Source organism: Ctenopharyngodon idella, chromosome 19 (assembly GCF_019924925.1).
Source record: "Ctenopharyngodon idella isolate HZGC_01 chromosome 19, HZGC01, whole genome shotgun sequence".
Classification (NCBI taxonomy): Eukaryota; Metazoa; Chordata; class Actinopteri; order Cypriniformes; family Xenocyprididae; genus Ctenopharyngodon; species Ctenopharyngodon idella.
In genome coordinates this window covers 12159545-12231633 of record NC_067238.1, presented here as the reverse complement: position 1 = coordinate 12231633, position 72089 = coordinate 12159545, and the positions used below count along the sequence as shown (strand labels likewise).

At 37.3% G+C, this 72089-nt stretch overlaps 4 protein-coding genes across 8 annotated transcripts; 2 read left to right on the top strand and 2 right to left on the bottom strand.

Moving 5' to 3' along the window:
* Positions 1–9369: 9369 nt before the first annotated feature.
* dpm3 (dolichyl-phosphate mannosyltransferase subunit 3, regulatory) lies at positions 9370–17100 on the bottom strand. Of its 3 annotated transcripts, none has more exons than XM_051873413.1 (2): positions 16968–17100; positions 9370–10959 (listed from the first exon to the last, which is right to left on the bottom strand). In XM_051873413.1, the coding sequence occupies exons 1-2, from the start codon at positions 16971–16973 to the stop codon at positions 10627–10629; spliced, it is 339 nt and encodes a 112-aa protein (XP_051729373.1). In that variant the 5' UTR covers positions 16974–17100; the 3' UTR covers positions 9370–10626. The 3 variants fall into 3 exon arrangements, with proteins under 3 accessions (XP_051729373.1, XP_051729374.1, XP_051729375.1); XM_051873414.1 differs by lacking the exon at positions 16968–17100 and adding an exon at positions 11483–11610; XM_051873415.1 differs by lacking the exon at positions 16968–17100 and adding an exon at positions 11487–11592.
* Positions 17101–33401: 16301 nt separating this feature from the next.
* trim46b (tripartite motif containing 46b) lies at positions 33402–46387 on the bottom strand. 3 transcript variants are annotated; one of them, XM_051872356.1, is made up of 12 exons: positions 45944–46387; positions 42166–42421; positions 41886–42036; positions 40581–40779; positions 40225–40371; positions 39728–39823; positions 39392–39645; positions 39192–39313; positions 38017–38355; positions 36576–36805; positions 36396–36463; positions 33402–34887 (listed from the first exon to the last, which is right to left on the bottom strand). In XM_051872356.1, exons 2-12 carry the CDS (start codon positions 42413–42415, stop codon positions 34449–34451), a joined length of 2295 nt encoding a protein of 764 aa, XP_051728316.1. In that variant the 5' UTR covers positions 42416–42421; positions 45944–46387; the 3' UTR covers positions 33402–34448. The 3 variants fall into 3 exon arrangements, with proteins under 3 accessions (XP_051728316.1, XP_051728315.1, XP_051728317.1); XM_051872355.1 differs by lacking the exon at positions 45944–46387 and adding an exon at positions 45700–45887; XM_051872357.1 differs by lacking the exons at positions 33402–34887; positions 36396–36463; positions 36576–36805; positions 45944–46387 and adding exons at positions 36968–37858; positions 45700–45890.
* Positions 46388–47098: 711 nt separating this feature from the next.
* Positions 47099–48170, top strand: s100a10a (S100 calcium binding protein A10a). The gene is made up of 3 exons (XM_051872359.1): positions 47099–47459; positions 47541–47714; positions 47827–48170. Exons 2-3 carry the CDS (start codon positions 47574–47576, stop codon positions 47992–47994), a joined length of 309 nt encoding a protein of 102 aa, XP_051728319.1. The 5' UTR covers positions 47099–47459; positions 47541–47573; the 3' UTR covers positions 47995–48170.
* A 3447-nt stretch (positions 48171–51617) lies between these two features.
* Positions 51618–69320, top strand: snx27a (sorting nexin 27a). The gene is made up of 13 exons (XM_051872358.1): positions 51618–52101; positions 57844–58075; positions 58158–58350; positions 58945–59009; positions 59099–59203; positions 60063–60141; positions 61012–61175; positions 61851–61940; positions 62462–62611; positions 63548–63676; positions 63794–63853; positions 63939–63987; positions 66434–69320. The coding sequence occupies exons 1-13, from the start codon at positions 51782–51784 to the stop codon at positions 66499–66501; spliced, it is 1704 nt and encodes a 567-aa protein (XP_051728318.1). The 5' UTR covers positions 51618–51781; the 3' UTR covers positions 66502–69320.
* Positions 69321–72089: the final 2769 nt, after the last annotated feature.

Here is a 72089-nt window from a genome sequence, read left to right as displayed (position 1 = left end):
GTATCCCATTTCTGTTATCCCATCATCATCTGATAAGACAAAACCATCCATTAGATGATGATAACACTTTGTCTAGACTTATTTAAAGAGGCCCTGTTAGGCTTTTTTACATTTTCAATTTTCTTTAGTGTTAATGTTGCTGTTCGATCATCAAAAAGGTCTGCAAAGTTACAAAGCACAAAGGGAGTTATGCTGTGCTCCATTTCAAGTGGTACTCACTGCAGAGCCAAATGACATCCATGTAACCTAGTCCAGCTCCTCCTCTGTGGACCTAATGGGTGGAGTTATGTTTAGCGATAGAGAGGGTTATGGGTAGGGTTTGAGTGTGGTTGGGCCGTCTAGCTCCACCCATTGGCTCTACATTGAGCAGCCTCTCTTCCATTTACTTCAGAAGAGGGATGTAGGAGCTAGGAATGACATCACACCTGAGTTGACTGCGTTCCAGTACACAAGTCGGAAAACTAAAATGGACGCATTCAGGCAAACCCTTGTTGTGCTTGCTCTTTCAGAATACAAACACATAAAAAAGCGGTATTGTTTTATAGGTAATGACGATTAGAAGTGCTGATAAACAATATTTTACTACTGTTTCACTACAGTTGAAAAAATTAACTGAGGCTGTAGGTGTTGTGTCTAATACCATATTTGCTAATTCCCATATTCAGTCATCGCTGGAGGAAGCAGGTTGGAGAACAGCAGCTACTTGTCTGGACACAGCATGGGCATCATGGGGAGAGAAATATGACACAAGTCTTCCTCAGACAGCATATGTCTCATACTGTTATCCAACATGAACAGGGTATTACAGAAAAGAATGATGGCATTAATATGCAGGCTGAAAGAATGAGCCCTTTATGCATTTGTTTAAAAATGTAGCAAGGATGTATTTTAAGCTCAAAATAGCATGTGTGATGATTATGTTGATGTCAGATATGTACAAGTATGATATACCATTCAAAAGTTTGGGGATGGGAGGATTTTTTTTATGTTTTTGAAAGAAGTCTCATGCTCACCAAGGCTACATTTATTTGATCTAAAATAAAGTAAAAACATTATAATTGTGAAAGATTATTACAATTTAAAATAACTCTTTTCTATTTGAGTATACTTTAAAATGTAATTTATATATATATATATATATATATATATATATATATATATATATATATATATACATACATATACATATATATTTTTTTTTTTTTTTTTTTTTAATAAAAAATATTTTTGTGGAAACCATGCTTTTTTTCAGGATTCTTTGATAAATAGAAGGTTTGAAAGAACACATTTATTGGAAATAGAAATGTATGTATGTAATATATCCACCTTATTCCTACGCCCCATGACGCTTTGCGCGAATTATGGGTGTAACTTCCGTTAAGCTGTAAACAGTCAGTGAAAGGCTCGCTCTATGAATGCAATAATACGTTTTATTTTTAAACTGGGTACAATGAGATGACATTATTCTACTCTCCCTTCAACCAACGAACATTAAAAGGACATTTAAAAGTGTAAAAGCATCAACAAGGTACTTTCAACAGGCCATGAAAAAGCGCGATTATTTCTACAGTAATAACGGAGGGGTTAAATAACTATAGTGATATATATCTGTATTATGTAATATACGTTGCCTAAATAAAAATGTTTATTAACTTCAGCATTGCGTGATACTATTTCAAAGTGATTTCCATCATTTTTACAGATAATAAATTGTATTTACCTGTGAAAACAAACCTGGAAAGAGACGTGAGGCTTTGAGGAGAAAAACGAGAGATTCTGAGTGCATTCCAGGGAATTAATGGGATATATCGTAAATTATATTGGGAGAACAGACCACAAATGTGCAGTATATGTTGTCCTTTGTCATACTATTACAGCGGTATGTAAAGGGACAAAAGAAAATAATCACGAGGATAGAAAGCAGCGACTGAAAAGAGCTCTTGCCATAGATATTCTTGTTATAACATGTTACATTAAAATACCAAGCGTTACGTTATTCTTATGATGTCTGAAAATAAAACAAGAAAGAAAAATTGACAGCTCATTCAGTCAAACTGACGGATAAGATTTATTTGTAGGGCAACCTTATGATTTGAAACGATTCGTTTCAGTCTAAATGGAAGTTCCCCAAACCGGAAGTGGAACCCATAATTCGAAACGCGGTAGGCTAGTCAGGAATAAGGGGGATAGTAATTTCTACTCAAATTAATTATAAGAATACAACAAAGAGCTATTTTGAGAATCACGTTACTTGGAATTATTATTTTTATTTATTCTATTTTCTAAGTGATTTACCACCTTTTCTGAACATTTTCTTCACCAATAACTTGTACAACAATAATTCTGTTATTTTAGTTTCTCGGTGTTAAAAATAAAGGTAGGTGTTGGCCTACAACTAAATGTCACCTAACCTCGATTTCTCAATCTTTAGATGAAGCTGAGATAGCTGGAGAAATTGGGAAATCAGATTTTTGATTTGGCATTAAAAGCAGACAGCTCAGTGAACCCTGAGTGAACATGATACAGATCCAGTGAGATATGGTTTCCAAAACAAAGAAAATAAAGTTATGGTGATGGCATTACAAGTAATATGTCTTTGTAGGCATTAATTAAAACCTGGATTTCTAAGGATTTTGTGTGAATTCATTGGGGATTGAGAGCAAGCAAATTTATTGACATATTGAAAGAAAAAAAAAAACACTGCATTCTTTTTCACTGTTGAATGGGTTATCCTATTTCAAAGACACAGAGCCAAACCCAGAGAAATACTACACTAGTCCAACAATATCAGAAATATGAATACATAAACCCCATAATTATTATCAAGCCATTTAAACAACAAAGACCGTCAAGCAGCTTCTCAGAATGGGGTCGGGGGCCGCTGCATCTCGATTTTAGCTTGGCTTGATGGATTGGGCATAAATTCTTGTTCAGACAATGAAAATGTGATTGAATTTCAAGCTATGCTTGCCATAAATTTCAGAAGAAATCAACCACGATACTATTTTTGAAAGCACAGACCGAACTGCAGAGTTTGATACATCCAATTTTCTTACAGAGCTGCCGATCTTAGACATCTGTTTAACCATGCATTCAGCATTTTTGCTGGCAAAGGAAAATTAAGCAAACGCTTCGATTAAGAGGTGAATATAAGACTCACAGAGTCACTCAAGCCAAAACCATAAACGCTACCAAGATTTTGATTGGACAATTTAATATTGAAGCAAACATGTAACACAAACTCTTGTGGTGAACACCAATGTCTCGGAAAAATGGCATTTATCGATTTTATAGGACGTATCGTCTTCTACATACTCTTGGATGGAGGTCTCTACTGGTTTCTGTCCTAATGAAGGCATATTTGGATAGTGTCACAGAGAAAGAGAGCTGGAATTGTTCCATGGTCTCACATTCTTTGACAAACACACCTTGCTAGCACATGTTACTGAAACAGTGAGCTAATTAGCTTAAACAATAAGGTTTACATTCACTGACGTACATACCTTCAGAGGAGGTAACGTTTTCAGGCATTACTCTGCACTTCCACTCTTTTTTCCATTCATATTTATTTTAACAAGGCCATAGAGAACGTTTGGCAGCTGGCACTCCAGATAGTATTTCTCTTTGTTCATATGCTGGCAGCACACTACTCAAACATTTTTAGACGTTTTAGGCCATTCACATGTTTGGTGTACATGGAGTTTTACTGAATGTCATTTCAAGTCAACATGGAATCAAAATTGATGCTGTTTACTTTATTGATACACATTCCTGGTTTTATTGTGTATGATTCATCAGTGTGTGTTATTCCAAAGGAAAAATAATATTTGTCTTTTTAATTTTTCATCAAAATGTAATTCACAAATTTTCTTTTCCTTTTAACATCATTTTGGCTGTGTAAGCTATTGGATAATGTTAACTCTCTGTTTTCCTCTAAGTTTGACATCCAGAAAATGTCCAAATACTTACTGTATCTGAGGCAGTAATTATATATAATTATTTTCACACACACAGTGTTGGGTGTAACGAATTACAAGTAACACGAGCTAATCAGGTTACTTTTTGAAGTAACTAGTAAAGTAATGCATTGCTTTTAAATTTACAACAAAATATCTGAGTTAGGCTACTTTAGGCTACTAGTTTTCCCGTTTATTGACTGACAGCTCCTCTGTCCCCATGTTGACAGAAATTGTAAGTGCAGAGGCGTTGTGGGCGCTAAACATGGCGCTTCTAGATGATAGACTAAATGTAAGCAGGCCTTTACTCCTCTCACTTGAACAAAAACAGATTCAGTATTCCTCAAAATGAATAAAAACAGTGAAATGCAAACTCAAAATAGTATAGCAGTGATTAAATATGTTACATTACACCAAAATACTTTATGTATTTAATATCACTTTATTAATCAATGTCTTTGCTGCTGACCTTTGATGATCCAGTTCAACTATACTAAGTAAAAATTACTTTAGATAAACATCACATTTGTGTTTCATTTTTTTGTTTTTATTGCTGTAAGAGTGACAAACTTTCTACTGTCCGATTCTTCTGCAATCCAGAATTGCGGAAAGGTTTGTTTGAGCTGCGCCCTCTACAGGCATGAATTTGCATTTCCTTCAGCCTGTAGTCTCATGTAGCCAGACCTTCAGATGGATGGCAGAAGGTCTGGACTCTATCAAAGACTATAGAATAACACAAGACGTGTCACTCGTATTATTTTGAATGGGAAAAAGTGCAACGCACAATATGACGGAATAAGTCCTGCCTTCTAAATAAGAGGCAGTCACCGATTGGTAAAGTCATCGCGTCACTGCAGCGGCTGTTAGAAGCTCCGGTTCCTATAGAAACAGTCAGACGCACGCCTCCGAAATGAGACTCTATTTAGGACTTTGCATGTGCATTAGCTTGATCCAGCCTGAAAAATACCGTTTGTTGTCATGATTCGAGCGTTTAGAAACAAAATTTATGAGACAGTTGTCAGATTTCATTGGTGATTTCAAATATGAAATTTAATCGAAAGCTTGGCAAACAGCTTTGGAGAATTTGATGTTTCCCCATTCAAAGAGAAAGGAGCTGCACTTGCATGCCCGAGAGACGTTTCAAAGATGGCCACCGAGTGAAATGACTTGTCTTAAAGGGACCTTGACTCTATTGCAGCTTTCAATGGCCAAGGACCACCCAAGAGGACGTTTGACTGACATGTAACGCAACCAATCACAGTTCGTTTGGTTCCACGTCATGTTTAGGGGCGTGAAAATGTAAAGTCGATGTCCCTACAATAACAGACCTGCGTGCATCTAATAAATGATTCATTCAAGAACGTTATGCAAGTTTACTGCAACAATGGAGCCGCGAACTTCACATACTTTTGAAAATCCAGCATTTAGTTGATCCTGGTAAGCATTCATTATCACAGTTGTAAACATGACGGCGTTCTTCTTCCACGAGGGAGTTTGGCGTCACGGCATTTGTTTCCAGGCGGACTGTTAAAGAACGCGACACACGCGTCTCCCGGACATCCTGTAGAGTTCAACCAACCAGATGACGTCTTCAAAACTCCTGAAGTGTTTCCAGATAAGTGTGCCATATGCATCAGATGTTCAGCCAATGGTCTGTGGGTGTGATGTCTGAGGCTGAGACTATTCAGCCTGAGGCTTATTCATTTCACTTTTAAAATGAATAAGCCTTTACATTTTTCAAAAATAGGGTTTTTGTTTGTTTGTTATCACTGTTGGTCTGAGTTATAACCATGTATTCAATCTAAATGAGGCACATATAGTTCATTCTCCCAACAATAACAGTCCAGAAGAAGTATCATGTTGCATAACAGACAAATGTGAAGTATGGAGCATAAAGGTCTCTTGACGTACAACAGCAGCATGACCTGTCTTACATTTCACAAAATGTGGCGTCTCTAACCCCTAAAGGCAGTTGAAACAGGTCAGCTGAGACAAATGTGCTTGTTTTTTAAGCCATGTTGTACAAAATGTTACTTACAGTCTTTGAAAACCAACACTCGAAATAACTATTACTATTTCCGTTTACTAGCATCTAAAAGCTGTTGGATACATTTTCTTAAATATTAAAGAAAGAACTCACTCAAAAAAGGAAGATTTACTCAGTCCCATGTCTTTCTAAATCTTTAATGGAGCACAAAATGGGATGTCTGTTTTTTACTTGCTTGATTTAAACATACCCAGGCTGACAATGCCTAAATTTCAGAAAGATTTATTGATCTGGAGCAGAAAATTACCATGGAGAAGAAAACAAAGCTTGCAATTTTCTTTCTTGCTTCTCAATAATGGGTCATTGAATCAGATCACTGAATCTTTCTTCATTTAAAACTCTTAACACTGTGATTTTGCTCAGTTTCTCAGCTGTTTAAACTGCATCTCAAAGCATAAACGTGGCGTTAATCATTCTGTGGTTTCAGAGGAAAATGCTGATGCTGTTCTCTCATATGCTACTATGGGTTTGTGAAAAACAGACCTTAACTAACAACAGCTTGTAAGAGGCTGCGGGGGGTGACATCAGAGCTTTGAACAGGAGCCAATCAGCAGTCAGGCGGAGCCTCCTCGTATGAGAAAGTGCAAACTTATTAAAAAAAAAAACCCTACTTTTTCTCTTGTTCTGCAGACAGGTATAGGCCTGCTCACAGGGGCTATAAGGGGCCTAAAAAACTGAGGTTACAGCAGCCTACTTTAAGCCTGAAGAGAACGAATGAGCTTTGCTTGCCAAAAGCAGCAGATTAATTCAGCTCTATATACAGCGCCCGTGTGCACTTAGTGGCTTTGGGATTAGTGTTTTAAGAGCCAACACATGGATGTGGATCACATTTCAAAATTTATGTGCACAGAACTTCATTTTTTTGAGACCAACATTTAAAGTCAAAATTGACAATTCTTGTTATTTGATGGAATATTGCAGTATTTGTTATATATGATTTATTCGTGCACATAATTTTTTTAATTTAATTTGCCCTTGTAATCTTTAATCTCTTCTCTGATGATGTGTTTACTGGCGCGAGGGCGGGTTACTCACATGAGATCGACCAATAGCAAACCACAACCATCCAATCGTCCAATCAATTCCCGACTAACAAAATCTAGTCCCGCTCTACTTTTTTTTTTTTTCTTGTTCGAGGATCTGTTTCACTCAGATATACGCCACAATAGGTTGGCAGGAAGTGATTTTTTTTTACATAGGAAACACTATGAAATGCCTATGTTTTGCGTCATTTATTGTTGCTCTAATTGACTAAACAGAGAAACCACAAGTAGCTTTTATCATGTACCAAAAGTTGTTGTTCATCGGTGGGAAAAATGCACGAAACTGACTGAAAAATGCAGGAAAAAGTGGCTTGTAATCCTGCGTCTGCGGTCGTGAGGAGCCGAGTATAATGCTTGTGTGTGCAGTGACCACATTGACAAAAGATAAATACACCTTGCATATGCAACCACTAACAAAAAAAGTAGTATGCCTCCATAGTTTTGTATGCTTTCATTTGTTTTCTGGAGTAGAAGGATGTCCGTACCCGGTTGCATAAAGCACCTTAGTATAACATATGTTTTGGAAAACTTTGGTCGCTTTATATGATCTGTCGATTTATATGATAAACATTTTAATTTAAGTGTTTGCATAATAATTACGTAAAATACCTTATCTGTATTAAAAGGATTAGTTCACTTTAAAATGAAAATTACTCCAAGATTTACTCACCCTCAAGCCATCCTAGGTGTATATGACTTTTTTCTTTCTGATGAACACAATCAGAGTTATATTGTTAAATATCCTGACGCATCCAAGCTTTATAATGGTAGTGAACGGGACCAACGAGTATGAAGCTTACGAAGGTACATCCATCCATTATAAACGTACTCCACACGGCTCCGGGGGGTTAATAAAGGCCTTCTGAAGCAAAGCGATGCGTTTGTGTAAGAACATATCCATATTTAACAAGTTATAAAGTAAAATATCTAACGTCCACCAAACCGCCTTCCATATTCAACTTAGGAAAAAGTGTAACTGCGTAGCGTTTTGAACTGTGAGAGTTTTACACTTTCTTTGTAAGTTGAATACGTAAGGTAAGGGGAAATACCATAGGTAAGGGGAAATCATGCCTTAAGTCTCATACTTATGGAAAAACTTGAGGTGCTTTACACAACCAGGCACTGGAGAAGTTTCTTACAGCCTCGATGACCGGCTGACATCGATATGACATCCAAAGTATGTAAGATAGTACAACTAGATCACTTTTATTGAATCCAAAAGGTTTTAATTCTATTTTGCTACATATAAAGGTATTTTAAAGATTCTGAAGTGTCAAAAGGTCATTCGGTTTAACTGTCCAAAGGCCAATACAGCCATTTCAATTGTGATTAAAATATCTTAAAATGTAATAAATGTATATATATTTTTTTATTCTGGCATGATTTTATAACATCATGTCAACATAGTGCAAAATGGTATTAAATGTATGTGTAGAAGTCGTTGCTTTGTTATGAGAAAGAATGTCCGGAAAAATGAATTTCATTGATGTCATTCGGAGTAACCAATATAAAGGGATCATTTTGGATCAAGTCATGCGGTCAATATCATGTGACAGGATGTGAGATCATTCAGACACCTGCAAAGGACCACATGGCCATGAAGCAAAGTAACTAACTCTCTTTTAACTATTTGAAAAATTCATGTTTTCACTTGCTCATACGCATGTCCTGAAACATCAGGTCATTTGGTACAACCGCTATAAAACATGGAAAATTTTGTAATATTTTACAAACTTGTATTAAATATAAAATGTTTGATTGTCCTTTTGTTAGCTAGCTAGATTTCAGCCTGTTAGCATTGTTTGAAAATATCATCATTCGGTAAAACCGAAATTTTGGTTAAACCGAATGACTTTTTTTGGTGACAAATTTTGTCCATCTTGTAAAAAATGACAAAAGCAGTGTTAATTGATTATAAAAACCACATAATCTCATTGTTAACACTTAATAAAACTTCAAAATTAATTATATTTACAGTTTTTTTTTACACTTTTAAAAACCTTATTCTCTTGTAATAGTGTCTAAACAAGTACATTAAGGACTGAATTCACAGTAAAAGAGTAAGCAAAAAGTATGCGGATGACCTACTACTTCCAGTGAGATTCTGAAGTGTGCATACAATTGACACTTTACTATCCCATGAGAGCTGGTAGGTCACATGATAATGACAACATGGCGAATGTAGTATGTCCAAATTACATTCTATTACATTCATACTACACACATTAATACTATGTAGAACTTACTTTTTTAGCGATCGCAAAGGAATTACTTATTCAAAATAAGTATCTACTCAGGAGAGTATGTGATTGCCTTTCACAACTTCTGTTTCATGCCAACTTTAATGAGAAGCTCAGTAAAACATGAATTAAACACAGTTGAGAATGAATCAGTCTCTATTTTGTATCAAACATACATTTTTGTCATGTGGAATGTCTTTTGAGTAAGTTTTCATCTGTGCATTATTTTCAATACATACACATGTAGGTCATTTCTTTTATTATGGACCACATAAATAAATGGTTTGACCCAAACTGTGCTTTAAAGGATTAGTTCACTTTAAAATGAAAATTACCCCAAGCTTTACTCACCCTCAAGCCATACTAGGTGTATATGGTGTGTATTCAACTTACAAAAAAAGCGCAACACGTCAGTTAAATTTTTTTCCTAAGTTGAATACGGAAGGCGGTCTGGTGGAAGTTAGATATTTTAATTCATAACTTGTTAAATATGGATATTTTTCTCTCATCGCTTTGCTTCAGAAGGCCTTTACTAACCCCCCGGAGCCGTGTGGAGTACGTTTATGATGGATGGATGCACTTTCTTGGTCCCGTTCACTGCCATTATAAATCTTGGATGCGTCAGGATATTTATTAATATAACTCCAAATGTGTTCATCAGAAAGAAGAAAGTCATATACATTAGGATGGCTTGAGGATGAGTAAAGCTTGGGGTAATTTTCATTTTAAAGTGAACTAATCCTTTAAATTACTTGGATTTCAATTACAAATTTGCTTAGTTAGAACCCTAATTTAAGGTAAAAGGGAAAACAGTGTGTGAGCCTCAAAACAATCAATTTTACATTTTAAATCACAATTCTATTCCACATATTTTGATTTACTGAAATGCTACCCTTGCGCAATTGTGAGTCAACATAGTGGGTTTGTTTCTAAATATGACTCAGAATTCTGACTCCACTAAAATCATCAGGGTCAAAAAAAGACGTATTCATTCCCCGGCCAATGCAAATACACAATCTCTGGACTAGATGTTTCACAAAAATGGCACTGCTCTCCATTGACAATACATGAATGTGCCTGTAATGTTTTAAATAAACCTGTCCTGAAGCTGGAAATAGATCATTCACAGGTGTGCAGGTGTTTATACTTCAAACCATCATTTACATCATGTTGAAATAAAGACTTGAACCAAGCTGGGCATCTTTGAGTGCATATTATAGTGCAGACATCCATAGAACTAGCCTAGTGTCAATGTAGGGGAAATGTTGGGCACAAAGTAAACAGAAACAATTAGACTAAACATTTGTATATGAAGAAAAAACAGTAGCTGCATTTAATTTTCACATCTTCAGTCCCTTCTTCTTCAAGTCCTCTTTGGCTTCCTTTATTTGCGCTTGCAGCTCTTTGGCTGCGTCCTCACAGTCATTAAATGTGGCCACACGGTAACCGACAGTTGCCAAAGAGTAACACCCAAACGCCACCAGCAGATATACAGGCATCGGCCACGCCATCTCTTTATACTGGGGAGGCAGCTGCAAATCAAGAAGGTCAAAGGTAACGAGTCCCCATGAAATGCCAATCAGTGACACTCCAAGAAGCCACTCCAGAAGCTTGGTCATGGTTCGGAGGATTGTGGGACAGGTGGAGGGCAAAATTATAGCTGAAGAATCCACCTATGAGGATAAATATGCTTCTGTGAGGTTAGATAGTACTGTTTAACATGTATACTTTTAGATGACGCACACTGTTTTTCTTTATTAGGCTAATGTCAAAGTGGCCATTTAGATTTGGCAGTACATAGAACACTGTACGAATGTTTTACATCAAAAATAAAAATGTACTTATTAATGTGCTTGCATTTAATTATTAAGAAACTATTTCTTGCAGAGCTTTAGATTAAAACTGACAGTCACAATTTCTAGAGCTACTGCTTGAGACAGGCGAAATCGGAAGATAACGAAATAAATAGTACAGGGGAAAAAAAAAGAAATACACAGGCGTTTTTTTAAAAATGTACTCTGAGCCTCACTCGGATTGAACAGCTAGCATGAATGCTAATGATTACAGGAGATTACAATGAAATCTGACAGCCAACGCAACACACATGTAATCTTTTAACTTCGTAACAATGATCAGCTCCTGAACATTAAATAAGTACAATGAAAATGCACTGATGATATCCAAATAAACTCTCACCCACTATCCAAAGCCAGCTCACCACTTTCGAAATAACGCACGTTGATGACGTGGATGCCGAAAAGCATTATGGAACATGTAGTGTACGTCTTCAGACTCGTGCACTACATACACTACAGGACCATATTCGACTAATTTAAACCACGTTTCAGTATTTTATAACTGTCTTTTTGACTTTTAAATATTAAATGCAAAGAAAAAAAATTATTTCATTTTTTGTATTTATTTTGTATTTGTGCTATCATTTGAAACATTTTTTGGAGTTTAGGAACGTTTATTTGTTTATTTGTATGTTTTTTTGTTTGTTGGTTGGTTGGTTTTTAATTATAGCCTTAACGAAAAATCTTTAAAATATCTAAAACATCTTAACCCCTATTATACTCTATGCTATGGGCAAATTCTTGCTTTCTCTTAAATAAAGAATAAGAAGTGAGATCTACTGTTTTAAATGCTAAAAAATGAATATTTTAATAAACTGGGAGAGCTATTTATTTATTTATTTGGCTACACTGTAAAAAAGAATTGTTGGTTTAACTTAAAAAAAGTAAGCTAACTGGTTGCCTTAATTTTGAGTTCATTGAAATGAAAAATTTGAGTTAATACAATAAAGGTGATTGGTTAAATCAACAGAAACTCAAAATATTGCAATCTGAACCACATTAAGAAAAAATGTTGTGATAACAAATCATGAAAATATTTTTAAACAGTGTACTTAAGCTACTTACTACTACTGCTTGCTTGCTTGCTTGCTTACTATGTTTCCGTATGTATTTTAAAACGGTATGATGTTCCTTACATAGCCTATTAAAATAAAAATAAAAAAGAAACCATGTAGCCTATGTTTTATGCTAAACACTCGCGCCAATATTTTTGGATATTCGTTCGTCTGTGTGTTTGTTTGTTTGACTGATTCAGCTGACTACAGCTTTGTTTAAAATTTCTTTAAAAATATCAGTCAGTTAATACATAGTATAAGGTCTATTAAACCACGTTTTCCTCAAGTGGGATCCACTCGTTTATCTGTAGTCCTGGCAGGAAATGAAACGCCTGCGCGGTATCAGTCTGAAGCTGTTTTCGTCTCTGTCTCTCTGGCTGTTGGCGGCTTGGCGCAGTTGAGTGTCTTGTGGATGCCGCGGGTGACATCCGCCCATTCAGCACGGATAACAGAAGCGAGTCCATGACCCATCACACCTCCTCACCAGCCAAGAAGGTATAAACATCACTCACAGACAGCACTGAGGCTCCTGAAAAACATCATCCTCACTGCAAACGCGAGGTTATTCTTGGTGATGTTTACACTTGTCAGCGACTGCTTCTTTCAATACTGCAAGTGGTTGTAAAAAAGAAACGTAGCCAAGCATGGCATTTGTGTGTGGGTTTGGCACCTTTCAGTCAACTGTTTTGTTCAACACTACCTTGATTTTATTAAAACTATTAGACTATTACCAAACATTTAAGATCATAAATAATTATTCAAAAAAAAAAAAGTACTAGGCTAATCTATCTATCTATCTATCTATCTATCTCTTGGGACAGTAATGGCTGTGATTCATTTCATAATCTGTGTGATTCTTTGCTGCCTGGGTGTTTGCGTAGGAGTACGTGTTCAGTGAGCAGAATGTACACGAAGCACAGTGGGAAAAAAGCAAGTTGGCCGTTCACAGTGTTTGAGACTGCCAGTCCCCTGTTCTCCAGCTCAGGAAACCTGTGATCCAGCAGAGAACAGTTGGCAGACACAACAGAACAGGCTGCACTGAGGCAGAGGGGGTGATGGAGGGAACGAGGGTGTGAGGAGAACAACACAGAACTTAAAGAATAAGATGAAAAGATGAAGGTCAAAAGAGAAAGGAGGGATTCAGGGACAAGACTCTTAAAACCTTCTGCAGGTTTTTTTTTTTTTTTTTTTTTTTCCCGAATTTGTAACTTTGTTTGCAGAATGTGGAAGCATCTTTGGTGAAATGACAGAGAGAAACTGGAGAAATAGTGAAGACTGGCAGCAGAATGCGAGGAGGGGCTGTTGGGTTTGGTGGGGAGCGCTACAGGTGCAGACTGGTCAGCCGGTGACCTTAATGGTGCATTAAATCCAGATGCTTAAATAGCTTACATGCTTAAACTCTGGTCCCCTGCCACCACCCAGAGAGAAAAGATCTGCACTGTGTGTGTGTGTTTGTGTGTGTGTGTGTGTGTGTGTGTGTGTGTGTGTGTGTGTGTGTGTGTGTGTGGGTAGGTTTACTTAGCTACACTTTAGGTCCAAAATTGTCCCCAGGCATGAGCTAAATTGCACAAAACCTCACTTTGGGGAAGGACATCCTCAATTGAAAAAAAAAAAAATACAATTTATAGATAACGTACATAACAAATACACACACATATATACACTGATCAGGCATAACATTATGACCACCTTCCTAATATTGTGTTGGTCCCTCTTTTGCTGCCAAAACAGCCCTGACCCGTCGAGGCATGGACTCCACTAGACCTCTGAAGGTGTGCTGTGGTATCTGGCACCAAGATGTTAGCAGCAGATCCTTTAAGACCTGTCAGTTGCTAGGTGGGGCCTCCATGGATCGGACTTGTTTGTTCAGCACATCCCACAGATGCTCGATTGGATTGAGATCAGGGGAATTTGAAGGCCAAGTCAACACCTCAAACTCGTTGTTGTGCTCCTCAAACCATTCCTGAACCATTTTTGCTTTGTGGCAGGACACATTATCCTGCTGAAAGAGGGCACAGCCACCAGGGAATACCGTTTCCATGAAAGGGTGTACATGGTCTGCAACAATGCTTAGGTAGGTGGTACGTGTCAAAGTAACATCCACATGGGTGGCAGGACCCAAGGTTTCCCAGCAGAACATTGCCCAAAGCATCACACTGCCTCTGCCAGCTTGCCTTCTTCCCATAGTGCATCCTGGTGCCATGTGTTCCCCAGGTAAGTGACGCACACGCACCCGGCCATTCACGTGATGTAAAAGAATATGTGATTCATCAGACCAGGCCACCTTCTTCCATTGCTCTGTGGTCTAGTTGTGATGCTCATGTGCCCACTGCTGGCACTTTCGGCGGTGGACAGGGGTCAGCATGGGCACCCTGACTGGTCTGCGGCTATGCATCCCCATACGCAACAAATGCACTGTGTATTCTGACATCTTTCTATAAGAACCAGCATTAACTTCTTGAGAAATTTGAACTACAGCAGCTCGTCTGCTTCACCACTGTTACTTCCTTTGACCACTTTTGATAGATCCTGACCACTGCAGACCAGGAACACTCCACAAGAGCTGCAGTTTTGGAGATGCTCTGACCCAGTCGTCTAGCCATCACAGTTTGTGGATGAAACCTCAGATGAACAACAGCACATGACATATCACACCGTGTCATTATTTATTTAACAAAAACTAGGCCAAAATGGAGAAGCCATGTGTGACAAACTAAGGATACCCTTATTGTTTCCTTAGGAATTAAGAGGGTGAGTAGCAGTCAGGCACTGCTAATCAAATACCTTTGATTAATTGATCATCAGTAAGTGTGATCACCTCTATAAAAGCTGAAGTTCTGGCAGTTTGCTGGTCTGGAGCCTTCAGGTGTGTAACACAATGCCAAGGAGGGAAGATGTTCAGAGAAATTGCAGACAACCCAAGAACTACACCTCAGACTCTACAGGCCATACTTAACATGTTAAATGATAAAGTTTAAGACGGTACAATTAGAAAAAGACTGGTCAAGTATAGCATGTTTGGAAGGGTTGCCAGGAGAAAGTTCTGGTCTCTGAAAAAAAAACATGGCAGCACGGCTTAGGTTTGCAAAGTTGCATCTGAACAAACCTCAAGACTTCTGGAACAATGTCCTTTGGACAGACAAGACCATAGTGGAGATGTTTGGCCATAATGCACAGCGCCAAGTTAGGCGAAAACTAAACACAGCATATCAGAACAAACACCTCATACCAAAAATCTAGCATACTGATGGAGGGGTGATGATTTTGGGCTTGTTTTGTAGCCACAGGACCTGGGCATCTCACAGTCATTGAGTCGACCATGAACTCCTCTGTGTACCAAAATATTCTAGAGTCAAATGTGAGGCCATCCGTCCGACATCTAGAGCTTGGCCAAAATTGGGTCATGCACCTGGACAATGATCCCAAAACACCAGCAAATCTACAACAGAATGGCTGAAAAAGAAAAGATTAAAGGTGTTGTAATGGTCCAAAGAAGTCCAGATCTCATCCCGACTGAAAAGCTGTGGCGAGAGCTGTGCATAAACAGATGCCCACAAACCTCAATAAACTGGACCAACGTTGTAAAGAAGAGTGGGCCAAAATTCCTCCAGAACGATGTGAGAGACTGATAAAGTCATACAGAAAATGATAAATGCTAAAAGTGGATCTACAGGCAATTGAATCACAGGGTGTCACCCATGGTTTTCCCATCTTGGCTTTATTTTTGCTAAATAAATAATGACATGGTGTGATATGTCATGTGTTGTTGTTCATCTGAGGTTTTATTTTCCAAATATTAAGATCTGCCAAGCACTAGATGATTTTTTTTATTATGTCCTGATATGGAAAACCATGGAATTCAATAGGGTGTCCTATCGTTTTCACATGACTGTATATGCTGATTTGTTCAAAAGTACAACAATTATTTGAAATATAAATCTTTTGATACCATTTAATCGTCTTTTCTGTCACTTTTGATCAGTTTTAACAATGTCCCCTTGCTTAAAAAAGTATTCACATCTTTAAAATAATCTTACTAACATTATATAAAAGTTATATTTAGATTTAGATTTTAGATGTCCCATATATTTTGAAAAAGTTTTGTTTCTAAAAATATTTTATTTTCTATTTAATTTATTATTTGATTATTTATCAATTGTCATTTTCGTGAATCTTTCTTCTAGTCTATATTTATTTTTAGCTTTATATAAAAACAACAGATATGGTCTGGTCCCTTTAAGTGTGTGTGTGTGTGTGTGTGTGTGTGTGTGTGTGTGTGTGCGTGTGTGTGCATGCGTGTTTGCGTGTGCGTGCATGTGTGTGTCCGTGTGTGTGTGTGGTTCAGGTAAACCCTACATTTGGGGACAAAATGTCCCCACAAAGATGGAAATATCTGAAATCCTTGTCCTTGTGGGGACATTTTTTGGTCCCTATGAGGAAAACAGCTTATAGATCATACAGAATGATGTTTTTTAAAATGTAAAAATGTTGAAAGTATTCTGTGATGGGTAGATTAAGGGTTAGGGGATAGAATATACAATTTGTACAGTGTAAAAAAAATCATTTTGTCTATGAAATATCCCCATCAAACATAAAAACCCAAAGTGTGTGTGTGTGTGTGGTGTGAGACGCCAGTGGTGGAAAATGTCCTTGAAATGATCACTGTTAACCCAAGCAACAGTAACTAAGCAGGATGTAGGATCACCGGAGACCTGATGTGTTAAAAGAAAAAGAAAGAGGAAGAAAAAGAAGGTAAAAGTGAAAATGTACCTTCATTTAGGGTTTGAAAGGAGAGCACTGTGGACACTCCATGGCTCCAATGTGAGCTGCTTAGATGGGGCAGACAAAATATGATTTAAAGGGAACAATTGCAGATAAGTGTGTTTATGAGAGAGAGAGAAAGAGAGGGAGGGAGGGAGACAATAGTGCCTGACTCACAAACAGGAACCCTCTGTTTCCTGTGCCTGAGATCTCAGTCTCCGTCTACTCTCTTTTTCACACACACACACTCACACAAACTCGGTCAGAGAGAGAGACTGACCATCTGAGGTCATGCAATGACAGTATGTTTTGTTGTGCTAATTGCATGAAGCAATTATGTTATCTATTTAATAAATAAGTCTAAATAAATGCATCACATTAGTAGTGCTTTCTGATGCATCTCTACAATATTTCTCATATGATTAGGGATTTGTACACACCTAAACTATAAGTATTGAAGTCAATTTAAATGTTTTTTTTTCTTTACAGTGACATGCACTGATGAATCTTTCACATGCATTTAGAAAGTAAATCACTTTTGATTTCATGTTGGTCACACCATAGCAACAGACCTGAGGTCCATCGGCGAGTTTTGCATGGACAAATACTTCTCAGATTTTCTTTAGAAATGTGAATATCACTTATTATGTTTGGCCAATATTCTTAAATATTTTAACTGATCTAACATACACAGATGTGATTTTGATGGAATGTATCTACCCTATTCAGAGTCGACCTGGCTGGATCTGCCATCATTTTCCAGTATCTGTGTATGTTGGAGGAATTCTCCCATCATTCTTGTCTTCAGTATGAAAACCACTCCTTGGTTAGGCTCAGTCCCGGCCAAATCCTGACACGGACAGTCAAGATGTCTTGGTGACTTAGCAGTGTGTTTTTGGTCAGCGCTTTGATCTCTTCTGCGGTGGGTTATAGGCATTTTGTTGATAGTTTTTCATACAAGTCAAACGCTTCATTAATGAAGACAACTGAGCAAGGGACAGCTGGACTCATAAATATTCACAGTATGGGGGAAATATAAACAGCATAAATTCTAACCTGACGTTCTGTGCCTAAATACAAAGTCAGAAGGTGTATGAGAGTGTAAGCACGGGATCTGTGCCCTTCCTGTCAAAGTCCACCTGTTTCTGCTTCTGCGTGGAAAAAGACCAGAGAGACACAAAGGATGGAAAGAAAGACATATGGAAACAGGAATGTGCTTTTCTCAATCCCTGTCAGCAGTTCTCTGGTCTATTTTAGAGCCCCACCAGGCATCTGTTTCTGCACAATTACAATATTTGTACATTGTAAGCAAAAGTGAATTTTATGGGGTGAATGTTTTGTCTTATATAAATATATAAATAATATATATATATATATATATATATATATATATACACACACACACTGGTGGTCAAAAGAACTATTATTAATATTTAAGGACCCAATCAACATATTAGAATGGTTCAGGAAGGATCATGTGATACTGAAGACTTTTCAAAAACATGAAAAAAATCACTAGTGAATATTCTCGCACCAGCACGATTTAGTCGCACCTATTTTTTCTTTTTTCTTTTTTTTTTTTTTTTGCTACAACATGAGAGTAATCAATGCATGCTGATGAATAGTTGTCTTAATCTGCATAGCCTAGTTTTGCACTGATGTAAAAAGACTGACACGCGACCTCATGTTGGCAAAATGTTTTAATCTTTAAACTATCAAATGAAAACCATCAAAAAAAAAACACTTACAACATCTACAACATTTTTAAAAACATCAAATATTAGATCAAATTAGCACATAATCAACTTTGCTCTGCTGCCCGCTATTGCGTCAAGGATCGGCCAAATTTTTAGGTGAATCTTTAAAGTCCCCCTGTAGTCAATCATTTTATCCATTAAAACTCATCTTTGATCACCAAAATAACATATTTAAAAATTCCTGTGAAAAAAAAATGTCTTCATGCCTTAAAATAGCTTGAAAGTAACTCTACACCCTTGCTTCATTTAGTATTTGTGGATCTATGAATATGCTAATTAGCCCCGCCTCCACTCACTCGCACAAGCTCAGAGATCCTGGTCAACTTACTGAGGTAAATGCTGCACAATGGTATCGCTTTTTACAACGTTGGACACATAACGGTAATTAATATGATTAGCCTTTTGCTTGACTACGTTAACAAACAGCTGCTAATAATGTGTTACAAACCCATTCGCCATCTCAGTCAGACAGCTGCCTTCTAAAAAAATCAGTATCCTTAGAAACGCTTGAACAACTCAGAACATCAATGAAGAACGGTATATAGTTCATCTTAACATCGTACATCATACAGCCGCTATATTGCTAAATCTACCTGATTTTTTCACATCAACAGAAAAACATACCGGGATAACCTGGTTTCTCTTGAGACACCCCTGAGCGGTCATAGTTAATGATATGCTAAAGCCCGCCGGCACATTGATGTGATTGGTTACAAGGTAGTTTGTGATGTGAGAAACACGAGCAATTTCAAACCACGTTTTTGAAACTGTCTTTAGATCAGTGCGGTTTTAAACAGAAAATACTCGGCAATGGTGTTGACTTATGAATTTGCACATGGTTTGTCTTAAAGCATATTAAAAACGCCACACAGACATATAAACAACATTAAAAACTTGATTTTCACCACAGGGGGACTTTAAAAGTGGATGTTTAGGAAATTGCTGCGGCAAGTTTTTTTTTTGCCATCTAGTGGTTTAGAGGAAAATAAAATCAAAGGCATCTTTTACCCCGGAGCGCCTTTAGCCCCGTTGTCCCCTAGGCCTATATATAATTTTTCTCTCTCTCTCTCTCTCTCTCTCTCTCTCTCTCTCTCTCTCTCTCTCTCTCTCTCTCTCTCTCTCTCTCTCTCTCTCTCTCTCTCTCTCTCTGGGCAATTTGGGAAGAGATTCTGATGTCCTGCGCTGTAGAAGCGCACATTTGAACTGTAACGTGCCGATCTAGCCGGCGGGAGATAAGCTGGCATACACTTGCTGCATGTCTCATAAAACGTTCAAAAATGTAAACGTCTGGGAGAAAGGGAAGAGCAGACATATGGATAGATCTGAAAAAGCGTGACGACACAAAAGAGAGCTCTATTCAGTGCACAGAAAAACTGCCTTTCTTTTTATGAGTACTGAATTGAGCTGTCTTTCGTGTCTGAATGGAAAAATACACACAACATTATGTCAAAATGTCCATTTTGGAGAATATTCACGTATACAAAGTTGGTTATGTCTTAAGAAAACGTAAACAGTTTTGAGGATATTGGATGTGCATCAGTGTAAAAAATGCAAGGGCTGGAGGGCAGATACCGGCTGCATCTGAAAACTTAGACAGCTGACTTTTTGCCTCACTGCCCTATCAGGCAATGACTTTGTAGGCAGCGTTTGCCCACGAAGGCACCTCACGAGAATGATTTCGGAGAATGACTTCTGAGGCAGCGTAGCTGTTTAATGATCTGGAGCAAAATAGCGCAAGCTAACTAAGTGAATATTTAAGCACTACAATAGTACATTTACACACAACTTCAGACGCCATTTTTATTTTTTTAGCTCAACTGTCACAGAATGGAAAGCACAGGATTGTGGGATATCAAAGGCAGCGAAGGATACATCTATGCTGCCTTCAAAAATCGATCAGATGAAGGTTTCTTAGGAGACTGGAGCCCTGTCAAATAAATTTTGATCAAGTAAATTAACCCTGCTGATCATAATAGACTTCGTTTTAAAACATTAAAAATGTTACAGACCCAAACATGACTTTTATATATAAAATATAATGAGTCATATATTTATTTTAAAAAAATGCAATAAGGAAAATTCCAGAAAAATTATATTAAATAAAAAAACACATTGCCTTAATGAATCATAAGACGTTTCCCAGAAACTTTTAAAAAACAGGAAATACTACTCTCAGTTCCTGCAGACACATTTTCTACACTACAAAACATAAAAACGGAAAATGTAATTTTCTCCCAGGACATTTTACGGAAACTTCCGTTAACCCTAAACACAACACAATGTGTAATTCAAAATACAATAAAATACATATAAAACTATAACTGTTTTAAGGAATAACTGCATGTTTTGGTACCAATAGCTCTTCAAACCAAAAGAACACCTGGTTCTGGTGAAATGTTTTAAATTAAAAGTAGCTGTTCTTGTAAAGCTTCAGTCTATGTTGTAAACTGAGTTGACATTAAATTGATAAAATATAAACATGTGAATGTTTGGTGTTTCAAATGTTGTGTATCTTCAGTGCATTGTTTCATATTCAGATAAATACTGCATTCAGGGACATTTGGAGACCCTTATTGTTCTTATTGTTTGTTGGTGAAACTGAGGTCAATCCCTGTGCTAGCAACAGTATAATGCCATACTACTGACATTTTGTTTTAATTATGCATACCATACATAAAGTGCGTCTGTATATAACTCTAAGAATGGCCAACATCTCTAAAGCTCTGTTTGAAATTACATTGACATTGAAACTTCAGTTTCAGACCTGGCTTACATCCAGAGATAAGACAGTTAGCTTTGGTATAGGACTATGGTTTAGTATCCTACTAAAAATCAATCACGTTGCATATTGTGCTCTCTATTGTAAACTATCGTCACTCCATAAATGCTACATGAGCAAAAGTCATTCTCCTATAGTATATGTACTTGGCTTTTAAATCTGTCAGATCAAAGTATGAAACGTTTGTGTAGAACCCTAGAAACGCTTTGAAGTCACAAATGTTTCAAATCTGCGTCATTCTGACCTCACAAACAAGTATACGAAAGCCTATGTTTCCATACTTGATCTCTGTAGGAGTCCCAGAGTGTCACTTGAGCATGTAAAATGCCCCAGAGAGCAGTTTTATTTTGTTATTGAATATAACTCGATATGACAGCATGTCTATTGAGAGCTCTTTTCTTCTGGTCATTTCACGCAGAGCGAACAAAACTACAGCCTTCCTATGTGACATACATTGGGATGGAAATGCTCAGGGCTTGTACAAATCCTTTTAAAAGGAAAATCTCATTCTTAGATGCTATAGGCCAATCAACTGATTCCATTACTTAGTGGCTCTGTGAGAGCTTATAGTCATGCCAGGTCTCTGTTCCCTCTCGTAACTCATGCCATGTCTGTGTGGTCCAGGGTTATGAAGCTTGCTTTTATAAAACAATAAACTAGACACTGTCATATTTATTTTAGCAAGGACAATTCTGGCTCATCCCCTTGTTTTGACTGGCATGAGGTCTCGCCATCTCAGAAAGTGATGTTAAAATGGAAAAGGCGAGTTGGAAACAGAAGTGAAATGGAATGAAAAGAAAAATCCTTGAATAAAAAGTATTCGGGAAAATATGCTAGTCTAAAATTTCAATGTGTTGGGTGTTTGGTCATTCTTGACTTAAAGGGATAGCTCACTCAAAAATGAAAATTATCCCATAATTTACTCACCCTCAAGCCGTCCTAGGTGTATATGACTTTCTTCTTTCAGTCAAACACAATTGGAGTTATATTACAAAAATATCCTTGCTCTTCCAAGCTTTATAATGGGAGTGAAAGATACCATTTTTTTGAATCCCAAAAAAGTGCATCTACCCATCATAAAAGTAATCCACATGACTCCAGTGGGTTAATAAAGGCCTTCTAAAGCAAAGAGATACATTTTTGTAAGAAAAATATCCATAATTATAACTTTATAAACTGTAATCACTAGCTTCTGGTAACGTCCGTCCGCACGTTCTCGAGGGAGTCGAGTTCCGACATAAGACGTAGGCGTAGCGTAAGCTTAGGCGAGAGTAGACGCCTCTTGCGGTTCAAACAAATAGGGCTGGGCAACAAACTCAAGACATTTCTCTTTAAAAATGTTCATTTTAGACTTCTAATTTTATTTTGCTCTATCCTTTGCACTTCCGCATTTGTCAATACGTCATGCTTTATGCGTCAGGTCAAAGTTCACTCTTCCGCCGGAACTGACTCGCGTATGGAAGCCAGTGATTCTAGTTTATAAAGTTATAAATATAGATATTTTTCTTACAAAAACGCTTCGCTTCAGAAGGCCTTTATTAACTTGAGCCGTATGGATTACTTTTATGAATGCGCTTTTTGGGCTTCAAAAAAATGGTAACATTCATTTCCATTAAAAAACTTGGAAGAGCCAGGATATTTTTTAATATAACTCCGATTGTGTTTGACTGAAAGAAGAAAGACATATACACCTAGGATGGCTTGAGGGTGAGTAAATCATGGGATAATTTTCATTTTTGAGTGAGCTATCCCTTTAATTTGCACACATTGGCATTTACATATTCTGAATATTACAATTAAGAATGTAATTTAAAAAAATATAATGTATATTATTAATAATATAAATAAAAATAATATATATTTTAATATTCAGAATGCTATATTCAGAAAATAAGTCAAGCCTTTCAAAAGCCTATAAATCTTCAGCATGCTTTTAACACATTTCAGCTAAAAGCATTATTACAATCAATAGTCGAACACATTTTGAATTATATCTCAACTACTTGTGCAGTTAGCTTGCTGTACCCAAACATAAAGTGACAGCATGCATAAATATACAGTATACCAAAAACCAATAAAGCCTGGCCTGCTTTTCATGCCCTTTTAAATACGGCTATTGACATCATCGTTAATTGGCACATGCTGAGCAGACAGTTATTTCTAGCGTCACGAGACATCGGTTTTAATGAGCTAATGTAGGACGGACCATAGTGACCTCCATGGGAGTTCACCAATGCTTTGCATTGAGGCGGGAAGAAACCTGGCACAAAGGAGATGGGGTTTTATAAATCTGTTTTGAGACAGACTTACTCTTACAATGGGATTTGATTGGTTGACAGTTGCATCCAGTGTTTGTCTTGGTGCTGTGACCCATATTTGAACCGTGTTGGTCATCGAAATGCCTTCTGATGAATTGATTAAAAACAAGCATTTACATAACATAACATAACATAAGACAAGCATTAGTTATGTAAAAAGTTTAATAAATGAAGTCAGTTTGCATCTTCAGCAGTGAGGCCATAACCTGTAAACACTGAGTGTGAGTTTGAACTAGCTGTTCATCTCTGCAAGACAAAAGCGTCTGTGTGTCTTTATGGTATGAATGATGGAAAAAGGTCAGCGGAGTCTAAGTAGACATTCTTCGTCACGGTAAAATGTGTTTATAGAAATAAATAAAAGATTGATGGTTTATTGTTCGAGCTGTCCCAAAATGTTAAAGGAGCAGTTTGCCAAAAATGAAACCCTTATGTCATTCCAAACCTGTAAGATTTGCTTTTTCTGTGGGCTATTTTTTTATTAAGCAGTTTTGTTGGGTTGCTTTCCTTAGTTCACCCTGTAGATGTCTGACCCTAGAACTTTATTGACGTTCTACGTCTCTCCCTTGCTTCTTCTTGCATCTGTCAACCTTTGACCTTTAACCCTACAGCAGTGTCAAGGAGGAGAAAAGAAGCATGTGTTGACCGTGAAACAGATACCATCACTATGTCTTATTTTCTCTCCTATATAAAGGTCAAATGTTCTGACCTCTCCAGCTTCATCTTATCACCGTCTCCATCTGCTTTCTATCTCTCTCCTGATGTTTATCTGTCTCACTCTCTGTCATTTCGTCCTTCTCTCCTAGACCAGTCTCCCCCCATATGTGCATATGACAGTGTGCCCTCAGCGTTTACTTGTTTATCTCTCTTTGTCACATCTCTTTTTGTCTTTCTGTGCCTGATTCATTCTGTGTCTTAGTGACCATTCAGTACAGTGATGTGTGCACAGCTGTTCTTGACAGAGCGCTAGAAAAACATGTGTTTTCTTTACAAACCCCCTGTTGACAATGTGACTCGCCTCGCCTTTTTGCTTTTTATGGGATCTGGAATTTTTACAGCCACGGTGCGTTTGACAAGTGTTCTTACCAATTCATGGTAAGATAAGTAGAAAACTTAAAGAATAATAAATTGTAGTCACTTCAGCATGTCTCGCTGTAGTTCAAATCCAGGTATGAGTGCAGCTGGTCTACATATTTGAAACAATATTGATAATTACATTTCTAAAACATCTCACCTAGAAATTTACACACAAACTGACCACAAACCGCAACTTTCAGATGCCATCTTTATTCATTAGCTCAACTGTCACAGAATGGAAAGCACAGGATTGTGGGATATCAAAGGCAGCGAAGGATCTACGCTGCTGATCAGATGAAGGCATCTCATGAGACAGGAAGTGAAGTTAACTTTGGATTCGGACGTGCCTCGATGCCTTCCTACCTTGGAATGCGTCCTTCGAAGGCAGCATTTTTCAGTTTTTGGATGCAGCCCTAGATCATCTGTTCTTCTTCTGCGCTTTTTCCTGTTGTGACGGTTATCAAACAGCATTGCATTACCGCACACGCCCCCTTCTGGACTGGACTGGAGTTTGAATTGCCTGTGACTGACCGTATTCGTCGTCTAACTGCATGAACCAAACCGTGACGTCCGTACAATATGGTTTGGAACGAATACATGTACCATCACACCCCTACTATGTATATATAAAATTAAATTAATTAATATAATTATAAATCAATTAATTAATTATGTAAATATATAATTAGTTATATATTTTACATTATAGTTATAGTTTATATTTATTATAGTACATATTATAGTTTACATTCATCTGAACATGAATTGTATGGATATTCTAAAGGCACTGACAGATGGCAACAGACACTTCTTTGGGTTTTGTCGGATCAGTGTGTTACCCCTGTCAGAGTCTGTCGGAGCTTGTTTTCGCTGATTGAACATGCTGAATCTGTGTTAGAATGTCTGAGAGAGGCATGCTGTAATCTGGAGATTGGTCTGCGTCTGTCGGTGCAGTGTGAACTGGCCTGAAAAATTATAAATGTGTGTATATATATATGTATGTGTGTGTGTGTGTGTGTGTGTGTGTGTGTGTGTGTGTGTGTGTGTGCGTGCATGCAAACTGTGATATTCATTCTCATACAACCACGATTTTATATTTTCATGCAGTTTTAAGCAGTTGAAGACCACTGAACGATTCCTGTTATTTTACACCATGGGAACAGTGTTAACCTGCTCGCTGTGAGTTATGGGCCCACATTAGGCGTCTGTCTGAGGTTACACCTTTACTCCATCAGCAACTAAAATCCAATATGACAGACTGTTCAGTAAAACGCATACAAGTAAAAAGCAAAGCAAAAAAAAAGGATATAAATGATTAAAATAATCAGTCTTTAGACTGGTATACAGGTCTCTCTCAACTTGTCAATAGGTTAATATTCAGGTTAGTTCAATCAAAAATGAAAATTATGTCATTTATTACTCACCCTCATGTCGTTCTACACCCATAAGACCTTCGTTCATCTCTGGAACACAAATTAAGATGTTTTTGATGAAATCCGATGGCTCAGTGAGGCCTTTATTTCCTAGCAATGTCACCGAACCTCTCAATATCCAGAAAGGCACTCAAAACATATTTAAAACAGTTCATGTGAGTTCAGTGGTTCTACCTTAATATTATAAAGCGACAAGAATACTTTTTGTGCGCCAAAAAAACATAATAAGACAATATCTAGTGATGGCCGATTTTAAAACACTGCTTCGAAGCTTTAAAAATCCTTTGTTTTGAATCAGTGGTTCGGAGCGCCAAAGTCACGTGATTTCAGCAGTTTGATACACGCTCTGAACCACTGATTCGAAACAAAAGATTCGGAAAGCTTTGAAGCTTCATGAAGCAGTGTTTTGAAATCGGCTATCACTAGATATTTGTTGAAAAGTCGTTTTTTGGTTTTTTTTGCACACAAAAAGTGTTCTCGTCACTTTATAATATTAAGGTCGAACCACTGTATTCACATGAACTGTTTTAAATATGTTTGAGTACCTTTCTGGATCTTGAGAGGTTTGGTGATATTGCTGGCAAATAAAACCCATTATAATCACTGATGCTGTCTACAATACTTTGTCTGTAAATGACGATACTGTTGTGTGTAGTGTTGATAGTTTCCTACGCAACGACATTAGCCAATTATATCAGTGGCCTTTACTGACAATCCTTAAAAGGGCCGCCCCTTAAAAAACGACCATTTCAGACAGAGGGTCAGAATAAGGGTTGAAAATAATCATTTTTCCACACACACATTATATATATATATATATTTAATATATATATAATTTTTTTTGTGTGCAAAAAAATATAATAATAATAATAAAAAAATCCATGTCATGACACCTTTAACTCAGTGCTATACAGCTGATTAAGGTTTATTAGGGAACCAAGCTAAAAATAAAACAGATGCACAGCTGAAACATAACTTCAAAACTTGATGCTTCCAGATGTGATCCAAGACATTTGGAACAAAATGGAAATACCGAACAGATGCTGGTCAAGATCCATAGGGATGCATTATACTGTATTTGAGATGATGTGAAACTTTTTTTTGCTAGAGTCTACATTACACCGCCAATCAAGGGGGTGGTAACTTGGCATAACTGAATATGACTAACATAGTCCCATTAAATCTGGTTTTGTTTGCTCAGAATGTTTGCTAATGCCACTAGTGAATTTGATTAGTATTCCAATGCTGGAATGTGCTTCTGGTCTATTGAATACTCCTTAAGGGAGATGCCAGGCAAAACACATCTATTTATAAACCCTGATTCATCGTTGTGATATTCACATTAAGGATAGTGAACAAACCTTCATAATTACAATGCATTTTATAACCAAATTCTTTAAATTTATGTATTTGAAATGGCTAAACGTGCTGAATGGTGACTCCTTTTTAGACAAAGAACAAGAATTGATTCAAATCAATGATTGATGCTTCATATGTGAATGTGAAAACAAGGTTAAGGTGGACCCTGCAGCATGCTTTTAACATTCATGCTGTATCCAGACATGCCTAGCTCATTTTCAGATGTCTGAAATGGCTTATTCAGAGGAGAGAACACCTGGAAGGCGCGACACACTGGTACTAGACTTTTTTCATAGTATATGATCTAAAATTGATGATAAACCATGGGTCACTTATGATGCAGAACCAAACAGGTGCTCTATGAAAATGAGTTTCATATGATGTGCTGTCTGGCTAATTCACCAGCAATTAGTCGCTCAGCTGTTATTCTAATATTAGCGTACAATGAAATGGTTTTCCAGAGAATGGAGCGGGGCAGATTACATTTGCACACAGTTAGGCCAAACGCAAAATGTGGTGCAAGTTTAACAAATGGAATGTTTCTATTGAGGTCAGTCACACTTAGTCTTGCTCAGACTGCTGAAAACCTAGGCAATGATCCTCAAAAGCTTCTATTTATCTGTGGGGATTTACTAATAGCGGGACAGATGGGATTGCTGAGTGGGGAGGGTGAAGAGTTGAAACAGTTAAACGTGGCCGATCCCTCCACTCCAGCGCTCTGTCCGGCACACGAGAGGATCCATATGGAGACAGGAGAGTATTAGTGTAACACTCATGTATACAGAGGGGGAAGGGAGTCGGGCGACAGCTTTACCTCTCAAATCTTCTTATCAAGTAATGAAACGGGTTGATTTTGATCACCCTGATTCCCGTTTTATGTGGGACGGGGATCTCGCGAGTTAATAGTATTGCACTTTTCTAATGCATTCCTTCCAGTGGTTATTATGGTCAAATTGCTTATGTTGATTGCTAGTGGCTTTAAAATATGAAAACATCCAGATTTCCTGTCCAAGGGCAGGAAAGGTTTTCAGTTGCCAGGGTTAGGTTATAGAGGGGACCGGGGCAGGTTGTCACACTTTTTTTACTACAGTGAATATTTCTAAGTATGGGTTTATTTTTGAAAGTCAAGAGAACAGACTTAAAGTCTTAGCTACAAAAAAATATTGAACATCTTCAATGTTATTTCCCAGTAAAAGTTGAGAGTTTCGAAATGGGTGATTGAAAACAACATACAAAACCATTTCAGTCTATAGATAAACACCCATTTGTGTAATTTGACTTTTGACTTCAACCTTTTTAGTTACTGAGAATATAGATTTTTCCAGTGTAACAACTAGCCCTGGTCTCCCACGTTAACTCCCCCGAAACAAGCAAATATATCTAGTTGTATGGATCCTTGCAATTAATTTGATCAAATTAGTTTTTTTCTTTTGAGAAGCAAAAAGTTTGACAACTATTTGATATGACTGTTTTGTACATAGCAGTTTTGGATACATTAGATACAACCGGGGCTAGTTGTCACACTTTTACTATACAGTCAATAATTCCTAGGAATTCTTTTTTAAATCAATATCTTGTATGGACAAAATCCTTAAAGTCTTGACTACAGAAACAGTGTTATTACAGAGGAAAAAAGATACAGTTTATTTAACACATATTGAGAATTTCTGACAAAATCTCTGACATTTGAATTAGGTGTTTGAAAACAACATAAAAAGATATTTCTAGATAAAAACCCATTTGTGTAATTGGATTTTTGACTTTTTAGTTACTGAGATATAGATTTTCCCAGTGTGACAATTGCCAACTCTGGACTGTCTATTTACACTAAAGTGTAAATAGCGTCCCTTGTTGGCAAATGCTATTTACACTATCTCCGCCCACCAATGTCTGATTGGGCCACTCAAGTTTTAAAACAGACGCACAGAACTCAATGTGTTCAGTGGTGCAGCAGTAGCCAGTAAAGCTTGCAGACTTGGCTTTTAATGCGATCAACGCGGGTTCGAATCCGTCTTTTGTCAAGGTCGCATTTATTTTCAATAAAAATGAAAATAATATTCTCAAAGTGGAAATAAACTGTGAACGAGTGTTTAATAATATTAAAAGTCTTTATTGGGTAGGGTTAGGGGAAGGTGTAGGGAGGGTTTTTATTCTTCCAATAAGGCAGCATCCATTTAATAATTTTAATAAATATAATCATTTACACTATGATATTATTGCATCCTCTTAATGTACAAAAATACTGGATCTGCCAATGTAAAGTACAGATAACATCTAATTACTATTTACTCTTATTGCAAAGAACTGATACTTTTACATGGTGTAAATAGCATATCACTAAGAAAATGCTATTGTGACTTAGTGTAAATAGCATCTATCGCTAAGAAAATATGCTATTTTCACTTAGTGTAAATAGCATCTAATTGATATTTACACAGTGTAAATAGCATCTATCACTAAGAAAATATGCTACTTTCACTTAGTGTAAGTAGCATTTATCGCTAAGAAAATATGCTATTTTCACTTAGTGTAAACAGCATCTAATTGATATTTACACTTAGTGAAAATAGCATCTATCGCTAAGAAAATATGCTATTTTCACTTAGTGCAAATAGCCGCTGCCTTACAGTCTCCCCTATTGGCTTGAAGAAACAAGTAGTAAATATCTTTGCTATTTATTTGATCAAATTACTTTTTTTGAGAAGCAATAGGTTTGACAACTCTTTGATATCTTGTATAACTCTTTGACTATTTTGTATGAAGCAGTTTTGAATATGTAGTTGTCACACTTTTACTACAGTGAATAATCCTAAGGGTTTTTTTAAGTCAATTTTCTGTATGGACAAAAAAAATCTTAAAGTCTTGGCTACGGAAACCATGTCATTGCTGAGGGAAAAAGATACAGTTTATTTAACACACATTGGGATTATGTGACAATATGCTCCAGTAGTTTTAACAGAATTTTGAACTACGTTTGAAAACAACATACAAAACCATTTCAATGTATAAAACACATTTCTGTAATTGGATTTCTGACTTCAACCTTTATAGTTACTGAGATACAGATTTTCGCCGGGTTTAACAACTAGCCCTGGTCTTGAAGAAACAAGCAAATATATCCAGTAGTACAGATTTTTTCTATTTAGTATATCAAATGACTATTTTGAAAAGCGAAAAGTTTGACAGCTCTTTGAAATGATTTTGTACGAAGCATTTTTAGATACATCTGCAAACTCCATGAAACTCAATCCTACAATTAGTCAATAGACATTGCGGTGAAAAAAGTATCAAAATATGAGCGTGCAGTGGTCTGTCGAAAGTCTTTACCCTACAATAACGGAGTATTACCACCGTCTAGCCCTCCCTTCTAGTCTAGTCAGCTAGAGGCTTGACGCAGATGGCAACAACCAGGGTAGACCTACAACAGCTGGTATAGGTCTAAGCTCGTAACAAAATGGATCAACGAGCGCAGCCATACGACAAGCCACCGAGACTACGGACGGACGCTTTACGGATATTTTAGTCTGTGGTGCTTCGGGAAATGACTGGTCTTATTAAACGAAAATCACAGAAGGTTAAGCAGCTGCAAAGCTTCTGAGGTATTTAAAAATTTCCCCCCTGACTATTTCCCCCTGACTGTGCATAAGACTTCCTGGTATGGATTAGAGGCTGCAGTACATGTGGTGTTGTGGCTACATACCTTCAGTCAGTCAAAACCCAATCTGGTGCTGAGTTTTCCTTCTCCCCAGGCCGAGAATCGGCAAAAGCAAAGTGGATGATGGAGAGGGGGAAAGGAAAAAGAGAAAAAGAAAGATCAAAATGAAGATAAAGTGAGCAAAACTTAAAGATGAATCGTGGAAAACAGTAGAGAATGATGGAGGAGATGGGATAGAGCGGGCGTTTAGATGAAAGCACAGAACGCAGAGATGAAAGAAAAGAAAATCAACCTATGACACACAATCTTTAAGAAATATCACCCTCAGCTCTTATTGGGCCATCACACTCCCTAGAGCAGTGATTTCAGTGAGGGTCGAGAAGGTGTGTGTGTGTGTGTGAGAAGACGACATATTGTCTTGGATTTCTGTCGCCAGAAACATAAGCCAAAAGAGAAATCTGTGCTTTTAAAACTTTACATTTCTGAAACATTACATTCCATGAGAGGAAAACATTGGCTAACCCCTCCTTTGGCTCATAGTCTCTCAAAGGGTCTGTCTAAGCTGAAACATACCTAACCACTCGACTTTCTGGTTTCTAACCAATATGGCAACAATTAAAGACATATGTGGATTTTCATATAAGGAGCTTTCTAAAGCACCATATACAGACATGCATATATCTGCATAGTATCAAAACTTATTTGGCCTGTTTGGTTCATTTGATGAACTCTAACCAATATAATATTATATAAAATAGGGTGCATATATCCAATCTGATGTCACAGGAAAACGTAACTATTTTACAAGGTGGTGATTTCGTATGAATGTGGAATCGTACTAAAATGTACGATTATAGGAAAAAAAAGTTTGCATAAAGGTCCGCCCCTAAACATACCCGTCACCGGGGCGGAAGCAGATCATATAAAAACATTCAAATTAAATCGTACAAATTTATATAAATTAGCCACCATATCTTCAAAACAAAATAGTTACGAATTGCCAAGAGATTGTGTTGACATCATATGTTAAATGAAAAGTATTAATTTAGAAACTTGGTAACACTTTAGTTTAGGGTCAAATTCTCACTATTAACTAGTTGCTTATTAGCATGCGTATTACTAAAATATTGGCTGTTTATTAGTACATATTAATACCTTATTCTGCATGACCATATTCAACAACCCTACCCAATACCTAAACTTAAAGGGATAGTTCCCCCAAAAATGAAAATTCTGTCATCAGTTACACCCCCTCAAATTGTTCCAAACCTGTATATATTTCTTTGTTCTGCTGTAACCAAGCAGATCTCGCCCCCCATTGACTACCATAGTAGGGAAAAAAAAATATTATGGTAGTCAATGGGGGGTGAGATCTGCTTGGTTACAAACATTCTTCTGAGGTGGCAGTGGATGCAAGTCTCACTTTGTCTAAAATTGCTCTACATTCCCTTAATAGTGCATTTCTTGCCATTCACTATATGACAATACTGTGTATGTGTGTATATAGTTGTATGTAAACAGAATAAATACATTCATGAAACATTGTCTGCAATTTCCTCTGGGTGGTTCAAGTCTTAAGGAGGGGTCCTATACTTTTATCCGATCCAGACGGATTCGATTTCTTAAAGGACCTCTGAGTTAGCCGCGCAGCAGTAATTTTCCTATTCACGACCAAAAGGAAAAACAGTCCATTTGTTCATGAATTGGGCTACAGTTCTTGTTTCTGACTCACCAAGAACTGGTTCATAAGAGTCATTTGTTAATGAAGCTGACTTGATCTCTCTAGTCTATATGCTTGATAACAATTCAATAAAAGTGCCATGCACCAATGCAAATGGAAAGCCTACCATATCTTGTTTTCAGATTTGACCTGAATTCCTTTGTTAGCCAAAAGTTTAGCTAAATTAAAGCATTTGCAACAGTCCAAGGCTAATCCACCTTGCAAGAGGACTGACACTCACATTCAGTATATTTGAAGAAACTGCTGCCCCCAGCTGATAAAAAACAGTAATACACCATTCGTTCTGAGTATATTCTACATGAGATGTTACATTAAGGATAGAATAAGTTTCATTTTCAGTTTCATTATTTATTATAATTATTTATTACCAGCAGGCAAAAGCCACCATTCTCTCCAGCAAGATTCAAACTACACTCTAAAGCTTTAAGCTGGACTGAAATCAAGCACATGATTCAAACTCTTAAAAAATATTCTCTACAAGCTTTAGTATGAATTTGCATAAGGTGATTTATAATAGTTAGATTTGTGCATCACACACATATACATTTTTAATCACATAAATATTGAGTTAAGCAGTGCACTTCCAATCTATTGCATTAAAGATTTTCATTCTTAAGAAGCTTCACTTAATTAATTTAAGCTTTAAATATTTTCCAGTTGTCCAATAGCATATGGGAATTCAAAACAACAATTTGTGTAAGCTACAAGGTGAGCGTGCCCTAAGAAAAAGTCCTTTTATATACCAACTGCAGTCTAGAAGCCACATATTTCAACAAATCAAAATTCTTCTTAACCATCTAAGGCAAAACAGCAGCGAGAAGCATTTGGTCTGGCATTAGACGTATGTTGAGTAAATATCTTTGTAAATGCTCAAGTTGACAGCTGAAAGAGTTTGACAGATCTGTCTTGACAGCACATGGCTAGAGGTTAAAAGAGCAGATGTTTATGATAGCACTGTGGGTTATAAAATGAGGCCTTGTGTAACAGTCTGGAATTTCTGCTCTGTTTGGAGATTAATAAACAAAAACACTTTAATACAAGGTATATTATATCACTATAATATACACAGTGTGGAAGAAAACTAGTATAAAAAAAACGTTGAGGCACATTTCCTACACAGAGAGATTGGTTGGGAAATATATATTTTTCCATATATATTGTGTGTGTGTATATATATAGGTGAATATGCATTTTCATGGGTATATAAGTGGCATCACCAAATTCATAATTCAGTTGAAGAGGTTTATAATTGAGCAAGCAATGCAGCAATAAAGGCCTCTCAATAGGAAAAGAAAAATAAGCAGAGGTTTATGTTGGGTGCAATTAAAAACAACCATCTCTTAAAATCGAATTATAAAAACAATCAATCAGAGTTCAGTTCAGTTTGGTAACACGTGATTGAATGGTGACTCGTCTTACAGGGGTTTGATTTGCGTTGCGATTGGCTACCAGCTCCTGTAGCTGCAGAGCTCCGCCTCCAATGAAACAGAATGCAGGGCACACAGGGGCGGAGCAGTCCACAGGTCCCTCCCATAGTGGTCGGAGAGAGTGGGCATCGTAAAATGTGACCCGGCCCTTCTCAAAGTCGAGACAAATTCCTAGTCTCGGAGGCAACGGATAGGTGACGCCAGTTGGCGAAGAAGGGCCGTTGCCATTAGTGAAGCCAGACTCTCGGTAATTAGCATTGGCGTGATGGGAGTTGGGGGAGGAGGGCAGGTAGATCTTGCCCATGCCCATTGTGAGGAAAGAGAAAGGGGGAGGGGAATCTGACGAATCCTCAGCTCCACTGTCATGGCCGCTGTCTGGATCATATCTATCAGACAGAGTAGATGAGATTAAAGTCAGCATGAAAATTGGTTGAAATCAAGTACCATCCATTTTCCTTTTTTAAATATGCTGTTCCACTTGGAAATACTGTGCCTTTTAAGAGGGATAGTAACAGTGATAGTGACGTGACGTGAGGCCAAGTATGGTGTCCCATGCTCAGAATTTCACCCATCCAAGTGCACACACACAGCACACCCAGAGCAGTGGGCAGCCATTTTTGCTGTAGCGTCTGGGGAGCGATTGGGGGTTAGGTGCCTTGCTCAAAGGTACCTCAGCAGTGGGTAATGAGAGTGAAAGAGAGTGCTCCTCCACCTACATTTCCTGCCGGTACTGAGACTCAAACCCGCAACCTTTTGGTTACAAGTCAGACTCTCTAACCAAAACATTTTACTGCCCCCATTTCACATGTCGATTTGAAATATGGTGGAAAAAATGATCTATAATATAGATCAGGGATTTTAAAATTTGGGTCCGGGAACTTCTAGGTGCTAGGGGGTTCGTGGAAATGTTTAGAGAAAAAAAAAAAAAATGTAAAAATAAATAAACAATAAGATTATAAATAAATAAAAAAAAAATACACATTTGAAATAAATAAATAAATAAATAAATAAAATAATTATATTAAAATTAAATATTTGTATATTAATAAATGAATAAAAATAATTTAAAAATAGATGAAAATTAATTATAAATTTAAATAAAAAAAAGAAATAGATTAAAATAAATAATAAAAATTAGATTAAAATAAATAAATAAATAAATAATACACAGCATAGTACTATAGTGAGTAAAAAAAAAAAAAAAACACTAATATTTTCCAAATAATGTTTTACACATATTTATACTTTTTTTTTTTTTTTTTTCACAGTATTAATTGGGTCTTTGGGTCTTTATGAATAAAAAAGTTATAACTGCCTTTAAAATTTTAGGATGGAAATCCCTCACATGAGATAATATATGGGGGTCTGTGGCATCTAAAAGACCAAAAACCCCTGATATAGATAATATCTTATGTATAATCTATATATAAAAATCAGTGAACAGAAAGCTGTATGGTATTAATCATTCAAGCTTTCACATTTTGTTGTGTACACATGTATAAATAAGTGAAATAATGGATATTTTTCATCATTTTCAAAATCCGATGTAGTTATTTGGGTTTATTCTTTATAAAATAATTATTTTGTTTTGTTTGGACTACTGCCATGTTGTTTCCGACTTGAACGTGTGATATTGTAATAACGAACGCCCAACTCTGAGGTACGAGTTTCCCAGATGCACTTGAAAGCAGCATATATCACATTCCCAAATCTGTTGAGCTTTTTATTTTCGATTGTAATAGTTAAAAATCATAATTTCAATAGTTTTGGTCATAATAAAAGCAAAAATAAAAGTATTAGGTGTCATATCTTAACATTAACAGATCTACTTTCTCTTCTCATGATTATTTTCTGTCCTCTCCCTTTTTGTTCATTTCTGAGATTTTGTACTTACCTTGGACTAGCCATGTCTTGAGGCAGATGAAACCACTCTTGAAGTTTGGACTCCAGGCCCACTCCAACCTGTAGAATATAGAGAGAAAAGCCAAAGACAGAAAAAATTAGAGAAAAAGTGATACACAGAAGGAGGTACGGGAAAGACTGTTAATATGTTTTCCTTCATTTCAGAACTTGCCTTGACCAGATATGAGCCGGGCTCCACTGAACATGCCCAATAGTGTCGGCCCTGCGTTATGGCCACGTCACCCACGAGCAGATCCGCTGTCAGGTGACAGGAAGTGAGGGCCCGATCGGCGGCCTGCAGCAGGGACAGACCAGGCACACTGCGGGCACAGCGCTGCTCCTTACTCACCACCAGTCTGTCCGCATGCAGACCCCAACGAGAGTCCAGGTAAAAATTCAATACTGTCGGAGAGGCGGAGGGAGACAACAGCGAGGGAATACGGAAGAAGTTTTGAGAAGGATAGAAGAAGAGGGGAAAGAGGGACAGAATTAAGGCACCAAACAGAGGGATGAAAGAGTGGGTGGAAAAGGAAGAATAGGAGATATATGCAAAAGGAGGACATAGCATAAAAACAGCAATCAGGAAAACAAGGAAAGAAGACAAAGAAATGCACTCTAGGAATAGCAGGGACAAATCAAGACTGCAAAAAGGAGAAAGATTTGTATTCCAGCAGACAGGCAGATAAGAAAAAGTTTATTTTCTATTTGAATGTATTTTAAAATGTAATGTATTTCTGTGATGGTAAAGCTGAATTTTCAGCATCATTACTCCAATCTTCAATGTCACATGATCCTTCAGAAATCATTCTAATATGCTGATTTGCAGCTCAAGTAACATTTTTTATTATTAATGTTGAAAAAGGTTGTGCTGGTTAATATTTATGAGAACTGTGATACATTTTTTCAGGATTCCTTAATGAATAGAAAGTTCAAAACTCATTTGTAACATTACAGATGTCTTCACTGTCACTTTGATAAGTTTATTTTGTACTTGCTGAATAAAAGTCTAATAATTAAAGTCTAAAAAAAAATGGTCTAATAATTTATTCTATAATATTAAAAATTAGCTACATTTGAAAACATTCAGGAGCTAGTGTTACAATTTTGTCATGAACATCTGCCTTCTGTCTGGACGTTGGAAACCTTGTATTATTTGTAACATGGGCCTCCATTTAATGTGTTAATATTAATAAACATTACACAGCATTAAGGTTTGCATGTGGCCACATTTACAAAGCGGATGGGTCAACATTCACATCAGATCAAAATATTTCACTACATCGAGGGTTTTGCGTGGAAAATAAACATACTGGTGGATTATAAACAATAAATGGCTCAAATAATAAAAAGATGAGGGAAACATAAACAAGAATAAAGATCCAATAACAGAAAGAGTTTTGAGGGCTATAAAAAGGGAACAGGGAAGGTGGCAGTATAGAGCTGTTGTCAATAAAGCTGGGAAACAAAACATGGAAAAACCAAAGGTTGTAGAGACAAAGAGATATGGGAATGGATAAAAAAGAAAAAAGATAAAGAGAATTGATGAGTAGATGACTATCATTTGGGAATGAATTCTGTCTGTACTATGTTTTGTGTTGAAAAAAACTTCGTACCTGGAGCTGGTGGTGTGTGTAAATATACTTCCTCACTGTATTCTCCGAAGCCGGCCTTATTGCAGCCTCTCACCCTCAGCACATACACACTGTCCATCTCCAGCCTGTCAATCACCGCGCAGGTCCCGGTCACCTCCTCCAATCTCTGCCAGCCCCAGCGAGCGGCAGCCAATCCCCCATGAATCCCTCCTCTTGCCCCGCCCCCTGGCACCACCCCACGCCGCCGGAATTCCACAGAAAAATGCCAGGCAGGAGTGGAGTCTTGAGGCAACCGCCAACAGAGGAAGAGCTGGTCGTAGGCAAGGGTTCGCTGGGTGTCGATCACAGGAGCGAGAGGGGCTGATGGGATAGGTCGTTTTTGGTTAGGGTTAGATTATAGGGGCTTTCGCACCGGCTCTAGGAACTTAGTTATAGGAACTAGCCACATGGGTGGTTCCCCAACAACTAATAGTTCACAGAGGGCCGTTTTCCTGGTTGCATTCACACCGCCAGTAGGAACTCTGAAGTTTTATTTTGAGCCTGAGCAGCACACAACGTTCCTGTTCTCCATTAGCTTATGATCTGATTAACAGTCCTGTCTAATACGTTATTATATAGAACTGTTATGTACCGTGTGGTTGATGCCCAATGTCGCTAGCTGAGCAGAAGAACATAATCATGTTTTGCTTGGTCCTAAGTCTCCTTAGCTTAAAGGTTGAAGTCCATCTATCACTGTTTCCCATGTTCGACGAGTTAGTTTGTGGAGTACATATATAGGCTATAATATGTGTGTGTACACAGCTTTTTTTTTTAAAATGGCAGGTGCTGGTGTTTCACGTGCGTTTGGCCAGTCAGCGTACACTTAGTTCCTATTGTGCTGGGTTAGACCCTACTCTGAAGTAGGAGCTAATTTAGTTCCCCCAAAAGAAGTTCCTAGAACTAAAATCGCTCCTAGTTCCTGCGGTGCGAACACGCCAATAGTTCTAAGAACTATGAAAAGGTTTCTCCGGTGTGAAAACCCCTTTAGTAACACTGCAGACAGTGTTTTCTGTCATTAAAATCTGTTCATTTATAAAAACACAGAAAAAAATTATAAAAAATAAAGATTCTGAAAGCTTATTACACTGCTTGAAGGAAATCCCATAATAATTTAGCCCTAAACATTTACAAGTGTCTGATTATTTGACTTTTCCTACCCTGAATGAAGTTCAGGTCTGTGAGGAGTTTGAGCTCTCTGGAAACATCAAGCTGGAAGTGACGGAACGAGGGGTCGGCAGAGAGAGAGAAACGCTGCATAGATTCAATAGACTGGGCCAATCTGAGAAAAAGAGAAATAATAGTCCAGTGTTTTCAAATTTTGGCATTAGTATTATCAGCAGATAGTAAGTCATCCCACCTGTTGTGTGTTAATCTGGCTGCGTGCACAAAACTCGATGGGTCATTTTCTTTGAGCAGCTCTTGAGTGAAAGCCATCAAGCCGGCGTGCTCCAGCAGGCTGCGTTTTTCAGCCACCTGATTGGCCAAGGCCTCTGCCCTTCTCTGCCGTGAGCTTTCCAGAGCCTGAGCCAGCATTGTCTGTCGCTCAGTTAGCAGCGCCATTATCTCCTTCACGCAGTGAGAGAGCTGCTCTTTGGCTGATACGCTGTTCACCTGCATTCATGCACACAGACAAATGCTCAGCGCATCAAACACCTGCATTCCTTTTGTGACAGAGATGAAAAGGTGGGTGTACCTCAGTTTGAGTGACAGCACTCTCCAATTGAGTGATCTGAGTCAACACCATGTCCTGATTGGACAGAATGTAGTTCAGCTCCTTGGTGATCTTGTCCTAGGGTTTACAAAAACACAATGTAAAAGATTTTCAACTTTCTCTTTCTGAAATGAAGAGATTAATTTAGTAATCAGACAAGATGTCGATGGTTTATTCATGCATTGATAATCATTCATGTTGTACATTTACTGTATATTAAAATATAAAAACACTTTCATCCCTGGAATGTTTTAGTGGCAAGAATGATAGAATGACATCGCAATGCACCCCATTTTTGTTCAGATCTTCAAAAGCTTTCAAAAGGCATTGTGATTGTTATGTATTGTTTTTATGCTCAACGGATGATTCAATCACTATCACGAAATCAATTTCTTTAGAAGAAAAAACATGGCAACTTAATATGATACAGTTATTTATTCCAGGTACACCATTAAAACAGAGGTGAATTGAAAACATACCTTGAGACTCTGGTAGGCTTGGGTGACAGGCGCAATCTTGTGACCCGCATGGACTCTGCGCAGTTTACAAAGTGAACAAAGAAGCATCTGACATGATTTACAGTAAAACTGCAGCCTCTCCTGATCATGTTCTGGACATGTCAACACCTAGAGAGATAGAAAGAAACTTTATGATGCTCTATGGAAAAAATCTGCAAATTCAGTTTGCGAATATTCTGTTTTACTTGGAAATATATCATATTATGGAAGTAAAATGGCTTGCAAATGCAGTTTTGTGTTAATTAATCTGTTATCAGATCCTGGACCTCAAGGTATGAGAGGTAGTAATCCTGGGCGGCACAGAAGACGCGGCTCACCTTTGGCCTGAAGTTCAGGGTGGGCTGAACGTGTTCGTGCTGGGCGCGGGGAGTCCCCCAGGGGTGGTAGAGTTTGAAGCACTCGTTACAGAAGCTGGCTCTGCAGTCTGAACAACCTTTAGTGGCCTCCAGGGCCTGTGGGGGTTTACAGAACTGACACATCACAGCCACACTGCCCAGATTCACTGTGTGTCTGTATCTAGAGAAAGCAAGAGGAGAGGCAGATCCTACAGTGAGGCATTTGTTCGTTTGCCTGTATGCACATTTATTCATGTAGATATAGTAATCACACTGGGTAAGTTGTGTATTTAAGATTCCATTTAAGATTACTAGGTTACTAAATAAATAAGTAAATGAGTTTAAATGCTGAAATTATATTATATTATATTATATTATATTATATTATATTATATTTTTAAGATTCTATTTAAGATTACTAGGTCACTAATCAAATAAGTAAATGAGTGTAAATGCTTAAATTATACTATATTTCATTTCAAATATAATATTACTATTATATAATATTAAAATATAATAGTAATTTATTAAATGTATTTAAAATTATATTTAAGATTACTAGGTCACTAATCAAATAAGTATAAATGCAGCAAATATATTATTATATTATATTATAATTTCATTACAGTTACGCAACATAACACAATATTGTATTGTGTATTCAAGTTTACCTAAAAGGATCACACTTCTATCTTCATAGCTCCGCCGTCAAATTCACAAACACACTATGCAACACAGGCACCTCCCCGCTAATGAGAGCCCCTTACTGCTGATTACAGGTCTGTTTCTCAGAAATTGCTTACTGCACCTTTAATTTATTTGACCATGAAATGGTTTTTAGTATTTTAGTCTAACAATAGAAACTCTATAAACTTAAACTAAATATACTTTCAACTGTGAAGTAGAGTTTATGCAACACAGGCACCTCCCCCCTAATGAGAGTATACGCCCCTTACTGCTGATTGGCTACAGGTCTGTTTCTCAGAAATCACTTTCTGCACCTTTAAGATTCCTAGGTCACTAATAAAACAAGTATAAATGCTGAAAATTATATATTTTATATTGTGTATTAAAAATCCTGTTTAAGATTACTAGATCACTAATGAAATAAGTATATCTTATAATGCCCAGATATTATTATTATTATAATTTTAAATTGTCTTGATATTTGTCTGTCATTTAGAGCATTTGTATCTATATTCTTTTTTTAAATTTCATTACAAATATAATATATTTTATTATATTAAACATAATATTTACGTGAATGTATTTGAATGTGTATATTACCTTTCTACAATTCTCTCCAGTGTAAGGTTCCTCATGCATTCAGCCAATCCTCTCTCACCAAGTTCTACATCTCGCCCACAGGGGGCGCAAGGGAAAAGCATGACAGTTGCAGGGCCTTCCTTTCGCCTGCGACCTGGGTACGTCCCAGAGCCTAAACACATACATACAGTGAGATAAACTGATTAACATACACACAGTGAAATAAACTGAATAACTCATTATATCAACCTGTTTACATTGACTTTAAAGATGATGCATACAGTTTCTTGTCTTTACACACCTGAGCGCAACAGCCGGTCCACACGGTCAGACTTGGGCAAGGGTCTACGCATCTGCCGCGGGGACCGCGTGTTGGGGGTGGAAGCGGGTGAGTTGGGCTCTGGGGGGAGCTCGGGCTGGGGATACCCGCTCTGAACCAGCACCTCAGAGGCACACATGAGACACACGCTGTGCAGGCAGGGAAGTACAATTGGCTGCTTCACAATGTCCTTGCACACAGGACACTGCAATTCCTGCTCCATACTCTTCATATTGGACTGAAAAGAGAAATGCAGGGGAAAAGAAAGGAGAAAGATGTCTCATAGTAGCCGCTGAGCAAATGCAGAGCAGCACTATAACAACTTTCAACACACAAATGTATCTAATATGATAAAACAGTGCTGCTTTACCCCACATACGCTTGACCGGAAGAAGCAGAAGTGGTGAGTGTGGCATAATAAAAGTTCCGCTGCTCTCAAGCAGTTTGTCGCGTTTGTCTCTCATTAGCAATCGCTCCAGTGGCCTCGTTTCTGCTTGCATATACTTACATTAATGTTAATATTCTCATTCATGAACATGATTTCTGCCGAAGTCCCGTCCCGATTCTTTTCCACCAGCTGTAGACGTGAAGACAACAGCTCCTATGATTCCGCGAAATCAAGCCATCATCAAGCTACGCCTTTGTTTTGAATAAGCGACCTCTAGCAGCGAAACTTTACATATTGTGCCTTTAAGAAATATTTCGTAGTACTAGTACTACCAATGTTGAAAACGGTTGTGCTGCATAATATTTTTGTGAAAACCATGATGAATTTTTTAGGATCATTTGATGAATAGAAAGGTCAAAGGAATAACATTTACTTGAAATAGAATTAAATTTGTAACAATGTATGTCAAATCTGATACTGTAGATCAGGGGTCAGCAATTAAGTTTGGCATCGGGCCAAAAAAAAATTTCACCACTAGATGGCAGGCCAGAACATAGTCAATGGAAAATTGATTATTAAAATGGATAATAATCGCGACACAACACAACAAATTCCCGACAGTAAACGGATTCCCCGTTCTATTTCTGACGTAGTCCAAGTGCTTTGCAATAGTCGGTTTGCCACATTTGCTTTTAGCTGTTGCGGCACGGTGCAACGCAAAGAAAGTTGCGTCTGGTGTAGACACGGTGATAATATTAGACGGCACCACGAGACAAAGATCTATTTCAGAACCAGCCGCTATCAAAATAATCTGGCTGCGGGCGCGGGCCAGATATTATTGCTGGCGGGCCAGTTTTGGCCCGCGGACCGCCTGTTGCTGACCACTGCTGTAGATTTAATGTGCCCTTAAAAGTTTTAATTTCTTTCAAAAACCTTACTGACCCAGCCCAAACTTTTAAATGGTAGTGTATGTCCATGAATGTATTTTGTTGTAATGGTGCAATCAGACTAATCAGAAAATTTCCAAATATTTCCTGAATACGCAATAATTTATGCAGAACAATGCAAAACTTGACATACTTGTATAACAATCACAGCATCATTTATCTAAGTACCACATGCTCCTGGATCAACATTCCTAACCAGTCATAACCCTGAATATCCCCTCAAAATCAGAGGCAAATGGTTTCAGGCCCTATCCCTAAACTTGTTTTTTTAATAGCCACGCACAAACGTTATTTTCTCAAAAATACAAACATGTACATGTTACTCACATATTATTGTAGCCCAGTTTGTGCTGAATACAGTGTAATCAGACTTTAGCCATTAATATAAGCAACTAGTTTAAGCAACTGAAAAAAGCACAAATGTCAGGGCATATCAAAACATCTCCAGGGCCCAAAAACCCCCTCAGACCCCAGAGGGTTAATTAAAGGGTTAGTTCACCCAAAAATGAAAATAATGTCATTTATTACTCACCCTCATGTCGTTCTACACCCGTAAGTGTTCTACACCCGTTCTACCTTAATATTACAAAGCGACGAGAATACTTTTTTTTTTTTTGACATTTTGTTTTTTTGGCGTACAAAAATATTCTCGTCGCTTTATAATATTAAGGTAGAACTACTGAACTCACATGAACTGTTTTAAATATGTTTTTAGTACCTTTATGGATCTTGAGAGAGGAAATGTCATTGCTGTGAATGCAGGCCTCACTGAGTCATCGGATTTAATCAAAATATCTTAATTTGTGTTCCGAAGATGAATGAAGGTCTTATGGGTGTGGAACGACATGAGGGTGAGTAATAAATGACATTATTTTCATTTTTGGGTGAACTAACCCTTTGATAATCATGGAAGCTCAAATGTGTGACCTTCTGGGTTTACCTTACTTGATGCACCATTATCAGACTTTTTGCTAAATTAAATCTGCCCAAACTTTCATTTAGAGTGAACTGTACATAATACATATTGTTGCATTTTTGTATTGCGATATATGGGGCATGTATACTGTTACACCCCAAACAGCTTAGCAAAAAAGCTACAAATTGTATCAGTATGTGAATTCCATGGGATCACACCCATAGTCTTGCATTATTAGCATCATGCACTTCCAATTGAACTACAAGGATAAAAAAATTGAACTGGTAGCTCTTTCCACGATAATAAACTGAAAATTCAGAGCATGGTACAGCCAGATAATTGTTAAATTTAGGTACTGAAGTCATATTTGGGACAGAACTTTAGATCTCCATGAAGAATTATGATGTTTCTGTTGCATACTGATTTAAAGAAAAAGGAAAAAGGCATATAAAATGAGTAAAGAGACTAGATTTTCATGCTGCCTGGCTGCTGAGAGAAACATGCACACCTTTATAAATAGCTGTCTCTGGTGCGCTGCTTCCAGCCTGCAATGCTCTTTAAAAATGGATAGTGACCTGATGTTAATGATTTAAGCGGACAGCTGGGTGACATTGGCTCTGTAAAGGCCACATCAGCTGAAGAATGACCTTGTCCATCAGACACACACAGTAGGCTATAAACATATTTCTGGTGACTGTATGAAGACTGATTGAGTAACAGCACCACAAACAGATCTGACACCTGTTCTCTCCAAACATGCACTTATATTCAGAAATTGTATCTCAAAAACCATAAGAACAAATAAAACATGTTACAAATGATTTTAGTAACTTTGACCTTTAGGAACCACCATGACAAAGAGATTCTTATTTATTCTGATAATCACATGCCTAGTACAGTACAGCTGGTTATCATTATCCGTACGCTAGTTATTAGTTAAACACATGCAATGGCAATGTCATCTTAAAATTTAACCGTATATCTTTGAACTAGACAAACAATTTCAATTTAAATCATACTTTAAATACCAAAACGCATGCCATAGGAAGGCCTACAACAGCTTTAAGACACTATTGGGCTTCTTTATCATCGCGCGGTCATTCAGCAATGTCACCTGGCCATATGTGTCACTCCATCCCGCAATACAAAAGATTTAACGTGATTTTACTACAAAACAAACGCGACTGAGGTTTGACCTACAGAGATGACTGTATGACCGGTTTGCACGGCAGACCAGCTCGAGCTGTGTTCGGCAGCGCCCTTACCTTCACCTGAAATCTGGGCGCCATTACGGGATCCTGCCGTCTTTACTTCATATGAGAGCACTGATGTCGCAAATCTGTGCGACTTACCGTGATACACAGATTTAACAGGAATGAATGTAAACCTACTTGCAGTTTCCAGCCAGCTAAATAAATTTAACCAGTAACACGCCACATGCCATCGAAGCATCACATTGCCACATGCACGATGCGGATTATTCATTCTATACAAATCTTGCAAATGTACCGTTTATGTTCCGTTTCTCCGCAGTAGACCATCATATGTCAATGGGGAAATCTTCCGTTGGCCGCCATTGCCTCTTTCAGGTTGAAATGTAGGTTAGTAGGATGTCGCTACATCAGCACGCAACTGGAGATGCTTTCAAACGCTCTCGTCCTCCTGCCCGCATCCCGTTTCCGTGGCAACGAGCACGTCCGCTCCATCAGCACAGCAGCACGATTGCGAATACCAGCCTACCTCAATATGTCTAATATCACAACTTATAGCTTTTGCATTTTTTTGGTATTATCAGTGTATTTCAGACAAACTGACAGTCTCTTTCAATCATTTTAAAGTGGCACTGTAAAACAAGCACTCTAAAAAGTGAAACTGTGCAGCAGTGTTCTTTTTAAGCTTCAAAACATTTACGCATCGAATCAGTAGTTCGAATCTTGTATCAAACTCGCGTGATTTCAGAAAACGAGACCTCGTTACGTCATATTGTTTCGAACTTGGTTTAAAAAAATCTAAATTCCGACCCTGGTTCAGTTTTATAATGTATGTTAATTTTTAATTAATTTTATACATTTTAAAACAGTACTAACACGTGTATAATACAAAAAGTATAATGACCTAGTGTGCCATGCACTGCTTAATAGCTAACTCACAAAACAAGCACTAGCCTACATTAATAAAAGAACGTGAATTATACAGAACGTTCTTGTTTCATTTTAATTAATTATTTTTTAATTACATTTAACTTAGTAGATGACACTTTCATTAAAACATATGCAATTGTTTTGTAAAAGGTGGCATTATAAATGATTGGGCTGAGTTTTCGATGCACTTGAACCGTTTTGACCAGCAGGTGTCGACAGCCTGCGGTGATTCGAGCTCTTTCAAACAGTGAATCATTTTGCGAAGCTTCGTTTCTCCCGTCATCACCGGAAGGTGACCATGTTAAGAACTCAGAAATCAAAATAAAACTTTTTGTTTGTGATATTTGGTACAGCTGACATATATTTTACTTTATGTTATATTTTTCAAATAGAGTAAGCATTTTAATTGTATTGTCAACCTCTATATTTAAATGTACTCTGCTGTAGTTTACTTCCGTATTCCAAATCTGGAAATGTGAAAAGTGTCCAATCATTGGTCCAATTCACTATGATGGAATGTTGTGGGTGAGGGTGTTGCTATGCAGTTGCTAACACGTTTTTAGCATGCTGCTGTGTGGATCCTAGTTAGCTATGTGGCAGGCACAACTACTATATAAAGCTTGGCCAATATGAATATGTCAACTCATAGTAAATATATATGTAGTTTGCAATTTCTGGTGTTTGCTGTCCACCATTTTGAGTTAATCAATGTACATTGAACACACAAAGTCCGCTTAACTCATACACATTGGTATGCTGTGCTGTAATGAATTGCTTAACTTCTCTGATAAGAGCTTCTCCTGCCCATGGGCTCGGCCACAGCCTATAAAGTCTTGAGAGAGATAACTAGCACTTCTCAAATTCTTCACTCAGACGCCCAAACGGTAAGCTCTTCATTCTGATGTTTCTTTTAGCGTTTAACTGCATTGTTAAGATGGGTTGTGTTAATATTAGATTCATATCAGCCTTCTAGTGCTGGACCTGAGCAGTGAGCAGCCATGCCTTCCGAACTAGAGACTGCCATGGAGTCCCTCATCATGGTATTCCACCGGTACGCTGGAAAAGAGGGCAGGAGCGGCACCCTGACCCGCCGTGAACTCCGAACCCTGATGGAGAACGAGCTCTCTGGGTTTCTCAAGGTGAAGTTCTTCTGTCATTCTCTTTCACAAATTCTAAGAATAGGAAATCCAGACCAGATAGAAGCTTTCTCTCGTTTATTTAACACATTTTGCTCTCTTTCTTTTCCTACAGTCTCAGAAGGATCCAACCACCATAGACAGAATTATGAAGGACTTGGATGCCAATGGGGATGGAGAAGTGAACTTTGAGGAGTTTGTGTCTTTGGTTGTGGGTTTGTCCATCGCCTGTGAGGCTTGCTACAGGATGCAGTTAAAGAACACACAAAGCTGGAACCTATGAGTTTGTGTTGATGCGCGTCGAATGAAAACCATAAAAACTACTTTTGCTGCAAGGTTAAAGTACAGTGGGTGTGTGTGACAGGACTTTGGCCTACAAACAGTATTCTTTGAGCTTTAAACATGTCTGTGCTAAAAGCAAATGTTTTTATTTAAAATAAAGCTTTAAAATATTCAAAAGTCTTCATGTGCAGAACTTTATTATCAAACTATAGCTGCAACACAGCCTACAATGCTGTTGTTCTCTCTCTCTCTCTCTCTCTCTCTCTCTCTCTCTCTCTCTCTCTCTCTCTTAACCTCACTGTCACAATACTCTTGTCTTTTAGGGTGTGTCCCATGTTGTAGCAAACCACTGTTAATGGTTACAATGCAAACACAAGGGTGCTCAGTTGGAAAAATAGAAGTTATGTTACATAATGATTATAGCTGAGCATACATGTTAATATAAACGTTGCTAATTGGATGCTAATTACTATCTAATCGTTTCCAAAGCAACAGTAAAGGAAGGCATTTTTGACTACCATAGTAAAACACTATGTTAGTCAAATGGGGGTGACAAACATTCTTCCAAATATCTTCCTTTGTGTAAGAAATGTACTCAGGTTTGGAGCAACTTGAGGGTGAGTAAATGATGACAAAATTTTTTGGGTGAACTATCCCTTTAGGGCACCAGGAATGTTTTATACCTCAATATGTACATCCAACACACATGAAATCTTTCCATTCCATAAAAGGTTCTTGGAAAAGCGTTCTTTATATTATTAAAAAGTTCTTCACGCTAAGAAATAAATGTTTATTCTAAGAACTGTTGACTGGAAGGTTCTTTGGGGAAACAAAAATGGTTCTTCTATGGCAGCAATGTGAAAACCCTGTTTTGGAACCTTTATTTTTAAGAGTGAATCCATATTTCTGCAAGTTACAGACATTTTGTGGTCATAATTAAGATTGTATTGTATTAAGATTAATACAAATTTTCAATTTTTTTTTACAGGACACTTTGTCATTAGTCACAGCAAATAAAACTCCAAAAACTATTTCTTGCTTGTGTTTAAAGAAACCTGTAATTTTGTGGCTTCCTTGAGGTCAATTTAGCATTAGTATACATAATATATAATATTACACAATATACTGTTAAAACTATTAATACTACTACTACTACCACTATAATTGTAACAGTTATGTTATGTTTGTGTTTTTTTTAGTTCCTGTATTTTTCTTGCGTTTATTTCCTGTTCCCTTTATTAGTTGTCAGTTGATTGTCTAGTTTTCTTTGTTTGAATTGTGGATGCTCCTGTGTTTGAATTACTCTTGGTTGGTTCTCATTTGTGTTTATGTGTGGTGCTTTGCTCCTGTGATATCCTGTGTTTTGATTTTGTAAATAAAGACTATACAGATTCTGGAATATTCCCTTCATTTTCATCTTCGTGCTTGTTTGCAACCACACCAGTGACATAAGAACCGACCCTCAAAACAAGCAATAAAGAAGAAAAACAATATGGATCTGCCAGCTGTTCGTCTCCTTCTCCTCACTTCAGATGATCCTACCCTTAAGGACCATGCTAGTGAGTTTCTGGACCTTGCAAATCAAACACATTACCACAACAGTGCACTTATTTCTTTTTCCTGGCCCGATCTAAATTCTCAAATCAAAAACGAATTCCCCTGCCTGATTATGGTTCATGAGGGGAGTTTAAGGATGCCGCTAGTCCCAGCTTCAAGTCTTCTTCATTGCCACTGGACCCGCCCAGCCTCCCACTCCATCCTTCTCTGACAGCGGCATTCAGTTCCTCTGCCCTGCCTCTGCTGGCTCTCTTCAGCCCCTCGGCTCCTATTTCAGTGGCTCCACCCAGCTACTCGGATTCACCTTGGGCTTCCAGGTATCCAGCTCCGCCCTGGTGTGTCGACCCCCTAGGTCCACTTCGGGGCTCCTAGGCCCAGACTCCACCTCAGCCTTCCACCTTGTCTCCACGCTCCCTTGGCTCCACCTTGGTCCATCGTCGCTATGGCTTCGCCTCGGACATCCGGGTCTCTGGCTACACCTTGACCCTCCACCCCTCTTGCTCCACCGGGCTCCTCCTTCCATCCAGTGGTGCCATTGTCCTCACTCCAACAGGCTTCGCCCTGGGCTGCTGAGCCCCGTTCTCCACCTCGGTCCTGCGAGCCTGCGGCTTCGCCTGGATCTCTACCTCTCCCGGCTCCACCTCAGCTGGTCAGATTCCACCTGGTTCCATCCTGGCTCCTCCCTCCATCGGTTCCGCCATGGCCTTCGTCCTGGTTCTGCAGGGGTCTTCTCCCTGGCTCCTCCCTCTATCGGTTCTGCTCTGGGTCTTCTCTCTGGCTCCACCCTCCAACATCTCCTCCTTTGTCTCTCCCTCTACCAGCTCCTTCAGGTCCCTATCCACCACCCAAAACCCCTGCCCTCCCTCCCTTGGGAGGAGGGGGGGTACTGTAAGGGTTATGTTTGTGTTTTATTTAGTTGTGCTTCCTTCTTGCATTTAGTTCCTGTTCCCTTTGTTCCTGTTGTTAGTTGCTATGGTTACTCAATGATATTTGATTGTTAACCTGCTAGTTTCCCCTTTTTTTTAATTGTGTAGGCCTACTGTGTTTGAGTTACTCCCGTTTATGTTTGCTTTTACGTGTGGTTAGCTTGTCTCTTGTGACATCCTGCGTTTTGATTTTGTAAATATATAGATTCTAGAAAATTCCCTTAATCTTCATGTTTGTTTGCAACCACACTGGTGACAATTATAATAAAGATAAATAAAGGGGATTAAAAAGATAAGTCTTCTCCACTGGCACAAGACAAATCTGCATGATAAGATCTTATGCATGCTGGTTGTTGGTGCACCACATTGCCATTTTATCACAGTCTTGTTTACTTACACAGGGCGTTGGCATTGCCACAAGAGGGCAGAAAAGATCTGCACAAGCTCCATACTACGTTCATTGGCATTCACTTTTCAGACATGTATAGAAACAAATACACTAGATGTCGCTCTAGCAATCAACTCAGTAGATGATTGGAATAGTTTGGACACTGTTGTTTTATCCAAATGTATGTTTTGTCAAAATGTATAAATTATTTGTTGCATTATGTCAAAACACACATACATTGCCATCTAAATACACCTCTTATTCTTATTAATGTATGAATGGGCATAAAGTATAGGGAGGTCTAGGGCTAGTTGTTTCCAGTGAAATTTTCTGATTTGACCTGCTAGTTTATGTTGTTACAGCATACATACAGAAAAAAAAAATCAAACAATAACATTCTGAAAAATATGACATCTTGCCCCAACATAGGAAAAATATTCTGAACAAATAAAAAATAAAATCTGAAAATAAAGATCAGAATCTGAAAGTTGACTCTTGTCTTATTGTTTTATTGAGTTCAATTACACAACAATTCAATTTACACAACAGCTGTATAAAAAAATAGCCTATTATAGAAATATTATTTTGGCAACTTACCCTAGTAATATTCTAGCCTCTATCATCATATCAAACTTTTTATTATTTGCTATGGTAAAAACCCTAGTAATTGCAGCTTCTTCCATGCAACTGTCTTTCAGCTATGCCTTGTAAACGTACTGTTACAGGATATCCTCTTACATAATCCACCAAAACAAACTTGACAACATCCACAGAGGCCCTCCGGCCTACTCTAAAGACACTGGACACAGTCTGTGAAAGTGAAAGAAGTCTTGTGATGGTTGGGCGGGTCACGCGTATTTCTGGCTTGTTGTTTTGAAGGCCTCCGGGAGGAGAGGGGGTGAAAAAACGAATTAAAGATGGCGGAAAACGAAGGAGATGAGACTGCTCGGCCCGCTCCTCCGTCACTGCTACCCACAGCGCCCCGCGTTAACGGATCGGGGATGGTCGGTTCTGGTAGTCAAACCCCGACCTTGGTGACTTCAGGTCCGCGGGTGGTTCGGATCATAAAGTCAGAATCGGGATACGGATTCAACGTCCGCGGTCAAGTGAGTGAAGGCGGCCAGCTGCGGAGCATTAACGGGGAGCTGTACGCTCCTCTCCAGCATGTCAGCGCCGTGCTACCCGGTGGTGCGGCGGACCGGGCCGGTATCGTGAAAGGAGACCGAATACTAGAGGTGTAAGTCTTTTTTTTTTCCACTTTATTTCTCATTTTAGCCTGGAAATCAGCTTTGCTCTGCTGTCAGTCTGTTTGACACACAGTCACTGGTGGCTTGGCGTTATTTTTACACATTAGCACAAGGTTCCGTGGACTTGTTTAAGCTTTCGTGGCCGTGCATGCCAACACATCCATGCTAATGCAATAAACCGATCATTATTATGTAAGGCTTGAGCAGATAACACGTACTGGAAGTTCTCAAACGCAGAACGGTTGTTGTGAAACAGGGTCATCGGTTTGGTGTGTTCAACAATTCGTGTGTGCTATAGCCAGTTTATGCTTATGTGTCTCATAAATCCAGAAGAGTCTCTCACTCAGTGACTTGTTAATGCATGACAGTTACACGATCACATGCTGTCATATTGATCTCTTATCGTCGATGCAGCTGATAAATGTAGTTCTTGACACGTTAGCATCCTAAACTGTGAGCGTTAGTAATATCCTGGCCTGAAGTGCATATGATTGACTATTTTTAAAATGGCCAATACCGATATTTAGAGCTCTTTTTGGCCGATAATGCGCACATAATAGCAAATAAATAAATATATATATATCCCCATACATACACACACATACATACATACACTACATATATATATATATATATATATATATATATATATATATATATATATGTATATGTATGTAGTGTATACATACATACATATATATATATATATATATATATATATATATTTATATATTTATGTATGTAGTGTATATATACACTACATACATACATATATATGTATGTAGTGTATATATGTATGTATGTATGGGTGTGTATGTATGGGGGGATATATATATATATGGCCATTTTGAGATGTCCACTTTGCTGTTTAACAGTGCAGACGTTAGTGAATGTTGTGTAAGAACTGGTTTAATTTCATCATATAGACTACTGTTGCCGTCGGTACGAAAAAGAAAGTCACTTATGCTCACCAAAGCTGCATTTATTTGATCAAAAATACAGTAAAAAATGTAATATTGTGAAAATAACTGTGTTCTATTTTATGTTTTGAACTAATTTATTTTTGTGATGGCATAATGCTGAATTTTCAGCATCATTACTCCAACCTTCAGTGTCACATGATCCTTCAGAAATGCTGATTTGATGCCCTTACTATTATTAATGTTGAAAAAAGTTGTGCTGCTTAATACTTTTGTGGAAACTGTAATACAAATTTTTTTTCAGGATTCTTTGATAAATAGCAAGTTCGAAAGATCAGCATTTATTTGAAATAGAAATCTTTTGTAACATTATAAATGTCTTTACTGTCACTTTTAAACAAATTAATGTGTTCTTGATTCCTTGCTGAATAAAAGTATAGTCTACATTTCTTTTTAAGATAAAAATCTTACTGAACCCGAACTTTTAAACAATAATGTATATTTCTACTACATGTCAGTTGCTATATCACATATATAAACACTATTATATTGGCCGCTGTGTGCACTCTAGTTATTGACATTGGCCACTAAAAAAGATGTCAACCACATAATATTTACTCTCAAACTTCACCAGAGAATATTTGAAAATGTGTACTATTGACAAGGCTGTCTGTAAATTTTGACTTTAGGCAGAAAGACGATCTTATTAATTAGCCAATGCTAATAAAACTATTTTCAAAATATTGGTAGATTAATTGGCAGTTTACTATATAATAGTATTTGTATCTACTGGTATAATTTACAGAGTTTACTGCAGTGAGCAACAGTTTTTACAAAGTATCTTCCTCCTTCAGTGATTATTTTACAGATCTGCTTTGCATGTTAATTCATAAGCTACATTATGTATGTATAGAGCCGCGCCACTGGTCATAGTCATTAGTCATTTGGCGGTATCACAGGTAACATGATCAGCATTATAAAAATGAGACATATTGTGGTCACAGTTTTATCTTATGGGAAAATCAGAAGTTCAATAAGGATTCACAATGTGGTGCAGTTTCATAGAATGTCAGTTCTATTCAAAAACTGGTGTTGTGCTGTTGTTGGTTTCGCTCAAACACTTTTTTTTTTCTATCTCAGTCTGAACTCAATGCGTGGTCATCTAAATTGTGTGTATTAGATAAACCTAGGGCATGTGTATGTAAACAAAGAAATCATTCATGTAGGCTACTGCATGCTAGTGTCAGGACTCTTTTAAATAAAAATGATGCTCCTCCGTAGTTCTTTTTAACACTCATTGTTCTCTTTAAAACTTCACATTTACTCACAGTGACCAAGATCTGATTCAGTAATGTGTTTGGATTTGCTAATTTTATCCCGTGTTGTCATGTAGCATTCAATGAAAATGTCATGAAAACATTTAGGCTACCCCTCCCTGAAAGGAAGGAAATGCAAAAGGTTATTAGGGACATGAAGGTTGTTACTTACTTAGCCTCAGTCAAGTTTACTTTAACAAGTTTGTTTAAAACACATTTCAGTTGTACACCTGACATGAACGTAATTACGTAAATATGTAAGTAATTCACTGAAAATTCTTGAGAAACGTCTTTAGGAACATGTTAAATATTTCGGTTAGTGCGGTTTTTTTTTTGTTTTTTGGTTTTTTTTAAGGACAGTTGTTGGGCAATGCTACAAAATAGCAATTTAAAACAAATCAGCTTTGAAAATACAGGGTTTTTTTTGTTTCAAGATTGGTGGTTATTAGGGTTGTCGAATGTACCGGTACTACCTACTTGGTACTAAAAAACAAAAGTTAATGGTTCCAGCATTTCTGCAGTACCAGCAGCATGAGTACCGGGTAGATTTGGATAGACTTGTTTGTTTGAGTGCTCTCTGACCATCAAAGGTTTCTATTTACAGCATGTTTTTATGTGTTGAGCATTGTAGCCGATCACAATCCTATCTGTTGAGCACTTGAACTCAATGGCCTATCAGAGATGCTAGTCAGTAAGTTATTCAGAATCCACTTAACACCACTTGAAACGCACAAGGTTTGGTTTTGTTCAACATGAGCCACATGCTCGCAAATCCTTTCATTATATCTAAACACGATGTTAATAAGAGATTCATTGTACAGTTTCTGGATTGACAACTGTATATTTAAATGGGTGATGATTGACAGTGATAACCAACGAATGAGACAAAATGGGACAAAATATTTTGAAGTACTTAATTCAGCAGTTTTTGCTCGTGTACCGAAATTGGTGCCAAGAACCTTGAAACTTTACTGGTATTGGTACCGATGACTGAAATTTTGGTACTGTGACAACCCTAGTTGTTATTGTGTTAATCAATGTGAATGTTATATATTATGTCTCACGTGTTAAGTGTTGTATCTGGATCCTTTTTCAGTAGTTACTGGTCATTTTTTATGAATAATTGGGAACTGGAACTGTCAAGATTGTTTTTGTAATGCTTTGACATGGCCTTTTTTTTCCTTTTTGGAAATAATTCTAGTACGTAAAAGGTTTCATTAGCCCAAGGCTGGTTTCCTGAGGAACTCCTTTGAGGAAGAAGGAGTGGGTTCACAAACCAAGGCTCAGTTGTTTTCCATTTGCAGTCTTTGGTGCGCGTCGTCCCTGTCTTAAGTTCAATAATATAAACATGAATATGTTTAAGGAAAAGAAAATCAATATGGTATCTTTTAGATTTTTAACAGTACTTCCAATCTGAAATGAGGAAGTATCAGGGAATCATTGCAGTCATGTGAATATCATGTTACACAACAGTTTGTTCCTGTTCCAAACTCAATGTTCAGCATGTTTGAGCATGTGATTTTTATATTGAATTGGATTAAAGAATGATACACTGGCATAGATTTGGGTATGGAGAGTTGGGACATTCTAAATTAAGCGACCTTATAGTAATCCCTATTTATATTTCTAGTGATTAAAGTTTTGACTGAAAATGCAAGTATCACATTTTTCTGATTTATATTTTTGTTTAAAGTGAAAGTATAGTGTAGAAAGCTGGTCTGTCATCTTTGTCTACCCTCAATTTTGTATGCTGTCATGAAATATACCTCCCCATTACGGTCTTCCTCCATCTGTCACCTGGTTTATGAATTAGTGATGGTGGTAATAAGTGATGGGCAGGTGGCATGTGCTGTCTGTGTTATTGTTGGTGGGATCATGTGCATATGCAAACAATAATTCATAACTAAATGGAGAGATCCTGGTGACCCTCAACATGTATTAGCTGAAAAACCCTTCAAACCAGCTGCAAAACAAAACAAACTTCATAACCAGAGGTGTTTTGAAAAAGACATCAGCAGTTCCCTTCATGAAATTTAATCCTTTGTTTAGTAGATTACTTAGGGTTTCAGTTCCGTAAATTGTAAAATGGCTTATCACACTAGTTTAAAGAGAGTAATCTTTGCTTTAATGGTGAAGAAACAATGTTTTGTTTTATTATTGAATATCTAAATGCTTAATGCAGATGTCCAGTTAAAACTGCATGTTAAGGGGCTAATTTGTATGCAAATCACAGTTAAAGGGATAGGATAATTTTCATTTTTGGGTGAACTTTGATTTACTCGCCCTCAAGCCATCCTAGGTGTATATGAATATCTTCTTTCAGACGAACGCAATCTGAAATACATTTAGAAATATCCTGGCTCTACCAAGCTTTATAATGGTAGTGAACGGGAGGGGGCCTGTTTTGAAGCCTCCCAAAAAATGCATCCATCCATCATAAATATAATCCATACGGCTCCAGAGGGATAATAAAGGCCTTCTGAAGCGAAGGGATGGGTTTTTGTAAGAAAAATATTTAAAACTTTATAAACTAAAATAACTAGCTTCCGTCAGACGACCGTACACATACTGCGCAAGTCGACTTGCGGCAAATTAGTAACCCCTGAAGTGATGTATGACGCAGGATGTTGGAGTATCATAAGCTTTGACACCTCTCGCGGTTTAAACAAATAGGGTTGTGCAACAAACTCAAGCTCCTCTTCTCTTATATCGAAATCCTCTGACATTTCTCGTTAAAATTTCTCGTTTTAGACTTCTAATTCCTGACCGGTGTTTTGTTTTGCTCTATCCTCTGCGCTTCTGTGTTTGTCATTACGTCATGCGTCGGGTCAGAGGTTACTCTTCCGCCGCAGATCGATGCGTATGGGCATCTGCCGGAAGCTAGTTAGTTAATAAAGTTTTAAATATGGATATTTTTCTTACAAAAACCCATCGCTTTGCTTCAGGAGGCCTTTATTAACCCCTGGAGCCGTATGGATTATATTTTTGATGGATGGATGCATTTTTTTGGGCTTCAAGTTCACTACCATTATAAAGCTTGGTAGAGCCAGGATATTTCTAAATATATCTCTGATTGTGTTCGTCTGAAAGAAGAAAATAATATACACCTAGGATGGCTTGAGGGTGAGTAAATCATGGTATAATCTTCATTTTTGGGTGAACTATCCCTTTAAATGTCTAAAATAAAGCCGATTTTTGCCCTATGTGGTCAAATGAGTTTTCTCTCAATGCCTATGAGCTTTTGAATATCTATAGACATACAGTGCCATTCAAAAAGTGTGGAGTTTGTATGATTTTTTTTTTTTTTTTTTTTTTTTTTTTAAATATATTAAAACAATTTATTTTAAATTGTACTAGTATTTCACTGTTTTTACTGTATATTTAAATATGCAGCCTTGGTGAGTATGAGAGACCTAAAAAAAGATTAACCGACCCCAAATCCATCTTAATATTTCACCCCTGTAACATGACCCACTTTTTTCCTTCTCTCCTGCAGTAACGGGGTGAGCGTGGAGGGGGCGACGCACAAGCAGGTGGTGGATCTGATCAGGGCCGGAGAGAGGGAGCTGGTGTTGACCGTGCTCTCCGTCCCGGCACAGGAAGGGGACGGACTTGATGTCGGTGAAGAAGGTGCGGTGCAGCCCAATTACGACTACAGTGACAAGCAGGCCGTCCCCATTTCAGTCCCCACATACAAACATGTGGAACAGCACTCAGAGAAGTTTGTGGTGAGTTGCGTAGAATGAATGAAGGCTTTTTACTTTTGGGCTGTTGTTTAGTGCTGATAATCTTTGTTTCCTCCTGTCTTAGGTGTATAACGTGTACATGTCGGGCAGACAGATGTGCTCAAAGCGTTATCGGGAGTTCGCAATACTTCATCAGAACCTGAAGAGAGAGTTTTCCAACTACACTTTCCCAAAGCTGCCAGGGAAGTGGCCCTTTTCTCTGTCCGAACAACAGCTAGACGCTCGCAGGAGGGGATTGGAGGAATACCTGGAGAGAGGTGAGTCTCACGCCTTTCATTTTTGTGCTTTATTTTTTTATTACAATGAAGTAAAATAAATTCAAGTGATACAGGCCTTGCTTACGATGTGTCCTGGTCCGATTCGCCATCTTACTCGCACCAGTAATTTTGCACTCCTAATTATGTGTCTATTTAATAAAATAGCATTTAAATAGATATTTCAGTTTTTCCATGTTTTTTTTAATTTTAAAGTTTTTCATCTAATATTTTATTTCATTTCAGTTTTAGTTTACAAATGCAAATGGTTATAAACTTTTTATTTTATTTTTTTTACTCTTTCTTTTGATGTTGTGGTAAAATGTGACCTGAACACCCTTTTTAGTTACACAGTCCTGATTTTATTGACTTATTCTTATTACACATTAATTTATTTTTATTACAGATGATTTATATTTATTTGTTTAGGTTTGTTTTTGTATTGTCATCTTTGCAGTAAGCCACCATGGAAGTGGTTTTGTATACTTGTTCACAAAGCGTTTGTCAAAGATTCATGAGATATGATATGCACTTCTGCTGACCTGCATATAAATTCTCTCTCTCTGTCTTTCTCTCTTGACTTCTTTCTCTTTTTAGTTTGCTCAGTGCGGATCATAGGTGAGAGCGACATTATGCAGGAATTCCTGTCTGAATCAAATGAGGTAAGTATGTGTGTGTGCAAAAACTGTGTAGATCTGCATGGAAGTGGTTTTGTTCAGCGACACTGTTTAACATGTGTTTCATGTTAAAGAACCACAACAGCATAACGGATGTCGAGTTAAGAATAGCGCTGCCTGATAAAACCACAGCTTCAGTAAGAGTCCGAAAGAATAGCACCACTGACCAGGTTTACCAGGTAAAAAATGTCATATGTTCATGCAACACAGTCGGACTATTTAAAGGGGTCATGAAATGTGAAATCAAATTATACTTTTGACATATTAGAGGTTTTGTTCCATTAAAACATCCTGCAAGTTTCATAGCTTAAAACATCCTCTTCATTATAAACAGAGCATTCATTTAATCAAACTCCAAAAACAGCTTGTTTGAATATTGTGGATCAATGACATTTGCATATGCCTGCAATTATATATTTGCATATGCCTGCCTCCAGAGCAAGATATCAATGAATAGTTATACATCATCGCACCATAGGCCTCATATATATATATATATATATATAGAACCATTAAACCCCACTTCCCTTTGTCAGCAAAAGCCTCTAAGTCCACAGAAGAACCAATCGGAAAATCAAATCATATTTCCCGGATTTCAAGATGAATGACGGTGTGTGTATGAGCTGACGTTCAATTGCCGAGCTGCAAGTTTTTATCATGTTTTGTCCATCGTTACAGTTACAATGACGAGATTTCGTGCGTAGCAAGTAAACACAACAGTGTTCCCTTGGCTTCTGTAAAACTGGCAGAAATGTACGTTTTACTATGTCTTGTCCAAAGAGGTGGACTTAGAGGTTTTTGTGGGAAAAAAAAAAAAAAAAAAGCATGCATGGACTTGTTTTGCAGTAAAATACCAATGAATTGACCTGAAGTGACATTTTTGAATCCGGCCAATCGTGAAACATCTGTTATTAACATTATACGTGAACTTCAAGAAACATTTTAAAATAATAAAAAAATCCATGGCATGACCCCTTTAAATATCAACTCAATGACCTCAACAGAAGCTCATCCTAAGTATCACTTTCCCTTTTTCAGGCTCTTGTTGTGAAAGTTGGGATGGACAGCATCATGGCCAGTTACTTTGCTCTCTTCGAAGTTATTAACCACTCATTTGGTGAGCAATTGCTCCATTTTTTCCTTCAAGCGTCAGTTTCTTACATGAAGTCAGAAAGTGTTTAGATATTCACTGAGGGAAGCAGATGACCTTGTTATGAAGTCAAAAGTAATTGCACTTATGATTCTTTTTAACAGCTATTAAACTGCCGCTTCGTGATCTCTTCTTAATCAAATGAACAATGTTTTGCCCCAGCTGGCAAGCTCCGATAAGGTGCTACTGAGCTCATAAGGACATTGTGCCTTGTTAAAGAAACATGAACAGAACGGATTTCTGTGTAAATCATTCGAAAAAACATACATTTTTATAAGAATGTTTGGTCACACTTCAGTTTGAGGAACACATATTCACTATTAACTACTTTTGCCTCAATAAACTCTTAATTTACTGCTTATTAATAGTTAGTAAGGTAGTTGTTGTAGTGGTTACATATAGGTATGTATGAGTAAGATTAAGGGATGTAGAACATAGTCATTCAGAATAAGGCATTAATATGTGCTTTATAAGTAATAATAAGCAGACAATATGCTAGTAATTTTTAGTAAGAAAAGCATTTATCTGAAATAGATTTTTTCCCCAACATTATGAATGTCTTCACTTTCAGTTTAATGCGTCCTTGCTGAATAAAACAATTCATTTATTTAAAAAAAAAAGTTACTTGACCCTAAACTTTGAATGGTAGTATACCTATGGCAGATATCAAGATTTTCAGTGTATATTACAATATTTATTCTGTTCCTCATATAAGTATATCTAAAGTTATCTAATGAGTTACAGTACATTTGAAACTCTAAACAGTTTGCAATATTTACTGAAAATCTCTCTTGTCCTCTTTTTCTGTGTTGTCACTTGCACCACTTCTTCCTAAAGTGCGCAAATTGGCTCCTAATGAGTTTCCGCACAAGCTGTATGTTCAGAACTACACGTCAGCTGTCCCCGGGACGTGTCTCACAGTGCGTAAGTGGCTCTTCAGCACACAGGAAGAGGAACTGCTGCGGGACAACCCACTGGCCCTGCACTACTGCTTCCATCAGGTCAGTCCGGGTTATTTTCACTTCTCTCCTTTATTGCAGATTAAGTAATATATGGTGTCTCCAGAGCTCATGGTCATTATGATGGACTCGTGTACACAAAAGCAATAAATACGAACACTTCACACATTACAGTAAAAGCAGACCATAAACCACGCAAATGGACTTTGAACAGCTAGCGAGGTGTCAGGTTAATGCATCATCTAATACCACACATGCTCGTTTATTTTCAATTTACATTTTATTCAGCATATTTGTATAGACCTTATGCGTCAGAGAAACAAGCTTCCAGCCAACTTTAGAATTTTGTGTTTGAACTTCTGTTTTTGTGGTAGCTCTGTCTGTGGCATCGCTGTTGAATTATCTGGTGAAGTGGATTTACTTATTGCAGAGTTAATGAAAGTTATCATGAGAATTGTAATATTTGAAGCGGATGTCATTACAAATATCAGTAGACCAGGAAGATTTTAAAGTGAGCGGTTCATTTATAAATCCGTAAGATCTTACCTTCATGGTGTGGAAATACAAACCAGAAGACAACGAACGCAGTGCTGAAAAGGGGCGGGGCTACATATGGTCTATAGCTGAAGTCAGATGCCTCCGAAGCAAATCCTTGACTTGCAGCTTAACCTCATATCAGTCTCTCTTACATTCTGTGTTTTGCTCTCTTTTCTTCAGGCACAGGATGATGTGAAGAAGGGATTCATTAAAGCAGAGGATAAAGCGTACCAGCTGCAAAAACTAGCAGAACAGAAAAAGATGACAACGGTCTCTCATACTTTATCTGTCACTGAATGCGAAACGGACTTTTTAAATAAAATGTTGCATTTAAATGTTATTTATCTTTTCATTGGAACCCTGTCAATAACATTTCACCTCAAAATCAAAAAAAAAATTATTTTATTAATAACAAAATCAAGCATATTTTGGGCCTTTTTTTGCACTGTAACATTTATTTTTAATTTTTAAAATACATTTCTATTACATTACAAATTCTTATTACTGTAAGGCAAAAAATCATTCTCAGAGTAATGCAAAAATAAATATGACAGTGTTATTTTAGTATTTTTATATATATATAATATATATATATATATATATTTTTTTTTTTCCCCATTTAAGGTTTTTCATTAATATTTATATTGTATTTCAGTTTTGTTTGAAATGTAACCTGGACACTTTACCTTTTTTGTCACAAAGCGAAATCTGTTACTAATCTGTAAAGGCATTTTGTTTCAACACAAAATAAACATTTATTTTCCTTCTTTTCTGTGAACTTTCTCTTGCAGTATCTGAGTCTTTTGCGCTCATGTGAGGGATATAACGAGGTGACTTTCCCTCACTGTGCATGTGACTCACGGCGGAAAGGTCATGTGATCACGGCCATCAGCATGAAGCATTTCAAACTACACGCCTGCACAGAGGACGGCAGTCTTGAGGTGGGTGAATGATGCTTAGAATGTACGGACATAATTTTAAGGCATAGATAGCCTAAAGGATTAGTTCACCCCAAAATGAAATTTCTGTCATTAAGTACTCACCCTCATTTCGTTCCACATCCCTAAGACCTTCATTCATCTTTGGAACACAAATTAAGATATTTTTGATTAAATCCAAGAGGGTTTTTTTATCCGCCATAGAAAGCAACATAATTACCGTCATTCAAGGTCCAGAAAAGTAGTAAAGACATCGTTAAAATAGTCAACTTGACTACAGTGGTTCAGTCTTAATGTCTTAATGTTATGAAGCGACGAGAACACTTTTTGTGCGCAAAACCAAAATAATGACTTTATTCAACATTTTCTTCTCTCCCATGTCAGTGTCTTACACAGTTGACGCGGTGCAGCACTTCCATGTTTACGTCCGAACGCCGGCTCAGTATTGACCGATGCTGTTCACGCGAGCACAACGACGTATGCATGTGATGTTGATGCAGGAGCCGGCCAATACTGAGCCGGTGTTTGGACGTAAACACGGAAGCCTGCACCTTCGTCAACTGCGTAACCACTTGGATTTCATCAAAAATATCTTAATTTGTGTTCTGAAGATGAATGAAGGTCTTACGGGTTTGGAACGACACAAGGGTGAGCAATTAATGACAAATTTCATTTTTGGGTGAACTAACCCTTTCATTTGCTTTCACACCACATTAACGAGACACTTCGTCGAGTTTTGTCGGTGCAGTGTGTTACTCCTGTCTGCATCTTGTTTTCTCCAATTGAACATGCTGAATCAGCGCTTGTCAGGTCGTTAATTGTTTGAGAAGTGACGTAACAGTAATCTGGTGATTGTTCACGTTGGTGCTCTGTGAATTGGCCTTATGAGAACATGTTTGATTTGTTTGCCCATAGTAACACTTTATCTCTGACTCCCAGAATCAGGTGATTGTGTTCGAATGGTCAGAGATGCAAAGATGGGACACAGATGAGGAGGGTATGGCCTTCTGCTTTGAGTATGTGCGGGGAGAAAAGAAACCTCGCTGGGTCAAAATATTCACTCCTTATGTAAGTCACCCAAAAACAAAAATTATTGCTTCATTATTTACCTGCCGAATTATGTTTCGCAGAACATTTTGAACAGAAATAAGCCTTGGATGTGTGTGCTTGTGTTCCCTTCTCTAGTTTAACTACATGCATGAGTGCTTTGAGAGGATTTTCTGTGAGCTCAAATGGAGGAAAGAGGTATTAATAACTTACACGGATTTCTGTTTTAGTTTCTTTACCTTTCTTGTCATTTGTTAATGAGTTTCTCTCTGATATGTTAAAGGTTGAAGAGGAGGCCTCAGACAAAGGCAATAAGAACTGTAGTAATAATGGTAAGAGAACCTTTTGCCCTCATTTTATCACACTTAAGTTAATGGGATTTTTCCAAGCATACTCATGTGATGGCTACACTCACACAGAAACCTGAAATACTGGTTCATACTTACCACACTTGCATTCAAGTATGAGTACAAAATCACATGTCATGCGTGTGATGCTCATTTGAGCAATCAGTGCATAAAATGAACCCTGCACCTTCTCGAAAGATCAAATAATGGAAATTTATTCCTTTATTATGTAAAACAAATTTCAGGAATCATTGATTCCAATGCACTGTAGGCTAGCATAGATTGGAAATACTCCAGCAAATGTGCTTTTTATTATTGAACACTGTTATTCATTGAGCACATTTCATTTGTGCTCATGCAAAGTAAATATTTAAAATAATACAATAGGTTTTTTGTATATTTCTGTACTGAATTCATAATTATATGAAATGAAATGAAATTAATTTAATAAATAATTTATTCATTTATTTAATATTCATTTATAAAAATTATATATAATATAATATATAAATTATAATATATAATTTTAATCTGAATTAATACATTTTAATCATTTAAAAATGATAATGTGTGTGTGTGTATATATATATATATATATATATATATATATATATATATATAATATGCGTGTGTGTTAAAGATAATAATTATTATATCTTTAACACACACGCGCATATATATATATATATCACACACACACACATAAATGTGATTACTCACGATTAATCATTTGTGTGTGCATACTTAAACTGTATATATTCTGTATACACACACAAAGTTTTATGTTAGATGCGATTAATCAATTTTACAGCACAAAAATTTATAAAAGGTGCATAATTTTTATACAATTTTAAATTATCTTTAACACACACACATACATACACACACATATATATATATATATATGTGTGTGTGTGTGTTTATTTATACATATATATATATATATATATATATATATATATATATATGTATGTATGTGTGTGTGTGTGTGTGTTTATTTATACATATATATATATATATATATATATATATATATATATATATATATATATAATCTCGATTTGACAGCACTAGTTTTTTTTTCACAGGTTGACACAAAAATAGTCTTTAACTTTATACTGAACTTTACTGAGATTAAGTGAGTAGTATTCATTGTAGTGAGCCGAAGTTGCCCTATTCTAGGCCATTGAAAATGACTGGTGTGTAGGTGGGATTTTAAAGTTAGTGAACCTGTAAACAGAAGGCAGAATTTATAAATCCATATGGGGGAAAAAAGCTTTAAAACCCTTTAAAGGGCACCTATTATGCCCCTTTTCACTAGATGTAAAATAAGTCTGATGTGTGTATGTTAAGTTTTAGCTCAAAATACCCCACAGGTCCTTTTTCCTTTTTTATAGCATGTTAAAATTACCACTTTTTGGGGGTGAGCAAAAACACACTGTTTTTGTGTGTGTCCCTTTAAATGTAAATGAGCTGCTGCTCCCGCCCTGTTCAAGAAGAGGGCGGGGCTTCAAGAACTCATGCAACAAACAACAGGACAATCTCAAGCACTGAAAATTTCCTGAAATTTCGGCAGCTGTGTTCAATTCGAACCAGAGTCGGACAGTGATGCCTACAGAGCAAGGGGATAAATGCTGCATGGAGATAGAACAGGTATAGTTTAGTTTAATTATGGTTATAACTTGTGTTGTCATCTTGCCTTTATCCACTATTAGTGCAAGCCTGCGATGGCCAAAACTTTACTTATGAGTTTTATGAAGTTTATAGTACGTCACACAAAAGATGAAGCGTCCGTTTTCACTCTAGAAAATCACAGTAAGAGCTGAATAAAACACAGTGCAAGAAGTGCGCATTAAAGTCTTATCCATAAACTCTCTCTCTCTCTCCCTTGAATTATCAACATACACCACAAATTACACAGAAACACTCGTTACAACTAACAGTAAATAAATAGTGAACTAAACAAACGCATTCTCTTAAAAAACAAAAATCCCCTGCGTCTTCAGCGGCTCTGATGTCGGGAGTACATAAAGACTGTTATGTTCACTCTTACATCCAACATCAAAACACCTCAATCACTTAAGAGACGTTGTTGCTACAGCTGCTCCGGCCTGGAGAAAATGGCCGACTGTGTACAACTCGCTCAGGGCGGGCTCTGTGCTAATACAGCAGAGTCCTGTCAGCAGTCGTGGGCGGGGCCTGTGCAAAGTGATGTCAGTTTACCCAGAATCTGCAAACGGCTTATTCTGAGACACTATGATTTATGAGGATTCAAAAATGAGGAGTGGGTGGATTTTTATCTTTATAAGGTGGTTGTGTACGCACACTGCCGACACACATTTATGTTCAAACACCATGTAAAAGTGAATTTTGCATAATAGGGTGCCCTTTAAATGTTTAGTAAAGCTAATGAAACGCTTGCGTATTGCAGATTACCTCTCGCCGCTGGAGCAACAGAAGGGATGGCGCCACCTAGGGGGCGAGATTGCCACTTCCTAAAACCCCTCTCTAGACCCCCTGTGAAACAGCATAAATTGCGCTGGATCATCACACTTGAGCAGACCACCATAATGATGTTACCATGGCAACACCCCAGCGACACCATACCAACCACGTTTCCACGGAGACAAAAGTGTGCCTTTCAGATGCAGAGCTTTCCATATGGCAACCACGGCAACGCAAAATGCCATTATCGTGGCGAAGCAGACACTGCGGGGATGTTTCACCCCAGATCAAGAGCACCAATGGGTTCTGCTGTAATTTCATCAATAGATACTTTGAACTTGCATAAGTACATGTAAAATGCCACATAGGACGAGATCTAAAGATCTTCCACGCCAGTGGTTTAGGAGACAAGCTCTACTTTAAGTCTACTGGCTGGATTTTGGAGAGCATTAGCTAAAGTAAAGCTGTATCGGCACTGTTATCAGGGCAGCGTAGTAACAAAATGACCACTTTGTGATTTGGAATGGCAGCCGCTATCACAATTGTTTGACAAAACTATATATATATGGGAGGGGGAAGTCATGCCTTAACAAAAAAATCAATTAATTTGTGTAGCAAGGTCACCATACAAACAATTAGTGTGGGATCTCTCTAAAATAATATTGCAATGGCATTATTGCTTGATTTTCCCAGTATTGCAGACTAAAATTAGGTCGTTTTCATTCTATTTCAATTAAATGAGGAGTAAACAAGTCTGTGGGAACAGTGACATGGGAAGTGTGTGTGGGAAATTAAGGACAGGGATGTATATGAACAGATATTAAAGGGATCATTCGCCCAAAAATGAAAATTCTGTCATTATTTGCTCACCCTCAAGTTGTTCCAAACCTGAACACAAAAGAAGATATTTTGAATAACATGAGTAACCAAACAGTTGGTTTCTTCCATAGTATGGAAAATTTACTTCCACACTATGGAAGTCAATAGGCACCATCAACTCTTTGGTTACTGACATTCTTCAGAATATCTTCTTTTGTGTTCAGCAGAAGAAACAAATTCAAACAGGTTTGGAACAACTTGAGGGTGAGCGAATGATGACAGAATTTTCATTTTTTTTGGTGATCTATCCCTTTTAAGGTTAAGTGTAGTTTGGACAAGCGACCTGTAGGGGGCCCCAGCATCAAACACATAAGTAGCTGTGCTCAGGATAGTTTATTTCTGTTCAGTTTATTTGTTGGCCTCAGAGGGAACATCATCGAGTCCTTGTCTGAGTTTGTTTTTGTGTTATTTATTGTTCAAGACTGCAGAGGCTTCCCTCATAGAGAGACAATAGCACCACGTCGTACCTGCTGACAAGATGTGAAGGGGAAAAACAAAAGACAGACTGAGAATATTGTGATCTCAGAAGCGTCTTAACAGTGTTTCCTCTCTCATATGTTTTCGAGAATAAGAACTAAGGCAGCAAAAGGCAACTAGTCTCAAATTCATACAAAATCCCCACAGTGTGCTAAAATAACAGCCAGTTTTTTGTAGAGGTCTGCATTAGCTATTTTCTTTTTTTTTTTTTTTCTTTCTTTCTTTCTTTCTTTCTTTTAATACAGAGTAGAGAACTAGAACTTAAAAAAATGTTATAGCCAAAAAGATATACCATAAAGGACTTTAATTGGCCCCCTCGTCACAGGACAAGACACAGCTTAACATTTTCTTAACAGACATGCATGTTTAATGCAAGTCAGAAGCTTTCACCATTCCATTCCAGCACAATACTGTGATAAATGAGCTTATCCTCATCCAAATGCTTTAGCCACCTTGGCTACGATACCTTGATCAATAAGTGAGTTTGTATAGTGTGTGTGTGTGTGTGTGTGTGTGTGTGTGTGTGTGTGTTCTACATCAGATTGCTCTCTGGTTAGAGTAAAGGCTCCTATTACAGCAGCACAGTAGCATCTGTGGTCTAAGCGTATTTACAAAAACTTAATTTGTGTCTTCAGTCCTGATTATTTCCGTGTTTGATTAATTCAGCCAGTTTATCAATGTGAATGAAGAAAAAACTTAGGCTTGTGTGTTTTACAGTTTTTGTGTAATTTGTCCTTTCGTCAGGAGTACAGGTGCGACACTTTTTGTATGGTTTGGAAATTGTCAAAAGTGTTCCACCACGTAATGTTCACCAGCGCTAAAATATTAATTGTTTGGTCAGTGTTTCTTATTTTGTGTCAGTGTGCCGAGGAAAAAAAGAATATGAATGTACCAGAATGTATTTATAACATGGATGATTATTTGTTTGTTTTTTTTGTCATTAACTTGAACTTGCAACCATTTAAGATCATTATAACTCTTCAGTTTAAAACTTAAGACACTAACTCTTATCCTTCCACTGAGTGTTTCCTTAACTTTTGGCCCACCTTGAAAGTATTATTAATGTTTTGAGTCTTTTCCCCAAAATTGGTGTGTTGGGACGATTACTGACAAGTTTAACGGCTATTTGTCTGTGTTCTGCGCTTCATCTGTAAATTTTACTGCTTATGTGTAGTACTTACAGAGTCTTTGTAGCTTTTCTGACTGAAAACTTTAATTTATTTTTCTGCTGAATTGAGGGGATTGAAACAAGGCCTTTGCTGTGGTGGGTTTAGGAAGGGGCTTTGTATGACAAAAGATTTAATGCATACGTGAAGGCGATAAACAGGTGTGCATTATTTCATGTAGCCTAGATAATGGCATAAATTAACAATAATATCGGGATACAATAGTTTTATAAATGAAATGTGTGAAGGTTAAACTAACCAGAGTTATAAAAAAAACTTTGAGAAACATCATGTAGGTTGAAACATTGTAACATACTATTTTAAATAAAATGACCTATTGAAAAAAACAAACTGTTCATGTGGTTTTTTTTTGGTTTTTTTGTTGTTGTTGTTGTTGTTGTTGTTTTTTCATTGTTTGAATTTCTCTTAAAGGATTAGTTCACTTTCCAATTAAAATTTAATGATAATTTACTCACCCCCATGTCATCCAAGATGTTTATGTGTTTCTTTCTACAGTCGAAAAGAAACGAAGGTTTTTGAAGAAAACATTGCAGGATTTTTCTCCATATAGTGGACTTCAATGGTCTCCAAACGGTTGAAGGTAAAAATTACAGTTTCAGTGGAGCTTCAAAGGGCTTTAAACGATACCAGACGATGAATAAGGGTCTTATCTAGCGAAATGATCGGTCATTTTCTAATTTTTTTTTAAATGTATATGCTTTATATAAACAAATGATCGCCTTCAAGTGGTTCCGCCAAAACCGCACTTTCGTATTCTTCAAAAAGCTTACGCTGTATGTCCTACACCTTCCCCATTCTACTGACGGAACGAACGAGGCGCCAGTTCAGTTTTTTCCGTCAGTAGAATGGGGAAGGTGTAGGACATACAGTGTAAGCTTTTTGAAGAATACGAAAGTGCGGTTTTGGCAGAACCACTTGAAGGTGATCATTTGTTTATATAAAGTATATACATTTATTTATTTTTTTTAGAAAATGACCGATCGTTTCTCTAGATAAGACCCTTATTCCTCGTCTGGTATTGTTTAAAGCCCTTTGAAGCTGCACTGAAACTGTAGTTTTTACATTCTTACCTTCCTCGAATGTTTTCCTCAAAAATCTTCATTTCTTTTCGACTGAAGAAAGACATGGATATAGATGACATGAGTAAATTATCAGCAAATTTTAATTTAAAAGTGGACTAATCCTTTAAATGTGCGAATCTTTTTTGGAGCAACTGGTTTCATTTGTAAGTAGCACCGATAGGCTTATGACATCGAAGTACCCCGAGAGCGATTGGAGAGCGACTCCTTTAAATCGCTCTCGCGGTACTTTGATGTCATACGCAGATCTATTCAAGCATGTTCTTAATGCATCTTAGCCTATAAGTAACCCATTACATTACTGCATTAAATGTACACTATGTAACTTTTTTTGTTTGTTTAAAAAAAGGTTAAAAAATGAGCCAATACATAATCAATCCTTCTTCCAAAACGTATTTTTGTCTTCCCCTCATTCACTACAGTAAGCCTATTATAAGTGTTTTTATTTTAGACCTGTCGGGATGGTTTTCGCGGGCAATTGCGCATACGTCACTTGCCCGTGCGTGTTTCATGTCCATAAATAGAGAAAAGTTGCTTCGGTCGTGTATGGTGTGGGCGTGGCATAGGTTAGTTGTCAATGAGTGAGAAAGGTTGACATGGAGCCACTAATTCTCGAACCTCCGGGGAATTATCCATTAAAATAAAACAAAAAACAAAGAGGAGAGTCTGCTGGCAAAAAGAGAACGTGACAGAGCTCATATTATAAAATGAGAATCAACATTGCCTTGGCTTTTCTGAGATGGCGAGAAATGAGGAATTTGAAATGTTGTAAAAGCAACATCGATGGCGTTTTTATTACTCAGCAGGTGAGTAAGGTATTTTATTGAACAGATAAATTGCCATATGTAGCTCTCTAGCAGAGTTCAATGTAAAGCATTATCTACTGTGAAGGGTCATTTCATTGTGGTGTTTGTTGTAGCGCTGTGCTGGAATTTATTTTCAACGAAGTACAGTATCTATGGGTATAGCTATAACGTCTTCAGCTAGTCAGCTTGAGATCCTTTCCATCAAACTGGTTACATCTCTTAAGCCAAGTAGTTATGAGCAGTGGGATAACCATATTCATCCGCACAGTCAGGCATAGCCAGCACAACCAAAACAATGTTTGGCAAAATGCATGCTGTTTTGTTTTGTTTTTTTAACCACTACAGGGCGAAAAAATGTTACATAGTGTACCTTTAAATTAATATATAGACATTTATGAGTGTGAATCAGACTATCAAACAGTAAAGTACAAAAATAGCCAACCAACCTCTAATGAAACTCGAAAAACCTCGCTGAACTCTTGTTGATCTATATAGTGTGGCCAACTGTTTTTTGGCACAACTTTGATAGAATGACTTTACAAAATTACTGACAGAAGTGCAATACATTTTTAATGATCATTACAGAAAATAGTCTGGTCCAGTGTAATAATAATGTTGTTTTTCAAGGTAAATGTATGATTAAGTAGTTAATTATAAATGTGATCATGTAAAATCATTATGTGATAAACAGCAAAAAGGTAAGTAGCCTATTTGTATTATTATTTGTATCTCTGCCAATAGCATGAGTTTGGGGCGTGACTATCGGGGTTGAAAATTTAATGAAAACAGTCATTCATTGCAAAAATCTATCACAGCTGTTACTTTTGATTTACTATTATCATCGTAACACTTGGTAGATTTAACACGAAAAATCTATCAGAAGGTATGTCAAATTTATCTGTTATTTAATAGCTATGTTTCATACTGTACCCTGTCAAAGATGTTTGTTGAAGTCAAGTGGCCTGAGAATTAGAATGTTTCAAGACAACATGATCACCTTAAAGGATTATTTAAAATAAATATGAAGAAACAATAAAAGAAAGCAGAATTCCATAAAGAAATTATCCAGTATTCATAATAAGAATAAATCTCGTGCCCATGATTCTATAGAATTGATTCTGGAATTAAATACCAACTTCTACCCTTGTCTCTCATGCGCAACCACTTGGGAAATAATTTGCCTCAAGCCAGCTTAATACTTAAATTAAATTTCT

Excerpts from the sequence above, each read along its gene's own strand:
- snx27a (XM_051872358.1), top strand. The coding sequence starts at position 51,782 with ATGGCGGAAAACGAAGGAGATGAGACTGCTCGGCCCGCTCCTCCGTCA. Across the intron at positions 61,176-61,850 it reads TGCACTACTGCTTCCATCAG|GCACAGGATGATGTGAAGAA; the intron begins GTCAGTCCGGGT and ends TCTTTTCTTCAG. Across the intron at positions 63,988-66,433 it reads TAAGAACTGTAGTAATAATG|ATTACCTCTCGCCGCTGGAG; the intron begins GTAAGAGAACCT and ends TGCGTATTGCAG.
- s100a10a (XM_051872359.1), top strand. The coding sequence starts at position 47,574 with ATGCCTTCCGAACTAGAGACTGCCATGGAGTCCCTCATCATGGTATTC. Across the intron at positions 47,715-47,826 it reads AGCTCTCTGGGTTTCTCAAG|TCTCAGAAGGATCCAACCAC; the intron begins GTGAAGTTCTTC and ends CTTTTCCTACAG.
- trim46b (XM_051872355.1), bottom strand. The coding sequence starts at position 45,723 with ATGGCGCCCAGATTTCAGGTGAAG. Across the intron at positions 39,824-40,224 it reads AAGCCTACCAGAGTCTCAAG|GACAAGATCACCAAGGAGCT; the intron begins GTATGTTTTCAA and ends TGTAAACCCTAG. Across the intron at positions 38,356-39,191 it reads AGACCTGAACTTCATTCAGG|CCCCTCTCGCTCCTGTGATC; the intron begins GTAGGAAAAGTC and ends CTATCCCATCAG.